Source organism: Miscanthus floridulus, chromosome 17 (genome assembly GCF_019320115.1).
Source record: "Miscanthus floridulus cultivar M001 chromosome 17, ASM1932011v1, whole genome shotgun sequence".
In the NCBI taxonomy this organism is placed as follows: Eukaryota; Viridiplantae; Streptophyta; class Magnoliopsida; order Poales; family Poaceae; genus Miscanthus; species Miscanthus floridulus.
Window position 1 is genome coordinate 91,829,876 of NC_089596.1, and position 58,363 is coordinate 91,888,238.

The 58,363-nt window shown below is 50.7% G+C and overlaps 3 protein-coding genes across 3 annotated transcripts; 2 read left to right on the forward strand and 1 right to left on the reverse strand.

Moving 5' to 3' along the window:
• Window positions 1–19,123: 19,123 nt before the first annotated feature.
• LOC136515973 (uncharacterized) lies at window positions 19,124–19,474 on the forward strand. Its single transcript, XM_066509406.1, has one exon. The coding sequence runs from the start codon at window positions 19,124–19,126 to the stop codon at window positions 19,472–19,474; it is 351 nt and encodes a 116-aa protein (XP_066365503.1).
• Window positions 19,475–21,253: 1,779 nt separating this feature from the next.
• LOC136515974 (uncharacterized) lies at window positions 21,254–24,396 on the reverse strand. The gene is made up of 5 exons (XM_066509408.1): window positions 24,055–24,396; window positions 23,421–23,969; window positions 22,702–23,263; window positions 21,598–21,699; window positions 21,254–21,513 (listed from the first exon to the last, which is right to left on the reverse strand). The coding sequence occupies exons 1-5, from the start codon at window positions 24,394–24,396 to the stop codon at window positions 21,254–21,256; spliced, it is 1,815 nt and encodes a 604-aa protein (XP_066365505.1).
• Window positions 24,397–38,717: 14,321 nt separating this feature from the next.
• Window positions 38,718–40,601, forward strand: LOC136517668 (GDSL esterase/lipase At5g45670-like). Its single transcript, XM_066511300.1, has 3 exons — window positions 38,718–39,079; window positions 39,361–39,485; window positions 39,564–40,601. Exons 1-3 carry the CDS (start codon window positions 38,827–38,829, stop codon window positions 40,284–40,286), a joined length of 1,101 nt encoding a protein of 366 aa, XP_066367397.1. The 5' UTR covers window positions 38,718–38,826; the 3' UTR covers window positions 40,287–40,601.
• Window positions 40,602–58,363: the final 17,762 nt, after the last annotated feature.

The window sequence follows — 58,363 nt, forward strand, 5'->3', positions numbered from 1 at the left end:
GGCGGGCGGCGTTGGCGTCTGGCGCGGTTTGCCTGGCAGTGACTGCCCGGCCGGTCAAAACCGGGTGTCCGCGGCTTTGCCGAGTGCCGGATCAGGGAGGCACTCGGCAAAGATTTTTTTTTTGTTTTTAATTTCTTTGCCGAGTGCCCCAGATCTGGCGCTCGGCAAAGATTTTTTTATTTTTTTTAAATTCTTTGCCGAGCGTCTCAGATCTGGCGCTCGGCAAAGAAAAATTTTTATTTTTAAAATACTTTGCCGAGTGCTCCCTGGACGGCACTCGGCAAAGATTTAAAATTTTTTTTTAATTATTTCTTTGCCGAGTGCTCCTGTGTACGCACTCGGCAAAGAGGAAAATTTAAAAAAAAATTAAAACATTCTTTGCCGAGTGCCTGAGGGCTGGCACTCGGCAAAGACACCCTTTGCCGAGTGCCATGCCCCGGCACTCGGCAAAGTTTTTTTGTTTTTTTTGTTTTTAGCCTCCAATTTTTTTGTGCAGACTTTTTAAAGCACCAGGAACTCCTAGTTACAATTTGAAGATTTTTTGTGGCTTTTTGTTATATTTAGTTACTTTATTTCGTTTACTTGAATTTTTCTGGAAATTAGAAATTTGAACTGCACGTGGTACGAATAATGGAGTTTAATGATTCGAAAATTGATAGTCATGTTAGTGTGTGTTATGAGAGGCCGTATCCAGGAACAGACCCGAAATTTCGGATATCTCGTTCACGAAACATGTCCGCGAAATTGCGTGTGAAGTGTTTATAAATTCTACAAAATGCAAACGAAGTCCAAAAATCATGAAACTTGTTGAGATGTCGTGATATCATATGTGGAGGCTATGATAAAAATTTCAGAAGATTTCGTGCACGTTGTCACGTACGATGCTTACAAACTAGGACATCTCCACATATGATATCACATGTGGAGATGTCCTAGTTTGTAAGCATCGTACGTGACAACGTGCACGAAATCTTCTGAAATTTTTATCATAGCCTCCACATATGATATCACGACATCTCAACAAGTTTCATGATTTTTGGACTTCGTTTGCATTTTGTAGAATTTATAAACATTTCACACGCAATTTCGCGGACATGTTTCGTGAACGAGATATCCGAAATTTCGGGTCTGTTCCTGGATACGGCCTCTCATAACACACACTAACATGACTATCAATTTTCGAATCATTAAACTCCATTATTCGTACCACGTGCAGTTTAAATTTCTAATTTCCAGAAAAATTCAAGTAAACGAAATAAAGTAACTAAATATAACAAAAAGCCACAAAAAAATCTTCAAATTGTAACTAGGAGTTCCTGGTGCTTTAAAAAGTCTGCACAAAAAAATTGGAGGCTAAAAACAAAAAAACAAAAAAAACTTTGCCGAGTGCCGGGGCATGGCACTCGGCAAAGGGTGTCTTTGCCGAGTGCCAGCCCTCAGGCACTCGGCAAAGAATGTTTTAATTTTTTTTAAATTTTCCTCTTTGCCGAGTGCGTACACAGGAGCACTCGGCAAAGAAATAATTAAAAAAAAATTTTAAATCTTTGCCGAGTGCCGTCCAGGGAGCACTCGGCAAAGTATTTTAAAAATAAAAATTTTTTCTTTGCCGAGCGCCAGATCTGAGACGCTCGGCAAAGAATTTTAAAAAATAAAAAAAAAATCTTTGCCGAGCGCCAGATCTGGGGCACTCGGCAAAGAAATTAAAAAAAAAATCTTTGCCGAGTGCCTAACCGCAGGCGCTCGGCAAAGAAGGACGTGGCACGGCGCCGTTCACGGGCAGCCTATGCCGAGTGTATAGATTTTGCCGAGAGTTTGGCGCTCGGCAAAGAAGTCCTTTGCCGAGTGCCTGTGTTTGCCGAGTGCCCGGCGCTCGGCAAAGAAATCTTTGCCGAGTGTAATTCTTTGCCGAGTGCAGCACTCGGCAAAGAAGATATTTGCCGAGTGTCCGATTTTTGACACTCGGCAAAGAAATTTACACTCGGCAAAGTCTCTGTTTCCAGTAGTGTTTGTGGCAACGTACGAGCATGTTTACTAGTTAAATATATATTTGCAATATGTTGTATAGGCTTACTCGAAAACAAAATAATTGTTGCCCATAATAATCAGTGGATGCGTGTTCACTACATCGAGTTGACTACTTTTGTTGCTGGGATCCAACTAGTGAGAATATTGCCTAACGACTCTACCAGAAAAGACTAACGATTCCAAAGCTGAGTGCGGCTTAATTAGCCAATCAAAAGACGAGGAGAATAACTGCCAAGAATGTCAGTGGCTGCTATTATTTCATTCATTTACTACCTAGGAGCTGTTTTATTTCCTTTCCAATTCCTTGGTTGGGCAAAAGCCATACTAGATATGCAGTTGGCCGGCCGTCATTTCGTGAACGGGTGCCAATCATCGTTTTATTTATCTTATAGATGACAGATTGACACAGCAGCGCTACCGCAAATTCGCACCAGAATATTTATTATGTATTTTGTACAACTTCTCCCACAGCTTCACAAATCTGTTTTAAGCTTCTTCGACCATACGGGCGTGGATGAAACAACTTCTCAGCTGTTTTTAGCTCCTCTCACATGCATAGTTCTCTAGGTGAAGCTGGCTAAAGTTGAAAATACTAGCTTCTCTTAGCTTTCTCTCTGCTATCTTCCCTAAGAAGCTGTTTTTTACCAAATGTTTATGAAACACAACTTTAGCTTCAACTGAGGCTGCTTTATGGAACCAAAGCAAAAAAAAAAAAAAAACTGCTTCACTAGGGAAACTAAGTTATACCAAACATGCTCTCATCAGATGTAACTGACAGATATTGAAAAAGAACACATTCATTATCACATACCTTCTGGATATGGTAATAACCCTAGAGGGTAGTACTAGAAGCAGTTAGCAAAAAATAATGACCTTGTTGACGTCTCTTGGTGAGAACTACTTTGAAGGTTTGGGTCTTCATTTCCAGGTTGAAAGTTATCATCAGAGATTTTACCGACATATAAACATCCAATCCCCCCCCCCCCCCCCCCCCCCCCCCCCCCCCCCCGACCCCTTTTGTTCATCAAGAGTCGAAGCATAAGATTACAATCTTGAAGCACAAAATGCTTCATACACATTCGTTTAAAAAATTGCTCGACATACATAGGCACATGTGGTAGCCAAGAAGTCAAGCCTATTATAATAAACTAACTTATCTTGTTTGTTTTTTATATATGGCCAAAAATGTTTTAGCCATATAGAAGAACATGAAATGATTATGAAACCAGATGCCATAACAAAAAAAAAAAAGGAAAATACATTCTTATAAAAATATACTACATATATATTATTAGAACAGTATAACTTTTACAATATTACATGTGTATTGGTTTCCAGATCTTATAACAAAAGGCAACATAGAAAAGCCGTCAAAGGAACATGAAAATAACAATCTAAAGCAAAGGGACCTCACCGCGATAGTGGAATATCACAGTCGCACCGTCCATACCAACTAGATCAGGTCATTCATATCTCATCGAATGCTTACTACATCAGATATTGCCACCACTGAAAATGATAGACAGAGTACGTATTATCATCAGTCAAAAATCATATTTTTTTTCTCAAAGCATTTGGAACTTTCATTAGTTTCCTTTGGACAACCATTCTTGGCTTATATAGGCAGAAGCATACTCCCTCTATCAAAAAGGGCCACATCTAATTCTTTTTAGGAGTCAATCAACTTCAAATTTAACTAACTTTGTATGAAAATATTATGAATATTTCTATCTTTAAATAAGTTTACAAAAATATATTGCAGAACTTATCTAATAACGCTGTTTTGATAATATAAGTTATTATTTTTATATATATTTGGTCAAATTTAATATTGGTTTATTTCTAAAAAATGAGATATACAACTTTTTTTTACAGAGAGAGTACACTAGTATTGACAGTCTTTTTCAAATAAAAAATTGCATTGATAATTTAGCGCACAGCAAAGCCAACGGTTTCTCTCGGGGCAACGTAGCTCGGGCTGTGGCGTATAGGGGAGAGGGGATCGACCGGCCCGAGCAGTGTGCCTACGCTGCATGATGCCACCGTTCTCCGCGCTGTGGCCTGTGGGTGACCGGTGACGTCACGCGCGGCGCCACACGGGCGTGCAAGGGGGAAAAGAAGACGCATCAGCAACAGCACGCATGTGCCCTGCAATCGACGGAGGAACCAAATCTTCCTCGGGAAAACCGCGCAGGGCGCGCCGCGCGGCCCCACCTGGCTAATTGGGCCGAGCCCTACACCACTGGCATGCACCCGTACCGAGCCTGAATTTTTTACATTTTAGCTCTTTTTTTTGAAAGTTTCTCACAAATAGACCCCTAGAGGAAAGATTTCAGAAAATGGACCCTTAGCTCGGCTCCATCGATGCTGGCGTCGAGCTAACAAGTCTCGGCGCCAGCGTCCTTGGCGCCGAGCTCTTGGGCTGGGTAGGTGACATGGCAGCAGGGAGCTCGACGCCTACCGCTATGGCGCCGAGCTCGTCGCCAGAGTGGCTGGCGCCGAGCCTTCATTACCTATGGGCCCCGCGCCTCTCTTCCTCTACCTCTCTTGCCCTAGCAGAGCAGAGCCGAGCTTCGCCGCCGCCGCCCTCGCCGACGCCGCGCCACTGCCACGGCAACGCGCCTGCTCCCGTGCCCGCGCCGCACCACTACGCCTGTGCCCTTGCCCGCGCCACGCCCGCGCTCGCGCCACCGCGGCCCGTGTCCGCGCCATTGCCCACACCACGCCCGCGCCCTGAGCCCGCCAAGCGCCACCGCGGCCGCCGCGCCGCGCCGCGCCGCGGCCAGCGCCCCTCCGCCCGCGCCCCGGTCCCCTCGCCGGTTCCTACGCCCACGCCGCACCCTCTCCTCGCCTTGGCCTCGCCCCGCCTTGCCGCCCTCCACCGCCGGCCGGAGCCCCCTGGCATCCCGCGCCCACCGCGCGCCACCGCTGTCGTCGGCCGCGCCACCTACAGCGGCCGGCCGTGCCGCCGCCGGCCCGGATCGTTGGCCTGACCCACGCCCATCGTCCGCTGCGACTCCGTCGACGTTCGCGGATCAGTCGTATGAAAGGTAAAAATTATGAATATGCAATGTACCTACTTAGTTGGTATTTGTTATTTACTAGTTAATGTGATGACTGAGGTAGTTGATTTAGTTAGTGATCTAGTGAGATATATATGTAGATAGATTGAAACATAGATACACGGGTACATATATATAGTTAGATAGCTACTTAGATATGTAGTTACATATTTAGTTAACTAAATATGATCTAGCTATTTAGTGAGTACAATGTATATATATACGTAGTTATTATCTTATTTACTTAGTTTGTAGTTAGAAAGTACTTGTTAGGTACTATGTATCGTCTAATTTGGACTAAAGGACATGTGTTTCGTTACGTGTTTGAACTAGATAGACAACCTAGTGACCATATATCATGGAGGCACCTTTGAAAACGATCGCTATGGATATATTGAGTTTGTTGACATGCAAAGCGTGCCTGTGCTATTCAATGATAGGCCTTCATTTACTGAGATGGTTGCAAGGGCTCGTGAGGAGCTGCATTTCCTTAGAGATGATGGCATTGTAGTTGATGGTGTACTGCACCTAGGTTCTACTCCCAACATCTTCAGGCAAATGATCTCAATTGGTTGTGCGGATCAGTGGGAGAACTATGGGAGATTGGCTATGAAGAGCCAGCTGTAATGTTTAGACGTGGTTGTGCGTCGGGTGTTAGTTGATCCCATCCCTCATGGGTTTACCTCAGCAATGGATCATCAGGCACACATCGACCCTCCCATTCTAGAACCTTATCTGCATATGGAGATTGCACCTACGGTTCCCGTGCTCAATCTGCCCCCAATGCGGTAGTTGGAGATGCTTGTCAGACTCATGTTTCTGTGGTAGATCCTCCTTATGAGATCCCTTTGACACAGAATCATCCGAGTAAGTGTCTTAACCGCATGGTTTTTGGGAGCTTACCCCATTCCTTACATCTATTTCTTTCATTCTTTCCTCATTTTTCTACTGATGTTGCAGGAGACATTCCTGAGAATGTGGATGTGCCCCCTGTTACTGTGCAAGTGCACTTTGGAGATGGATTCCATTGCTCCAATAGTGTTGAAATTATGCATGATTCGGAGCCATATGAGATGGCTAGGGCTCTTGATTCTGATGATGATCGCCCTATTGGAGAGCTGACGGAGAGTGATATTGAGATGATGAGGCGTATCTTTCCCGGCCGCCGTGATCCTAGAGTTCACGAGTTTAGTGATCTTGCTCATTCTGATCAGGGGTTTACAGAAGGACATGATGATGAGCTCCTAGAAGCTCCTGAGGCCAGTCCTAACATGGTAATTGAGAATGGGAGGGTGTTCAATGACCTCCCTGCTTTGAAGAGGTGGTTGCAGGCTTTTGCAGTGATACGAAAGAGACCTTACAAGGTATTACATTTATATGCGGAGCACCATTACACAGTTGTGTGTGACAAGGAATGCTACCCATGGAGGGTTTGTGCAAGGAAGCAACAGGTAACCGGAAAATGGAAGATCACAAATGTTGTCGGGCCACACAATTGTGCTGACCATGAGCTGACACTAAGGCATTGGCAGTTGACATCTTCCCTCATTGCCAAGCGGTTCATGGGAATTTTGTAGGGAGAACCCAACATGAAGGTGAGGACAATTATCAGGATCGTTGAGGCACTGTATGGAGGTTATGTGATAACTTATGGTAAAGCATGGAGGGCTAAGCAGCGAGCGTGGAAGATGATATATGGGGACTAGGAGGATGGGTATGAGCAGCTGCCAGTTCTTTTCAATGCAATCAAAGCGGTGAATCCAGGCATGCATTATGAGTACATCCCAAAACCAAATGCATGGAAGGATGGGAGGCAGATATTCTTCCGTGCTTTTTGGTGCTTCCCTCAGTGTGTAGAGGCCTTTAGGCACTATCGTCCTGTCTTCTCCATTGATGGTACATTCTTGATTGGCAAATACCAGGGCATACTTTTTATAGCCATATCCTGTGACGCGAACAATAAGTTGGTTCCTTTGGCATTTGCTTTGGCTAAGAAGGAGAACAATGACAGTTGGGGATGGTTCTTGAGGCTAGTCCAGATACATATGGTTGGGCCGAGCAGGGAGGTTGGCATCATATCTGATAGGCACCAGGGCATACTTAATGTCGTGCGAGAGCAGATAGAGGGGTATGCACCTTTGCACCATCGTTGGTGTACTCGGCACCTTGCCAAGAATATACTCCGAAAGGATGGTGTGATGGGTAACTTTGATGTGTTCCAGGAGGCTGCTCGATAGCTTGAGGACAAGTACTTTTTGGAAAAGTTAGAGCAGGTCAGAACCGCATCAAATGCAGAAGGTAGACAATGGCTCACAGGTTTGATGAGGGATTTGGAGAAATGGACGAGAGCTCACGACGCTGGTGGATGGAGGTACGAGTTTTAGTGCAGCAACATGGCAAAATCATTCGATAAGTTGCTATTAGGGATACGTGGTATGCCCATGAATGCAATTGTTCAATTCACCTTCTATAAGCTTATTGCCTGGTTCAATGATAGACACACCCATGCATTGCAGTTGCGGAGTGATGGAGAGATATGGGCTCCAAAACCAAAGGCACACCTAGAGAAGGCAAGAGAAAGGGCTAGCACACATGAGGTTACATGCTTTGACCATGCCATAGGGACTTATCAGGTCAAGCATAGGGGTGGTACAATATCCGACGGCGAGGTCCGAGAGTCGAGGATACATGTGGTTGTCCTCTAAGATTTCAAGTGCACTTGTGGTAAACCAAGGCAGTACCACTTTCTATGTTCTCATTTGGTGGCAGCATCTAGACATCACAACTATAATATCGAGAGGAGGATACCTCACGAGTTTAGTGTCGACATGCTTGTGCACACATGGAGCCCCCGCTTCGTGCCTTTCCGAGACCCTGGAGAGTGGCCTCCATATGATGGGCCGAAGTACATTGCGGATCCAGCTTACCATTGGAACAAGCGTGGATCAAGGCAGAGGACGAGGCACAGGATGGTTATGGATCAGATACCTAGAAGAACGAGGCGTGGGATAGGAACTCTATTTGTTACTGACCCCGAGAAGTACGAGTGGGGCAAGTGCGGTAGACTTGGCCACAATTCACGAAGTTGCCATTGGCAGATTAGTGAGGTGCGACTATTGATTGATTTTATTATTTTATATTTGTCATATTCACTTAATTAATTATGCATGTCTCAATTTATGCTTGTATTTGTGTCAATTACTTATACATTTTGAAGTTCATGTTTAATTGTATATTGAAGTTCTATTTCATTCACTTTTTTCTAGGATGGAGCAATTCCACCTACTCGACCCGACGTATGAGGCGACCCACCAAGGACGTCTCATAGCGCTGGGGCAGGTAATAATCTATAAGTTTTGTTTAAAATTTGGTGAGCGTACATGTGTTCGTGAAGTAATAGGAGACTATGTTTTATTCGATGTAGGACCTTCCGCTCCTTCGTCCTAGAACCCACAGTGGGTTCTTGGACATGCGGTACGACGACAGGTACACTCCTTTCCTGCAAAGAGCTGGCCTAGATGTCATCTCTTTTCAGGTCTTTCGTGGGTTGCCCAAGTTCAACTCAGTGGCCATAACTGTGTTGGTTGACAGGTATTAAATTGAATCATTGCCTCCATTCATGGCCATTTGTTCACGCGATTCACTTTTTGATAAGTAATCTTGCTTTGTCTCAAATATAGATGGCGACCGGAGACTCACAACTTCCACCTACCTTTCGGGGAGATGACAGTCACGCTCCAGGACTATCAGAAGATGCTAGGCCTAAGGATTCATGGCAACCCAGTCACCGGGTAGTGCAGGTCAGAGGGCTAGAGAGCATGAGTGGAGGCCTTCCTTGGGTGTGAGCTTGGCGAGAAAGGGGCTCGCACTTCTAGAGTTCCCATCTCCTGGCTACGGGAAGAGTTCACACAGTGCCCCGAGGAGGCAGATGAGGAGACAATTGGGTACTACTGCAGGGCGTGGATCCTACACCTATTTGCCTGCGTTCTCTTCCCCGATGCCATGGGTGACAGTGCGTCCTGGATATGGATCCACTGCCTCAGTGACTGGGACCAGGCGGGTCACTATAGCTAGGGCTCTACAGTCTTGTGTTTTCTATAGCGGCAGCTGTGCGAGGGGTGTCATCGGTCTTCGTCCAACCCATCACTTGGTGGATGCGTGTACCTGTTATAGCTGTGGATGTGGGCTCGTCTTCCAGTTGGCCGTCCAGAGGTTCTGGCTCATCGTGAGTGGTTCCAAGGTTAGCCTCCAAGTCGGCAACCGACATGGGCGTACCTTTGGGACCAGGTCAGGGTTCCGTACGTGAGGTTAGACTGGGCATACATTGAGTTCATGAACGAGCTAGACACGCTGATGACGTCTAGTGTAAGTAAATTTTATGTTCCATGCTGGTTTGAAAAGGATTAGTATATCATCTAACATCTTGTTTGGACATGTTGCAGGTGGAGTGGGAGCCGTACGGTGGAGAGGACGCACTTCCTTTTTAGTTGAGCAACGTTTGTGGGTTCGACGATGACTTCTCTAGGATGAGGTGCCCTCTAATCTGCTTCTATGCTGTCGAGTCTCACCTACCAAATAGGGTTGTACGCTAATTTGGAGTGAGACAGCTTTGGCCTATGGCTCTGTTCTCGACTGGCGTTGACTTACACAAGTAAGTGTTTTGATATTTCAAATGTCTCGTGATGGTCCATTTCTATTAATATGGTGACATGTATATGAATTCAAGTAACGATGACATACGTGCAGGTTGGATCGTCAGAAGAACAAGAAGATTTTTGACTAGGAGAGGCACCACCAGTTCTTCATTGAGCAATGGGAGGAGATGCACGACAACGTGGACGACAACAACGAGCCGCACACGAACTGTGAGTTCAGGCGGTACCAAGCTTGGTACCAGCGTGCGACATGTTGTAGGCTGAGGGTACAGTGGATAGAAGATGACTATGCTGACATCGAGTCCTTCGACGATGAAGACACGGCGTATGACCAATCGACTCATGCAGGAAGGCAGGTGGAGGCAGGACCGATCTTGGACAGAGTGGTAAGCCAATTGCCTTATTTTTCTACGTTAAGTTGCACAACATTACATTAGGTGTTCTTGGACCGACATTAGGAGTTATCTATTTTAGTTAGTGCCACCTTCGAGCCGTATCACCCTTATAATAAGTTAGATTCTTTTACAAAAGAAAACAACACCTATTGCTATCTGTTCAGAAGTATTATTACTGAGAACTTTGTTGCAGGGCAATACACTCAAATGCTAAGTTGAAGAGATTGAGCGCATTCGGCCGAGAGTCAGGGACGACTACATGCTTGGCTTCCTAGATGTAAGATTAAAAATATTCTTTCAAACATATCATTAATACGTTAGATTGTTTGAGTTAACATAGTTTTGTACAATAGAGGCTGTCACATCGTCTATGCCGTGTGGCTGGTCATTGTGGTTGCAGGACAGACATGACGCAAGACGTGTACATTCCTTCTGCAAGCAGAGTAGGCTTGGGTTCATCTAGCCAAGCAGCTACAGGGGACGGGGACGAGGACGAGGAAGACGACGACGACGACGTGGACAAGAGGCACGAGGAGCTTGGCCCCTCTCAGCTGCATGACGCTCCCTCGACTCATCCTACACCGCCTCTAGGCACTAGGCGATGTCGTCCGCGTGACCCTTACACTCTAGGTACGAGCGCTCTTGGTCACAAGGGTAAGGGCAAGAGTAGGAGGTAGTGAGAGATGTGGTAGTTGTTAGTATGCACTATTATGGATTTTGTATTTACTTTTCTGTAACTATTTGGGACTGTATGGACATTGTGGACTATTTGGCTGTGCACGACATATTATGTTGGTTGTGATGTTCGTTGTGGTTGCATTTTGCTGCTTGGATGATTAAGGGCCTATTTGGTAGGGCTCTGGCTCCTCTGAAAATAGCTTTGGCTCTGGCTCCTCTGAAGGAGCAGCTCCTCTGGAGGAGCTGAAGCCGTTCTGAAAAGCGTTTGGCAAAACAGCACCTTCACACTAGACGACGTGAACCCACAGCAAGGAGCCACGCGAAGCTCGTTTTTTAGGCTTCTCCTGCATAGGCAAAAAATGGCTCTGGCTCTTGACCGGCTCTCCATGCGGAGCCCTTTTCAAAATAGGCATTTGGCAGAGCTCCTGCAGGAGCTGGAGCTGAAGCCCCTGTAGGAGCTCTGCCAAAGAGGCTCTAAATGTTTGGAATATATAATGATGTCTCTGTTTGTAACCGTGGATGCTCCTAAAACAAGGAAAACTCTTGCGAATTTTTTACGTGGATCATTAATCATACTACACCGCTAAAAAGGCACAAATATAGTACACAAATTAACTATAAATTTGTTAGAACGTGTATAATCCAGATGTATCATACATACGCTTTGTAAATGAATCTAGGGTTACCAAGCAACAGTGAACGATTCTATGCTTTTCAGACAATAAAAATAGACTTTTCAGATACAAGGACAGCAACGATTTATCACATCACTGATATAGTACTGGCATGCAAGGATGCACAACTCCACTCTATCTCCACCATCCATCTTATGACTGTTTGATCTAAGGGTTGAGGTGAAGAGGCACACGGATCGCTGACATGGCACATTGAGAGGCCTACATTCCTCCTCTCAACCTATAAATAACCACTCACTCCCTCTCATTCACACACACAACAAGGAAGAAGAACACTCCTCAGTATTTTTTTGTTGCAGTACTAATGTCTAGAGGGTCGTCCAGAGGTTTTATTTGCAGCATGTGTTCACATTTCAATACGTCCGTAACATTAAGCGGAATATTGAGACCATAAATAATGAAAACAACAACATAATAAAAAGTTCAATACTATGCCACATTAAACAACATAATAATACTAGAAGTACATGCCGATAGTACACATAGGGGTGAATGCACTTCCAAATCATCAGTCTGAAACATACTGAGTAAGCAACTCATCATCCGAGTACCGGTCCTCTACTATAACGATGTTGCTGTGGCTAGGCTCACCTACGTTGCTCTAACCTGCCTGTCGCCTGTAGTAAGCGGCCTCCACTTCATCTACGGTCGCTGTGGCCTAAGTGAAGAACGCATCGTCATCCTCCTTCGCTTGTAAGCCTGCCTCTGCTAGACTGATGAGCTCACTCAGTCTGCCAGTGTATTCCTTAGCCTCATCCACCTACAAGCCTGCCTCTGCTAGAGCGATGAGCTCACTCAGTCTGTTAGTATCGTCCTCAGCCTCCTGTGCCTGCAAGCCCGCCTCTGCTAGAGCAATGAGCTCACTCAGTCTGCCAGTGTCGTCCTCATCCTCGCCCCCTCATCAGACAACGCAATCGGTGATTGAACGGTGCGACCAACTCACGATCTATGCTCATCTAACTTCTTCTCCTCATACCTTGCATGAGCCAGCTCTACGGCATGTTCCTTGCTACAACTAATCCCTTCATATATGAAATGCAATCAGTTAGCAACACGATTATATTACGTTTAAAATCAGGCAACGAAAAAATGCTTTCAAGCACTCACTAGCATATAATGCAATAACATGCTCGTTCAAGACCTACATCTGTACTCTTGTCTCCTCCCTTGCCTCATTCTTTGCCCTCTCCTCCTCTAACATCATCTGTCTTTCCAATCCCCATTTGTTAAGCCCAACATCGATCGGGTTACAAATACCACATTGTCTAGCAAACTGACACATCTTTTCTTTGTGATGTTTAACGAATAGGTTGACGTAATCAGGTCCATATCCCCTCTTTCGTGCAATTACTTGCCTCTTCTTCAGTTCATCCAAGAACTTAGCTTGACCATCATAACATTCCCACCTGCATTTCCTAGTGCTCTATTCAAACGAAAAATTATATCATATATGTCTTTGCAAAGGAAACAAAATACGATTTTATGTTTACCACAAAAATAACCAACCTCATCATACTCAACCATATGGCCGCAATAATGGCCTATTCCAAGCTCTGAATGGACTAGGCCATAGTTTGATTTAACACCATATTCGCACATGACAGGAGGTGCTTTGTAAATTACCATTTGTCGGGTACCATAAAAGGGGTCCCCTAAACGAAAACCGAAAAAATCGCTTAGACCCCATCAAAATCAAAGCCAAGAGACAACTATTGGCTAACCCCCGGCCTTGTCCGAGGCCACCAACTCTCTGCCTTGCTCGAGGCCTCGCACGGAAGGCCTCGGACGGCCTATCGATTTTCCACCTCACACGAAAGGCCTCGGACGGGGAACCGATTCTCCGTCTCGCCCGAGGCCCCATGCGTAAAGCCTCGGACCAGATGCCGATTCTCCGTCTCGCTCGAGGCTGGCTCGACAATGGCCCCGTCACCTCCACCTCGACCGATCTCCCTGATAGAACGTCATGCCCAATTAATGCGACCAACCACTCCCACGACATCATCCGGACGATGGCTCGACATAGCAGAGCGGCCGACGAGATGGGAAGTCGCATCAACACCATACCGTCCGGGACAGGACAGGGTAGGGGTTACCGGCCGCTGTGCTCCGTACTGTGCCCACGACCGACACCCGCACTGCACTGTGCTACCTAACCCCTGCTCTAGGAACAACGCAACGTGGGGAGTCAAGTCCGGATCTCTATAGCCTCGGAATCAGTGTATAGGACCAATTGCTCCCTCCAAGCCTCGGCAATCCACTTCAGGGTCTCGGCAACCTCGGGATTCATGCCCACCGAGCCCCCCACGATGGATCGGCCTCGGCACCAACTGAGCCTCGGCTCTTTACGCGGTCAACACACAGTGACCGGCACATCGCCTGCCATGCCCTGCGTCAAGCCATCACTAGAGCTCCCACGTCGCACAGGATCGGGTGTGACCGGTGCGTCGCCCTAGTGCATCAAGGACAGGACCACTCCATCAACCATGCCGCCACAGTGACAGGCTATAGGGCTTGGACATGCCGCCTCTGTTCGCACGACGCCACGTAGCTAACACATGTATCACCCCTATCCCCCTTCAACTATAAAAGGGAGAGACTAGGGCCGTTTCTAGGGACAGATGATAGACTTATTCTCATGCTCGCACACACTCAAGCATAGATGAGTTCATGAGATAGACAAACACATGCTCGACACTCTATAACGCGCACGCTTCCCCACTGCCTGAGAACAACATCTCAAGCAATTCACACTGCTCCACACAGAGACCTGGGATCAGCTCCCTCTCTCACCCCGCTTATAACCCCCTACTCCAAGCACTTCGGTGCAAGGAATACAAGATTGATCTCTCAGACTGGACGTAGGGCACTTATTGCCTAAACTAGTATAGACCTTGTGTCTCTTTGCATCACCATCTAGGATTAGGGGCACGCAGTACATTTTCACTAGTTGGTTGAGGGCCTGTCGATCCAAAACACCGACAGTTGGCGTGCCAGGTAGGGGATCTACTGTGTGTCATCTTCGTCATCCCGACAAATTTTGGATGGCAGACCCCGTGCGACCACTGCGTCTTGGCACGATAATCTGGTTCGGGAGCCTAGAGTTCATGTCTCTAGGACATGAGTACGATATGGTACTCCTCTCACCCAGAGTCCCACTGACCGTCGATGACGTCACGCCCCAGCAGCCTAGGCACAGGCGACGCCTAGGCCGCCGCTACCATTGCGCTCGCCAGGCATGGCACGGACAGGACCACCTCGACCCCGCGCAAGCTCAGGGCGACTGGCCACACTCCACCGGTATCCCACGCCCAGTTGTTGGCATAAGGTCCCTGGTTGGGGACCTATCTAGCCTGAGCCTGGACAAGGGAAAGACGCCGGTGGCGTGCGGTGATGCCCCGTCATCAAGCTCTGCCCTGCCACCTCCTGAGGAGTCAACTTCGGCGGAGCAAAGCCTAGCGATGGCACCATCCCCGTACCCCTTTGGGTTGAGAAATGACGTTGCCACCTATGCTTCCGCCTACACTTCCACTCACATGGAACCCTCAGGATGCCACCAGCGCTTCGCCCTCGACTTTGACACCACGACTTCGACCCACACCCACACTAACTCCTCGGAGGAGGACGAGGCATGGGCCAGAGCAGACTTCTTCAGACTTTGCGACCCTGAAGCCATGCGCTGCTTCCTGGCTGCGAGCGACTACTGCTTCGGCTACTCTGACTCTGACGACGAAGGCACTTACGACCCCACTTATGAGTGCTTCCACATTGGACTTGGGATGCCGAGCATAGGCGATGAGGACGAAGGGATAGGCAACCGTTCCCTGCTTTGCCAGGGGGCAGGCGACGCCACCCCTCCACACGTTGTCCCACCGCAGCACGGAATGAGAACCTTGCCCCTAGATAGCTTCAACGCCCGAACCTGGAGCAGCTCCGTGAGCTTCAGGCCAAGGTCGAACAAGACCGACTCCTTCTATAGCAGCTTCAAGACACTCTCGAGCAGGAGCAGCGAGGTCGCGGTGATGGCGGAGGAGCCCGACGGAGGGCCCGCGACGTCCACCACCACATCAATGACGACGAAGGGGGTGAGCAACCCCCAATCTTCAATCGTGCTAGCCAGAACGTCGCGGCTGCGGCGATGCTAGTTCAAACGATGCCCGAGCCCTCTACCACAAAGGGGCGATGGGTCCGCGGTGAGCTCTGGGATCTCCTCGAGACTGCCGTGGTGCAGCAGGCCAAGAGTTCCACCTCCTAACGGGGCGGAGGTGCCTCAGAGCTTCCCACGGCACTGCCTCAGTAGGATAGGGAGGCCTTGGTTCATCTCGAGCCCGCTCGGGCACCGACAGACAACAGGGTCCCCTTGCTGCATGACTGCCTTAGCAACCGACGCGAGGCGTAGGGCGACCATGAGGTGGTCAGCAGGCGACGGTGCCATGACAATGAGGGGCCCGCCCAGGGGTACCATCCACACTGAGTTGGCCGCTATGACAGTGGGGAAGACCGCAGTCCTTCTCATGAGCCGCCTGGCCCTCAGGTTTTTAGCAGAGCCATCCGTGCTGCTCATTTCCCAGCCCGGTTTCGGCAACCTACCAACCTCATGAAGTATAGCAGCGAGACCAATCCCGAACTTTGGCTGGCCGATTACCGCCTGGCTTGTCAGCTAGGCAGTGCAGACGATGACCTGCTCATCATCCGCAACCTCCCGTTGTTCCTGTCAGACTCGGTGCAAGCCTGGCTTGAACACCTCCCTCCCTCGCAGATCCATGACTGGCACGACTTGGTAAGGGTCTTCGTCGGGAACTTTCAGGGCACATACATGCGCCCTGGGAACTCCTGGGACCTCAAGAGTTGTCGCCAGGGCCCGGACGAGTTGCTCCGAGACTTCATCTGGCGCTTCTCCAAGAAATGCACCGAGCTGCCAAGCATTGGCGACTCGAAAATCGTCCAAGCTTTCCTCTCCAGCACCACCTGCCGAGACCTGGTCTGAGAATTGGGCCGAAATGTGCCAACCTCGGTGGCCGCACTCCTCGACATTGCCACCAACTTCACCTCGGGCGAAGAGGTCGTTGGGGCCATCTTCCCCGACAACAATGCCAAGGGGAAGCGGAGGGACGAGGCCCTCGGGGCCTCGGCTCCCCACCTCCCCAAGAAAAAGAAGAAGGGTTGCCAAGGGAAGCAGGAAGTCCTCGTGGCCGGCCTAGTCGCGGCCACAGAGCGCAAAAATCCCCGAGGCCCCAGAGGCCCCGGGCTCTTCGACGATATGCTTAAGAAGCCCTGCCCTTACCACCAAGGCTCGGTGAAGCATGCCCTCGAGGAGTGCACCATGCTCCGGCGTTACTACGCCAAGCTCGGGCTCCCCGACGATGATGCCAAGAGGAGGGGCACCGGCGACAGGGACGACAACAAGGACGATAGGTTCCCTGAGGTGCACAACACCTTCATGATCTTCGGTGGACCTTCAGTGTGCCTCACAGCACGCCAGCAAAAGAGGGAACACCGGGAGGTCTTCTCGGTGAAGGTGGCCGCTCCCTGGTACCTAAACTGGTCTCAGGAGGCGATCACCTTTGACCAGGATGACCACCCCGATTATGTCCCGAACCCCAGGCAGTACCCACTTGTCGTCGACCCCATCATCGGCAACACCCGGCTCAGTAAGGTGTTGACGTACGGAGGCAGCGGCCTCAACATCCTCTACGCCAACACCCTGGAGCTCCTAGAGCTCGGCAGGTCACAGCTCCGGGACAACGCCGCACCTTTCCATGGCATTGTGCCGGGGAAACGCACGTGGCCCCTCAGGCACATCGACCTTCCCATCTGCTTCGGTACTCCCTCCAACTACCGCAAGGAGGTCCTCACCTTCGAGGTGGTTGGGTTCAAGGGAACCTACCTCGCCATCCTAGGGCAGCCATGCTACGCCAAGTTCATGGTGGTCCCCAACTACACCTACCTCAAGCTCAAGATGCCGGGCCCCAATGGCGTCATCACTGTCGAGTCCACGTATGAGCATGCATATGACTGCGACATCGAGTGCATCGAGTATGCCGAGGCTCTCGTAGAGGCTGAGACCCTCATCGTCAACCTCAACCGACTCGGTAGCGAGGCGCCCGACTCTAAGCGTCGCGCCAGGACTTTTGAGCCTGCGGAGGCCGTCAAGCTCATCTCGGTCGACCCCACCTGCCCCAATGACTGGGCGCTGAGGATCAGCGCCACCCTCGACATCAAATAGGAAGCCGTGCTCGTTGACTTTCTTTGCGCGAATGCCAATATGTTCGCGTGGAGTCCCTCGGACATACCGAGGGAGGTCGCCGAGCACGCCTTGGACATCTAGGCCGGCTCCAGACCGGTGAAGCAGCGCCTGCGCCGATTCGATGAGGAAAAGCACAGGGCCATCGGCAAGGAGGTGCAGAAGCTTTTGGCGGCTGGATTCATCAAAGAAGTGTCCCATCCAGAGTGGTTAGCTAATCCTGTGTTAGTTAAGAAGAAAAATGGGAAGTGGAGAATGTGTGTAGACTACACCGGTCTAAACAAAGCATGTCCAAAAGTCCCTTTCCCATTACCTCGAATTGACCAAATCATTGACTCCACTGCGGGATGTGAAACCCTATCCTTCCTTGATGCGTATTCTGGTTACCATCAGATCAAGATGAAAGAGTCTGACCAGCTCATGACTTCTTTCATCACACCATTCGGCATGTACTGCTACGTGACTATGCCGTTCGGCCTCAAAAACGCAGGGGCCACATACCAGCGGTGCATGACCCATGTCCTCGGTGAGCACATCGGGTGGACCGTCGAGGCCTACGTGGACGACATCATGGTCAAGTCCAGGAAGGCCAGTGATCTCGTCAGCGACTTGGAAATAGCCTTCAAATGCCTCAGAGAAAGGGGTATCAAGCTCAACCCCGAGAAGTGTGTCTTCGGGGTCCCCCGAGGCATGCTCTTAGGATTCAAAGTCTCGGAACGCGGCATCGAGGCCAACCCGGAGAAGGTCTCAGCCATAACCAACATGGGACCAATCCGAGACCTCAAGGGAGTACAGAGGGTCATGGGATGCCTCGTGGCCCTGAGTCGCTTCATTTCGCGCCTTGGCGAAAAAGGCTTGTCTCTGTACCGCCTCTTGAGGAAATCGGAACGCTTTTCTTGGACCCCTGAGGCCGAAGAAGCCCTCGCCAAGCTCAAGGCATTGCTCACCAATCCTCCCGTCCTGGTACCGCCAGCCAAGGGCGAGGCCCTCTTACTCTACGTCGCTGCAACGACCTAGGTGGTCAGCGCGGCCGTGGTGGTTGAGAGGCAGGAAGAAGGGCATGCTCTACTCATCCAACGACCGGTTTACTTCATCAGCGAAGTGCTCTCTGAGACCAAGACGCGCTACCCCCACATCCAGAAATTGATCTACGCCGTAGTCTTGGCTCGACGCAAGCTGCGTCACTACTTCGAGTCCCACCCGATAACCGTGGTGTCGTCTTTCCCCCTGGGGGAGATAATCCATAACCGAGAGGCCTCGGGTAGGATAGCCAAGTGGGCCGTCGAACTCATGGGGGAAGCCCTGTCTTTTGCGCCTCGGAAAGCAATCAAATATCAGGTCTTGGCCAATTTCGAACTGCCATGATCCCAAAATGGAGGCATACTGCAAACTGGTACGTCGCCTTGAGGACAAGTTCGACGGGCTCGAGCTCAACCATGTCGCGCGTAAATTCAACAAGGCCGTAGATGAACTGGCAAAGATGGCGTCGGCGCGGGCCCCGGTCCCCCCAAACGTCTTTGCCAGAGACCTCCACAAGCCTTCCATCGACTACGTCTTGGCAGTGGAAGAGGGCCCAACGGTCGAGCCCCCCATAGGGCTCAAGGCCCCCTCTGTCGCTGAGACCCCTTTGGCCGAGCCTGAGGTCATGGAAGTCAACATGAAGCCTCCCGAGGCCAACCAGGGCATGGACTGGCGAGTCCCGTTCCTTGATTGCCTCATCTGAGGAGAGCTTCCCACAGACAAGACCGAAGCCCGATGGCTTGCTCGGCGGGCCAAGACATACGTCCTCAGCAATGGCGAGTTGTACAGGCGAAGCCCATCCGACGTCCTCCAACGATGCATCACCACCGAGGCAGGTCAAGCCCTACTTTGGGACTTACATGTGAGAGCCTACGGGCACCATGCAGCACCTCGGACGCTCACTGAAAATGCCTTCTGCCAAGGGTTCTACTGGCCAACGGCGGTTGCTGACGCCACCAAGCTAGTACGCTCCTGCGAGGGATGCCAGTACTACGCACGGCAGACGCATCTCCCGACCCAAGCCCTCCAAACCATCCCCATCACATGGCTGTTCGCCGTGTGGGGGCTCGACATGGTTGGGCCTCTACAGAAGGCCCCCAGGGGCTACACCCATCTGCTGGTAGCAATCGATAAATTCTCCAAGTGGATCGAGGCTCGTCCGATCAATCGAATCAAGTCCAAGCAAGCGTGCTATTTTTCACTGATATCATCCACATGTTCGGGGTACCAAACACCATCATCACTAACAATGGGACACAGTTCACCGGCCAGAAATTCCTGACGTTCTGCGATGACCACCACATCCATGTGGCCTGGTCGGCCGTGGGACATCCTAGGACAAACGGCCAAGTAGAGCGTGCCAACGGCATGATCCTACAAGGCCTCAAGCCAAGAATATACAACCGATTGAAGAAATTTGACAAGAAATGGCTTGCCAAACTCCCGTCGGTTATCTGGAGCCTAAGGAACACTCCGAGCCAAGCCACGGGGTTCACACCGTTCTTCTTGGTCTATGGAGCCAAGGCTATCCTCCCCACTGACTTGGAGTACGGTTCCCCAAGGCTATAGGCCTACAACGAGCAAAGTATCCGCACCGCCCGTGAACACGCCCTCAACCAACTGGAGGAAGCCCGAGATGTTACACTGCTACATTCGGCCAAGTACCAGCAAGCCCTACGACGCTATCAAGCCCGACGCATTCGAAGCTGAGACCTGAAAGTGGGTGACCTGGTGCTGAGGCTAAGGCAGAGCAACAAGGGCTGCCACAAGCTGACCCCTCCATGGGAAGGACCGTACATCGTCGCCCAAGTGCTGAAGCCCAAGACCTATAAGCTAGCCAACGAGAAGGGCGAAAACCTCACCAACGCTTGGAACATAGAACAGCTATGTCGCTTTTACCCTTAAAATTCCAAGCATTGTATACATTGTTTCTCGAAATACAATTAAGAAGCGTTCTTTAGTTGTTCTAATTTTTTGAGAAACCCCCCGGGCCAATCAAGGGCCTCAGCGATACGATAACACCATTAGGGAGACTCGGCTCTACCTCTATAGAACCGAGCCTCCCACGGGGGCTAGAAGGGGGGACTCCCCCCCTAAGTCCCACGCACCATTTTTTAGTCATTTTTTCAAAAAAATTTCTATGCCAAACTCTCTAGCACGCTCTGACAAATCAATTGTAAAAGACCTAAGGACCGAAAGTCTGTCTCAGGGCCAAAAGGTCGGCCGAGTCGTGAGACGGCCTACGCCTCCGGGCTACGGCACTCCCTCACCACCTTTTTGCCCTAGGGACAGCTTAGGCTCCAAGGAAGTTTTTTGCAAGTGATATGTTCAGAAACAAGACAGAGGGCTGAGGCTCGGAAATACAATAAAAACGATTAAGAAGCGTAGACGCACAGGCACTTTAAAAAGGCCTCGATGGCCACCAGCGTTATGATACGGTAATGTAATCCCTAATTTATTTACATGGCCTCTTGGGCCCAGGTCAAGGCTCAGGGTCTCCAGCATTGGTAGACGACATAGGAGGGACCACCTCCTCTTCAAACAGCTTGGCCAGTGCCATGTTGGGGCCCTCAGCTGCCTCCATCAGCTTCGCGACCTCCTCGTCGGCCTCCTCGTCGTCCTCAGGCAAGACGTAGCCATCACTGACGGCCTCGAGGTCGACGTCGGCATAGTGCGAGGAGACAACGGCTAGGGAGCGCTTGATGCCCGCATGCAGCGCCGCCCCCCGGAGTCGCTCGCGCACTTGGCCGCTCAACGCAACCAAGCGGCTCCTAAGGGAGCTACCTGACTAGGCCCCCTCAACCTCCAGGGCCTCGCACATGGTACGGGCGGCACTCTGCAGCGCATTGTGCTCCCCGATCTCAGCCTTGAGCTCCACCTGCACTGCGATAGAGGCCTCAGCTGCCCGAGTGACCTCCTTCTCCAACTCTGTGCCAAAACAAATAGAATGGGGTTAAGTGCAAAGGAAAACAAACCAAATAGGGGCAGAGGCCTACGGGACTCACCCTCGGCTTTCTCTTCCCAGCGCTGGGCCTCGACCCAAGAGGCCTTGGCTTTCTCCTTCCAGCCCTAGACCTCAACCCGAGAAGCCTCGGCCATGCTGGAAGCCTCCTTCTCCAGCTCTGCATCACACCCGGGAATTATGAGTCGAACGCAAGAAAAACAAGTAAAATGGGGGAACAGGACTCACCCTCGACCTTTCCCTTCTAGGCCACAACCTCGGTCCGGGAGGCCTCGGCCACCTTGAGGGCCTCTGCTAGGGCGCCTTTCGTCAGCAGGTGCGCACCCTGCTCCGTCCCAAGCTACCCAGCAAGGGCCTTGGCAGAGGCCGTCGCTTCTTTAGCCCGAGACCTAAAGGTGTCCCGATCACCGGCCACACGGGTCAGCTCCTCCTCTAGCTCCTTGACCCATGCTGCCAAAGGGGCGACCTGCTCCTGAGCCGTGGCTGCCTCGGCCTTCAAATCAACATAGCGAAGGTGGAGGTCCTCCACCTCCGTTCTCCGCACCGATAGAAGCTCGTTGGCATCGGCGAGCAAGCCCTTCTACCGCTGGAGCTGGTCCCAGACATCCCTCTCCCGTCAGAGGAACAATGACTTCCTAAGGGACCGGGTCTCGAGCTCCTAGATAGGAAAAACAGGGGTCATTCACTGCGAGAAAACTTGGAAAAAGACGACACCACATGAGAAAAGAAGGCGTGAACCTAGGTGACCCCGGGCAGATCGTCAGCCACGGTGGACAACACTGTCCGCAGTGACCGCTCCGCCAGCTGGCGGTATTGTTCGAAGGTGTCCTAGTGCCCCCCCCCGGTCGCGTCCTCGAGGGCGAACAGAGGCTCCCCCTCAGGGTCGTCCCGGCTCTGCCACAAGACATGCGGGTGATCCCACCCACGGGGCTCGGGTCGTACCCGCACGAGGGGTGAGCTTCCCTCACCAGAGGTCAGAGCCGGCTGCTCCATAGTGCTGGCCGCCTTGGCATCGACCACCTCCTTTACTCGGGAAGTATTGTCAGAGGAGATCGAATGGACCTCCACTTCCCGGGTGCTCTCCTGCAACGGCGGTGGGCCTTGGACCGGCGGCAGTATTGAGGCTTGCCCCGCCTCCGCCTCCACTTCCTGGGCCACTGGCTTCACCGTGCTCACACCGGCTCCTACCACCCCGGCCTCGGTGGTCTCGGGGGCTTCGGTCCCCGCCACTTCGGCCTTGGTGGTTTTGGGCGCCCCGGCCTCCGTCGCATCGGCCTCGGAAGTCCGGGGGGCCTCTGTCTCACCCTCGGTAGCCTCGGCAATTGAAGGCGCCTCGGTCCCATCTGACTCACGGGCCTCACCCTGGCTGCCTCCCCCTAGGCGACTAGCTCCTTCGGGTCGACCCTCGCCGACGCCACGCCGCGCTGTATGGCGGTCTGTGCCTCCACCACCCATTGAGCGGTGGAGCCCATGCTCACCTTGAGCAACTTGCGTGGCACCAAGGCAGGCACCTCCGCCTGATGCTTCCAACTGAAGGTAGAACACCCACTTGGTCAGCATATGACCATAAAGCGAGCAGGAGACGATACGAACTCCACTAAAAAAACACTCACCTCGAGCGGGGATGCAACCGCTTCAGCACTGCGACCCTCCTCTACAACAGCGGTGGCGGCGGCAGTGGCACAACCTCTATATCCGCCGGTGCCGGCCGGTCCCTGCCAGACTCTGGTGCCCCCTCAACCCTCCGTAGGGGTAGTTGCGTTGCCCCCGCCGCTACCTGCTCCACCTCTGCCATCGAGCCCACTGGGCTGACAACGCGCTTTCCTAACGCCCGTGCCTTGGGCGTGTCGGCCTCGGCCTCAGGGCGGGCGGTTGCCGGCCCTGAGGCATCCTCTCCTCCTCCTAGAAGCGCTGGGCTGCTCGCTGATGCCCCGAGCACTGTCTCCCCGACGTCAGGGAGATGGTCCAGGGGACCCCGCCCCATCTCGCACTCGTCATCTCCATCCGAAGAATCCGACGACAGTGACGGCGATGGAGACGCCTCCACCGGGAGACTGTCCTGCCTCTGCTGCCGGTGGCACTTCTCTAGCTCCTCGCGCTCGAGGATCTTCCTCTTGCGCTTTGCCTCCGCGGCATCCTTCCACCTCTTCTGTGCCTCAGCGTGTGCCCGGTTCACCGCCCACCGCTCTACGTCCTTGGGAACGGGCGGCGGGGAGGCTCGCACGTCCCTCATCCCCTGCGGGGACGGTGAACACAAATAAGGAACCAGAAAATGGTGAAGAACAAGGAGGCCTTGGGGACCGTAGCAGTGCGTGACTTACCAGAGAGAGGTACCCCTGCGATGGACGCATCGCGAACGGGGTTAGACCACCGATCTTCAGCCACCCCTCCACCGTCTCTCTCACCCGACAAAGAATCTCCTCGTCGAAGAGGGCAGAGGCGGACATCCGGATGCCCTCGATCGGCTCATCTGGTCTCGTCTCGAACAGGCGCCGCCGCTGAGCCATCAGCGGTAGCACCCTCCGGCGGTGGAAGGCAGCCACGACCATAGCTGCCATAAGGCTGCGGTTCCACAGCCTCTCCAGGCCCTCCAGGAGCGGCTGCAGCTTGGGCTGATCCTCCTTCGGGACGCCATACCTCCACTTCTCCGGATAGTTCTCCATGATCCGCCCGGTGTAGGGGGAAGTCCGCTGTCGTCGTTGCGGAGGTAGAACTAGCTGGTGTACCAGCGGTGATTGGTTGACGCGAGCTGGGCCGGGATGTAAAGGTGCTGTCGGTCTTGACGCACCTAGAGAGTGCAGACGCCGGCCCTCATCGTCTTCCTCATACCCGTTGTGCCCATCGGCTTGGTGGTATACCCTGCTCGGAAGAGGTGGAGCCACAGCTCCCAATGGGGGGCAATGCCCAAGTACCCCTCGTAGACGGCGACAAAGATGGCCGCCTGCACGATGGAGTTGGGGTTGAAATTATGCAGCTCCACGCCGTAGTAATGCAGGAGCGCCCGTATGAATTAGTTCGCCGGTAGGCCAAGACCACGCTCATGGAAAGACACGAAGCTCATGACGTACTCGTCGCGTGGCCTCAGCTCTGGCTCGCCCGACGAAGAAATCCACTCTGGCCTATCGGGGTCGGTGACCGGGCGAAGAAGGCCGTCGTCAATGAGCGACCACAACGTCTCCATGGACACGTCGGACGGACCCCAAGGATCCGCTGGGAGGATGACAGGGCCACCGGCCATCGCGCGGTGGAGAATGCTGCTACGGTGGTAAACCTCACTCTCTCTTTCTCTCTCTCCCTCGCCCTTCTCCCTTCTTCTCCCCGATGCTCTCTGTTCCTAGCAATGGCTCGAGGGCGGCAAAGGCAAATGCAGGCAAGGTAAGGAGGGGAGGGGTGAGGCTCGTTGTGTATTTATGCAGGAAGGGTGCGAAGCGGACGGGCGATGAAATCGGGGGAGGTTCCCTCAAATATGATACAGTTAATCCAGATCCGATTTTACCGCCCACGTACCCACCTTTTCCATATTAATCGCGTGAACAGTTATGTCCCATCCGCTGACACAGCGTCATGTCCGACCGCAGCTACGGTAGGCGCCATTTCACCTCCCTGAGAAAACTGCCTCAAAAGGCGTGCCTGCCGTTATCAAGCCGATGGGGGGGGATATCCCCCACCCGATTCCTTTTAGACGAAGGAACTGGGCACCGAGCCTGTTACGGTCTAGGGGTTCGAAGGCTAGGCCCCCGAGGGTTTCGACAGCTGCCCTAGGGCAACAGAGTTAGGGATGACTATGGGCGAGCCCGTACGTGGCCGACGCCCAAGCAAGCGAAATGCTTGGGATGCCCTAGGTCGTGTCCAAGACTAGCAGGGAGGTCTCCGAATGGGATCCCACCGTAGGGAGGCATCGAGCCCCCGGGGCCCATTGAACAGCCCTAGGACCCACTAGAGAAGCCCTCTGGTACTTTTGGAGTGCGTCTCTGGACCGCTAGCCGACCCCTATCGAATGGGGGCATGGGCCTCCACTCGGACTTACCCGATAATAGCTCACCGGAAGTGTCACCGCTCGCACCCACCGAGGGTAGCCTGGCATATTCCACCTCTCCTTCCGAACAAAAAGGATGAGCAAGGGTCGCACAAAAAGCCAGGGGAACTCCTGATCGCCCTCTCTTCGTGCAAAGGCTCGGGGGCTCTTCCTGCAACCTTGCTGAGACCCAGCGACCTAGGCTCGCACGCGAGGGCTCGGCAAACAACCCCTCCTTCTGAACAAAAAGGATGCGCGAGGGTCGCACAAAAAGCCAGGGTAGCTCCTGACCGCCCTCTCGCTCCGTGTAGAGGCTAGGGAGCTCTTCCTGCAACCTTGCCGAGACCCAGCGACCCAGGCTCGCACGTGAGGGCTTGGCAAACAACCCGTCCTTCCGAACGAAAAGGATGCGCGAGGGTCGCACAAAAAGCTAGGGGAGCTCCTGACCGCCCTCTCGCTCCGTGCAGAGGCTAGGGAGCTCTTCCTACAACCTTGCCGAGACCCAGCGACCTAGGCTTGCACTCGAGGGCTCAGCAAACAACCCCTCCGTCTGAACAAAAAGGACGCGCGAGGGTCGCATGAAAAGCCAGGGGAACCCCTGATCGCCCTCCCGCTCCGTGCAGAGGCTCGGGAGCTCTTCCTGCACCCAGGACGAAGACAAGCGACCCAAGCTCGCACTCAGAGGCTCGGAAAAACGTGATAAAGGGCATCGAGCCCGTTACGGTCTAGGGGTTCGAAGGCTGGGCCCCCGAGGGTTTTGACAGCCGCCCTAGGGCAACAGAGTCAGGGACAACTATGGGCGAGGCCGCACATGGCCGAGGCCCGAGCAAGCGATCGCTCAGGACGACCTAAGTCATGTCCGAGACCGGCATGGACGTCTCCGAATGGGATCCCACCGTAGGGAGGCATCAAGCCACCAGGGCCCATCGAACGGCCCTGTGACCCACTAGAGAAGCCCTCTAGTACTTTTGGAGCGCGTCTCTGGACCGCTAGCCGACCCCTATCAAATAGGGCATGGGCCTCCACTCGGACTTACCCGATAACAGCTCACCGGAGGTGTCACTGCTCACGCCCACCGAGGGTAGCATGGCATCCTCCACCCCTCCTTCCAAACAAAAAGGATGCGTGAGGGCCGCACAAAAAAGACAGGGAAACCCCTGATCGCCCTCTTGCTTCGAGCAGAGGCTTGGGGGCTCTTCCTACAACCAAACCGAGGCTCAGCGACCCGAACTCGCACTCATAGGCTCGGCAAACGCAATAAAACCCCTCGCACGACGTAAGAAAAGCCCATGAAGGACTCAATCCACTCCTCCAGGGCCTCGGGGGCTACACCCGGTGGGTGCGCTCGCGCGCACCCACCAAGGCCTCGAGTACAAAACACCATCCCGCCAGGAACTGCCGTGAGCCGAGTCTCATCAAAACCTCAGGGAGAGCGGCTCACACTCTCCCTAAGGCTCGGGGGCTACTGTTGGGTACCATATAAGGGGTCTCCTAACTGAAAACCGAAAAAATCGCTTAGACCCTATCAAAATCAAAGCCAAGAGACAACTATTGGCTAACCCTCGGCCTTGTCCGAGGCCACCGACTCTCTGCCTTGCTCGAGGCCTCGCACGGAAGGCCTCGGATGGCCTACCGATTTTCCGCCTCGCTCGAGGCCTCGCACGAAAGGCCTCGGATGGGGAACCGATTCTCCGTCTCGCTCGAGGCCCCACGTGTAAAGCCTCGGACGAGATGCCGATTCTCCGTCTCGCTCGAGGCCGGCTCAGCAACGGCCCTGTCGCCTCCACCTCGACCGATCTCCCTGACAGAACGTCACGCCCAATTAATGCGACCAACCACTCCCGCGACATCAGCCGGACGACGGCTTGACACAGCAGAGCGGCAGACGAGACGGGAAGTCGCATCAACACCATACCATCCGGGACAGGACAGGGCAGGGGTTACCGGCCGCTGTGCTCCGTACTGTGCCCACGACCAACGCCCGCACTGCACTGATCTACCTAACCCCTGCTCCCGGAACAACGTGACGTTGGGAGTCAAGTCCCGATCACTATAGCCTCAGAATCAGTGTACAGGACCAACTGCTCCCTCCAAGCCTCGGCAATCCACTTCAAGGTCTCGGCAACCTTGGGATTCATGCCTGCCGAGCCCCCCACGATGGATCGGCCTCGACACCAACTGAGCCTCGGCTCTTTACGCGGTCAACACACAGCGATCGACACGTCGCCCGCCATGCCCTACGTCAAGCCATCACTGGATCTCCCACGTCGCACAGGATCGGGTGTGATCGGTGCGTCGCCCCAGTGCATCAAGGACAGGACCACTCCATCGACCATGCCACCACAGTGACAGGCTACAGGGCTCAGACATACCACCTCTGTTCGCACGACGCCACGTAGCTAACACATGTATCACCCCTGTCCCCCCCTTCAACTTAAAAGGGAGAGACCGGGGCCGTTTCTAGGGACGGATGACAGACTTATTCTCACGCTCGCACACACTCAGGCATAGACGAGTTCACGAGATAGACGAACACACGCTCGACACTCTGTAATGCGCACACTTCCCCGCTGCCTGAGATCAACATCTCAAGCAATTCGCACCGCTCCACGCAGAGATCTAGGATCAGCTCCCTCTCTCACCCCGCTTGTAACCCCCTACTACAAGCACTTCGGTGCAAGGAATACAAGATCGATCTCTCAGACTGGACGTAGGGCACCTATTGCCTGAACCAGTATAAACCTTGTGTCTCTTTGCATCACCATCCGGGATTAGGGGCACGCAGTACATTTTCACTAGTTGGTTGAGGGCCCGCCGGTCCAAAACACCGACACCATTTTTTTCTTCTTTTCCTTAACCTTTCGCGGTTCTTCCGGCCATTGGTTCTTAGGACCATACAATCACTCCTTGAAATGACACTTCGCCATTGAAAACACCTAAATAAGTAGACATTACTGCATGAACACATATAGCTCAACATTTCAACACATACACTTTGCACTTACTTTATGCTTATTTGGACACACAAACTCCAACGTATTCTCAGGGTTTATCACAACTCGATCTCCACAATCACATAGAGAAGGTTTCTCGAGTCGTCTAACTGTGGCTAGGTGCTTCTCCTTAGCCGTCATTGGCGGAGGGTTAGGGGGGTAGAACCCACCGCTTGAAGTGCTCACGTGGATGTCTCCCTCTAAACCAATCATCGAAAAGAAAGTACCTAGGATCAAACTTGTCTGCACCGTCGATCCACTAAAAGAAAAAACACCTCTCATGGTCCTACACAACGAGATTCCAACAAAATATTAGTACCATACTTATACAAATAAAGAAAAAGGATAGTGGAAACAATTTCTTACATTAAAACGACTGCATGTGTAGAAGCAACGCGTCGCTGTGTTTGAATGTTTCGATTGAAAAACATGGGCCGGGAAACCACAATTACAGTTAGGGACAGGGAGACCAGGAGGGACAGGGGCATCTTTGCTAGATGCGTCGGGGTATAATTCTCGAGAACGACCCCGTTTTCGCCAAAAGTCATCCCGAAACATTTCTTGCAGCTAACAAAATGGATGCAATTTAACAAATATAAATCATAACATCACAAATAAATGTCAATGAGAACCATAACTACAATACAACCAATTTCTTTCTAAGAACCGAAAGCAGTTAACATTAAACCCTAAACCTAGGGTTTCCTATTTGATGTACAACAATGAACCCATAACATATCTACATGCGTCTAGGTTTGCTAGCTTTTTCACGTCTTGGCACCATCCTACGGTTGTATAATACATATATTGAGGGATAGAATGAAACCCTAAGTGATGACGATTATTACGTTCAAAAATTCGACTAATATATACCGAATCGATGCGAAAAAAAACTAGAAGTGGAGTGAGGATACCTTACTCTCGAAGATCTACAGATCAAATTAAAGTTTCCAAGGTCCAATATGCCGATTCGTGAGGTAGGATGAAGTGGTTAGAGAAAAAAACCCGAGAGGGAGGAGAAAGAAGAGGAAAAACGCTCGTGCAGGAAGGTTGGGCCCGGGTTAAATGTCAGGGAGCTCGGCGCCAGCCAGTGGCTGGCGCCGAGCTCGGCGTCAAGATCTACGGCCGAGCTCGGCACCAGAGTGGCGGGCTCCGAGCTCCCTGCCATGTCACTTACCGAGCCTAGGAGCTCGGCGCCAGAGACGTTGGCGCCGAGACGTGTTAGCTCGACGCCAGCATCAATGACGCCGAGCTAAAGATATATTTTCTAAAATCTTTTCTCTAGAAATATATTTATGAGAAACTTAAAAAAAAAAGCTAAAATGTAAAAAATTCGGGCACCGAGCTGCCGCCGCTGCGCGCTTTCCCCGTTCGATCTCGCGCGAGATCTATCCCGGCCGGGCCGGCACGCCCCTGACAGCCTGACGCCCACGCGCGCGCCGCAGGCAGGCCGCACGGCTTTTCCCCGCTGCCCCGCGCGCACGTACGTTGGCATGCATACAAGCCCGCGCCATGCCCCAGCGAGCCAGCCGTCTGGCCGGTTGTCACAGCGGCGAGATCGCGATCGAATCTAGAGGACTTGGGGGGCTTTTTTATTGGGCTCAGCGCAACTTGCAAAAGGGCATGATGGGGGTGTGTCATTGCTGTCAGTACCTTCTCGGTCGCGTAGCCTGGTGTAGCCCTTCTTTCCCGCAGGTACTAGTAGGCCCTTTAGATCACGTCCTAGCCATCTTTTCCGGGAGGAGGCTTCGTGTTTTTCTTCCCTCTCATCAGCTACAAAAGGGTTGTGTCACCCATATTATTTTTGAGCGCGTCGTTGTAAAGAATCGAACATCTTATCTTTTTTCTTGAACACGCGAGAGCATTACGTATCACTTGTATTATGAAGGTAGTAGAAGTTTGTGTTACAACTTACAAGCGGCCTTCGCCGGCCCCGCAAGAACACATATTGCCCCGTTCGCTTCGCTGAAAAAACAAGACGAAATACTGTTACGGTTGATTTGTTGTAAAAGAAAAACACTGTTCCGGCTGAAAAAAACAAGCTGAAAAAGACGGATTATAAGAGAAACGAACATGGCCATTGATTACATTGTTGCTAATGACGATTTGGGTTCTCGTTTGCTGGTTATACACTATCAGCACTCGACGCTCCCAGGCAAGACAAGCCTTGCTGCTCCTGCTTGAGTCCAGCGTTCTGCTTCTGCTCGAATGGCTAGGAGGAGATCGTTGGGTGTGACTGCTGCATCTCTGAAACACCGGGCGTTCCTTTGCTTCCAAACTTCCCACGAGACGAGCGCAAAGAGTGAATCAATCCCGGCACACGTTGCGTTACATGTGATTAGGACAGCGCACAGGCATACAACAGCGGTGTACGTTGCGTGTACTATGTACTAGCAGTGTAGTGGTGGTGTCAACCCAGCCATGCAACTTGTTCGGCACATAGGCCAATGGTGCGGCGACGCGACATGCATCCGCACTTCTGCAGGGACGTGCGTGGCAGATATATATCTCCCACGATCGATGGATGCGCCTGTCATGCTGCTGGCTAGATAGCTGGCTGGTGGAGTAGCTAGCTAGAGAGATCGACGTGCCGGCCGGATGCCCGGATCCGCTCTGCGTACGTAGCTAGATCGTGGAATATTGGCCCGCCGGTCGAATGATCGTACGTTCTGTCGGGAATTTCTAGGGTTTCTCGCACTAGTACACTGTTGGGTTCAATCCCGGTTAGAAACTGGCTTTAGTTCTGGTTTCCAAGCTCATATTTGGAACTAAAAAAATAGTTTAAATTCTAGGAGACCTCTTTTACCGTGCATGAGATTCGAACCACGAGACCCCTTGTCTCGCGCGTAACTTCCTTACCAACTCAACTGCATACCACATGTGACAAAAATCCTAGGCGCTCTCCTTTTGAATTCACGCGTAGGGGACCTTTAATCCCGGGTGGAAGACTTTAGTCCGGGTTGATGACACCAGTCCGACTAAAAGTTGAAGGACCTTTTGTCCCAGTTGGAGGACACCAACCGAGATAAAAGGGTGTCTTTTAATCCTAGTTGGTGTTACCAACCAGAATAAAATAGTCTTTGATGCCTGTAAAATTTAGAACCGTAACTAATGCTCATATTAGTTCTGAACCTCGTTATAACCGAGACTAAATGTGCCAAAGTCGTTTCTCTAGTGGTGTCGTTTCCGCTCGTCCTTTGCTCCTGCTGCTGGCGGTGGAAAAGCGCTCCACCGTACGTGGCGTGACACCAAAGTGTGAGTGGCTAGCTAGCTAGAGCTAGCTGATCGATGCGTCCCGGAGAATGTGGCGCGGTCTCCGTATAGTCGTCGGCTTCTCTCGCGCGAGACGACGAGACGAGACGATCGATCGACATTTATTCGACAACGACGGCCGACGATCGCGACGTGCACGCCTCGTGTGCGAGCTCCAGACAACGGAGCTAGCGCATGGAAGCCACACCCGCACGCACGGGCGCGGCGGGCCGGGCGTCACCCGTTCTTCGGTCGGCGGCGGCCGGATGTCCGGGCCACGAAAATTCGTGCTGCTTTTGCTCCCTGTCGTGTGGTCTCCGGTGCTAGCGGCTACCGTATCGCGGCGGGGCAGATTTGTTTGCCAGGGGCAGCAGGGTCAACGAGACGACGACGACTACTACTACATACTGTACGTGTAGTGCGCTGCGATACGTCAGTAGAAAATCTCCCGTGCGTATCCGCACTCGATCGCTGACGAAGGACGGGAGGAAGTCGAGCGTGGGCCTGTCCATCGGAAAGGGGAAAGGATCGGAAACGAGCAGAGTGGCCGGTGATGGCACGGTTGGGCCACATTGTATTGTATGGGCTGGACTCAAGACACCCATCTTTCCAACATCGAAAATGTACATGGGCGTCCGTCCGCGTGTTTCGTTTGGATGGCTCGTTTCCTGGCCTTCTCTGCTCCACCTTTTAATACGACATGGTTTCTCCAAAAAAAAATATATATATATAGCGATATTTCCTTTCTCCACTATCGCACGCATGCGACCACCGCAGTCGCAACCACCGCGCCGCTGGCCTTCTCCAATGCGGCAGCCTTCTCTAGCCGCGGCCTTCCTGTCTGAACGCCACGCTCCCACTCCGCCTCGTTGTTGCCGCGCGTCCATCCCGCGCCGCTCGCTTCTGCCGTCGCGCTCACCCATCCCGCGCCGCTCGCTCCCGCCCGCCACGCACGCCGCCTGACCGGTTGAGCCAAGCCTTGTGCTGCTAGCGATGGTGGTGGTGGTGGCGGTGCTCGCACGGCGCCGGCTCCGACCCCAACGACTAGAATCGCCCGGCCCGGGCTCCCACATGTTGCAAACGCATGTAGTGTTTTGGATATTTCGTAGGTATGTTCCAAGTGTTTCATGCGGATGTTGCAAAAGTAGATCGGGATGTTTCATATCTTGCAATGATTGTACAAGTATATTGCAAGTGTCTGTTCGCAATGTTTCATCTGTTTTTTCAGACGTATGTTGTAAGTGTATTTATCTGAATGTTGCATATGTTTCACGCATACTCCCTCCATACTCAAAAATCAAGTTGTTTTGACAGAATTTAGCATACCAAGGAGTGATTAGTTAGTGAAAGGACCTAGGATGCCGCCTAGAGGGGGGTGAATAGGCGTTTATGAAAATTAACACCTTTAAATGTGGAAATTATTAGAAAAGGGAGTTTCCAAAATAGAAACTCCAAATTAAAAGTAATACCATCCCTCACAAGTTAGCCACAGAGTAAACAAGGTATAAAGAATATATCTAGAAGCTACAACCCTGCAACACAAAGATAGGATAGAGATCAAATAGTATTCAGCACAGAGCTCTAATACCGGACGTGTCCGGTATACACGATTTCTACAGATCAGCCCCGAACTTGCTCCTTTCGATTTCTATCTTCAAACCAAACTGCAGGCACCTACTAGAGATGACAATATACACAAAGTGCCTGCACAAGAGCTGGAGCAACACAAATATCAAATGAATTATGAATTGAGACACGATATTTGTTTTACCGAAGTTCGGACTCGTTAAAGTCCTACTCTCCGTTGAGGGGGCTGCGGGCGACCCAGCGAAGGTCAGCCCTAGAGGGTACCATGAAGGTCACTCTAGCCGGAGTCTTTTCCAACTCCTTTTCCTCCTCCCACTAGTTGATTCCGAGGCGGCGGAATCGACCGTTACAAACCTTTCGAGGCACACCACAATCTCTCGGGTGCTCTCCGGCGATGCCTAACCGTCTAGGACCGAAGAGTCCAAGAGTAACAAATGCGAATCACGAGATTGACAATATGCTCAAGTGCTCAAGTAGTTGAATTGCTCTCTTTTTGAATTTCACTCAACCCACAATTTGATTTGGCAAATTTGATCAAACACTCACTAAGAGAGGGTTGGGAGAGTTAGCAAAGCTCAAAAACGTGCTAGAGGATCAGCAGAATCAGCAGCCTCCAAAGGTGGAGGCTTGGGGGTATTTATAACCCCCTTGGAAAAACTAAACGTTATATAGTCGTTGCTATACCGGACACGTCCGGTATGACTTACACTGCGCCAACGGTAACTGAGTTACAGTGACGTTGTGAGGCATCAGAACTCTCGATGAGTATCGGAACTTCCGATCGTCGAAACTCCCGACTTACGTCGGAACTCCCGACCCTCAACATATTTGAAAACTATGGTAACTTAGTTAAAGTATGTGAGGTGTCGAAACTCCCGACTTATGCCAGAACTTCCGACCGTCGGAACTCCCGACCCTCAAGGCATTTGAAAAATAGCCGTTGGCTTCTGGTCGTCCATACTGGACGTGTCCGGTATGACCACCACAGTGAACTCTCCAAGTTAGTTAAGCACGAGATGTTGGAACTCCCGACCATCGGAACTTTCGACTCACGTCGGAACTCCCAACGAACCAACCTGAGATCAACAATATTGTCATTGCTGGGCAAATACTGGACACGTCCGGTATTGCCAGACCAGCATAAATCAGTTAGCTCTTTTGTCTCTCAAACACTCTAAAAACTCACATGGGTTGGCTTGAGCACTTATGAAACATTATCTATCAACATGATGCATCCCTCTTAATAGTACGACATTCCTATTAACTCAAATTTAAAAGTATAATGAATTTAAACCTTTTGAGTTGATCTATTTCAACCGAAGCCGTGTATTCCACTCTTCATCAAGTGAGGGTGCCAACATGTTGATATTGATCTTTTCACTTGAGCATAGCCATCTTGAGCACGTGACTTGATTCCATTCATCAAATTTGAGTAATCCCAAATGTATCAAGTCACTTCCATCAAACACTTCAATAGTGATTTAATCCTTCACATTAACATGACCATCATAGCTTGATTAGTACCTCAACTAAATGTAAGTACTTCCTTCTTCACCCTAGCTAGGTTCTTCGGCCACCAAGCCGTCGCTTGCCCTTCACACTTGCTTAGTACCTCGAAGCCTTTCCTTACTATCTTCACCATCTCAAGCCATCAAGTCACATCTTGTGTTGAATCAACCATTCATTTATATTGTTATCTTTTTCATTTCAATTTAGCAAGCTTCAAATATGAGACCATTCCATATGCAATCCCTCACGTCTCATTAATTAATTCTTATGAGCTTGCTTTCACACAGTACATGGAAATCCCATAATAAATAAGCATTTGCATGAATTCCATTTGCATTGTTGTCTTGTGCTTGAATTAGATTGTTTATACAACAACACATCATTTTGGCTTTCATTAAGTACCTGTGAGATAACCTATTATATGTCCACACTTAGCAAACGTGTTAGACCTTTAATCACGTTGTCATTCAATCATCCAAAACCCACTCAAGGGCTAGATGCACTTTCAGTTAGGGTGTATTTTTTCCTATTTTCCCTTATTAAATACGGTCTCAGGTGTTCCCAATACAACAAACGTTTGTAGCATGGCTGGTTAGCTTGTTGAGGTCCGAGACACAAGGGGCAGGGATCTATCCCTCGCTTCATTGTGTTTTTTGCGTAATGCGTCAATTTTGCATGGTGCGTTCTTTTGTTGGCGCTTGCCTAATTCGTTGGGGCTCGCTGCATGACACTGTGGGGCACGTTTTTTCCCTTGCCGCGCGGATTACTTTCTTTGGTGCTTTTTTTCGCTTGGCCGGCGTCCGACGTTTGGGTTACTAGCTTCTTCTATTTATTTAAGCGCCACAACACTACTCACTAAGCCACCAGTTCACCACTTCTCTTGTTCATATGACGTGCAACAATCTTTTCACATGGCCGATTTATTTCCTAGGTTCGATCTCAACGAGCCTCCATTAGAACATGGCAACAGTAATGAGTCTCTTCTTTTATTCATTTGCCGTGCAATCGTCCTTTCATATTGAATTATTTCTTATTAGTTTCCTTTTGTGAACAGGATTTGATTTAAACTTGCCATTAGATGAATATGGTGCTATCAATTTTGATTTTGAAGAAAACCTCGCTGGTAAGAGCAATCATTTTTTTAATAGTGAACTTATAACCTGTCGTTGCTGTACTAATGGCTATTGTACTCATTTGAAGGTAATGGAAGGAGGAAAGACATGTCCGAAGAAGTCACAAAACAAGTCTATCAAACTTTATTGGCTAGGAGCAGAAATGGGACTAAGGAAGCATGATACAAGAGAAGTTGCTAACCAATTTGGAGTACATATTCGCTCCGTTCAATGCTTGTGAAAGCGAGGTAAAAGCCCCCTTGCTCAAGGCATTCCGGTTAATGTTGCTAGTCGAAAGAGAGGTAGAGGAGGCCGTAAGGCAATTCCAGTTGATTTGGAGGCATTGCGCAATGCCCCCCCTTAAAGAAAGAATGACTCTAGAAGATGTGAGTAAGAAACTAGGGATTACCAAATCCAAGCTACAAAGATACATGCAACAAGGTCTTCTTAGGCGCCAGTCAAATAGCATAAAACCACACTTGACCGATGCAAACAAGGCGGCTCGGTTACAATGGTGTGTTGACATGCTTGAACATGGTAGCTTGCATGATGATCCAAAATTTAAGGGTTTATTTGACCATGTTTTCATTGATGAGAAGTGGTTCTTTCTCACTCAAAAATTAGAGAAATATTACTTGCTACCTGATGAAGATGACCCCATCGTACTTGCAAGAGCAAGAATTACATCCCTATGCTCATGTTTTTGTGTGTATGTGCTTGGCCAAGGTTTAGCAACGGATTGTGTACTTTTGATGGGAAGATTGGTTGTTTCCCTCTTGTTACTTATGGACATGCTCAAAGAAATAGTGTGAACCGCCCAACTGGTACTTCAGTAGTTAAGCCCATCACTTCAATCACAAGAGATGTGATTAGAGAGTTCATGGTTGACAAAGTGTTGCCTGCTATTCGAGCCAAGTGGCCACGTGAAGATGTCAACAAACCAATTTACATTCAACGGGACAACGCACCATCTTCGCTTTGGTCTTGACTTCTTTATCTTGATTTCTCCTTCTTTTTAGCGAAGTCAAATCTTTTCATACGAAGTCGAAATGTTGTCTTCGCTTTCCTTTTTCCTGCAAACAGATTTTGTTACGGAATCTTAAGAATTTAGCTCCAAAGTTTGAGACTGTGTTTTGTGACGAAGTTAAATTCCCAACATATTGGCTGACAACCCGGATCTATCGATCGACTAGCTGTCGTTGCCGTTGCCGTTGCCGTCGGTTACTCGGACACCACCAGCCATTCACCCCTGTCGAGCATTACTCCTCCCAGTTCAGTCCGGCCTCATCACTCCCGTGGCCGGCCGGTGCAGTGGAAACAAAGGAGCGAGCCAAGAAGGCAAAATTTCCTACCACGGCGGCGCATTGAATCCCCGCTGCTGTGTCGCGCTTGGCACTATCCACTATGGGCGTGGGCGCATGCGCATCAGAGCTAGCCCAGATCGGCAGAGCCTGATGAGGGAAGCTACGGAGCACCGAGCACGGACCACGGGCTAGGGTGTGGGGCGAGTACTAGGAGCATTCAGCGTCGTGTACTGTCCACGCGGACGCGGCGGCAGCAACCAGCGAGGTCAGATTCTCGGCAAGGGCAACCGCCCACGCCGGCCGCATGTGCAGTGTCCTGGCGGCGGCGTCCCCGGCCATGGCATGGCAGGGTGGCAGATGGTACTTTCGGTACGCTTCGACGCCTCGTTTTTCCAAAGCTTCCAAGCGCCGCGTTCACAGTCTGTCTCGCGCGCCGATGATTGAGGCCGCGCCACAATAACTGTGCCCCGATCGGACATGGGCGGACGCGCGAGTGGGGAAAGAAAAGAAGGTGAGGATCCTCGGGGTAGATCACACGGACGAAATGTCGGCGAGTTATTGCCGGTGAAACCTGGCTGTGGTACTTGTGGTAAAGGGCCGGCAGTTCAGTTCAACGGGAAAAAGGGCTGCATCTGCCGCGCACCCGCACGGTTCTTGTACAAGACTTGCCTAGGCAAAATAACTGGAGCAAGAGTAACTGGAGTACCGGACCTCCTGCGCCTGTTCCCTCTCTGTCCGATCTCCGATCAGTGATAGATTTCACTGACAGCTAGCTGTTGGTGCAGCTACGCTTCGTACTGCGCGGTACCACTGTGCCATCATCTATCCATCGGCGTACGCAAAAGCCCCAATAATTTGCCAGTAGGGTTTGCCGTACGGTATCAAATGCGCAGTTGCGCTGCTTCGGCGTTTTTGTGAAGGGGTTAATCTGGCGCTGTGATTGAAGTGTGAATTCAGCAACAGGCATGGGGCTCCTGTTTCCGTGTACACTTGTATAGCTGGACACGGCCGGCCCAATGCTCCAGTTGCTGGTGTGAGCAGCGCCCTACCCCCAGCCGCGTGGAAATAAATGCGGGCCCACAGCCGCCTAACGAGGGTCTTGAGAAGGCCCAACTAATCTTCACCGTCTCCAATCGAATCCAGGGCCGCTTATAAAAATAATAATAAATAAAATATTGCTTTTCCTCTGCAGGGTCCGGGTGGGGTGCTGGTATAAGACCAGCATCCCCTTGCAGATTGTGATGCCTCGCAGTCGATCGGTCCATCTCATCGCAAAGCCAACCAGCTCCGGCGGCCGCTGCTTGATCACTTACCAGAGGAAATGGGGCGGCGCGCGTGCGCGTGGCAGGTGGTCGTCGTGGCTGCCTTGGCCGTCCTCGGCGCGGCGGCGACGATGGTGCGGGCGGCGCCGCAGGTGCCGTGCTACTTCATCTTCGGGGACTCGCTCGTGGACAACGGCAACAACAACTTCATCGCGTCGATGGCAAGGGCCAACTACCCGCCCTACGGGATCGACTTCGCCGGCGGCCCCACCGGCCGCTTCAGCAACGGCCTCACCACCGTCGATGCCATCGGTAAGCAGCAAGCTTGCTGTGAGATAATAGTACCGCCACTGCCTGAAAACTGGAGCAGCTAGCTAGGCACTGTTGATGGATGCAAATCATGCAAAGTCTAGCTGGGTCTCGTACGGTGCAATAGCCAATAGGCCCGAGCAGAGCACGCATGCATGCCGTGCCTGGTCACTGGACCAGGGCGAAGACGACCGAACCTGCACTGCACTAGAACTTTTTACGCCATCCATCCACTACTTACATGCGTCTGCCATTGTTTGCTTTGTGCCCGTGTGCACATCCAGCTAAGCTCCTGGGCTTCGACGACTTCGTGCCCCCGTTCTCCGGCGCAAGCAGCCAGCAGCTCCTCCGCGGCGCCAACTTCGCCTCCGCCGCCGCCGGTATCCGGGAGGAGACGGGCCAGCAGCTGGTACATATATACGCACGCATGTTAATTCAAAATTTACCGCGCCCCTGCATGCACATGACGTGTGAACTGATAATGCAGGGTGGCCGGATCAGCTTTAGCGGGCAGGTGCAGAACTACCAGTCGGCGGTGCAGGAGGTGATCAGCATCCTGGGCGACGAGGACTCCGCGGCGACGCACCTGAGCCGGTGCATCTTCACGGTGGGGATGGGCAGCAACGACTACCTCAACAACTACTTCATGCCGGCCTTCTACAGCACGGACAGCCGGTACACGCCGGAGCAGTACGCGGACGCGCTGGCCCAGGACTACTCCCGGCTGCTGCAGGTGATGTACAGGTACGGCGCCCGGAAGGTGGCGCTCATCGGCGTGGGGCAGGTCGGGTGCAGCCCCAACGAGCTGGCGCAGCGCAGCGCCAACGGCGTCACCTGCGTCGAGCAGATCAACCACGCCGTCCGGATCTTCAACCAGCGGCTCGTCGGCATGGTGGACAGGTTCAACAAGCTCCCCGGCGCCCACTTCACCTACATCAACATCTACGGCATCTTCGACGACATCCTCAAGTCCCCCGGAGCCCACGGCCTGAAGGTGACCAACGCGGGATGCTGCGGCGTGGGCAGGAACAACGGGCAGGTGACGTGCCTGCCGTTCCAGATGCCGTGCGCCAACCGGCACCAGTACCTCTTCTGGGACGCCTTCCACCCGACGGAGGCCGCCAACATCCTCGTCGCCCAGAGGACCTACAGCGCCAAGCTCGCCTCCGACGTGCACCCGGTCGACCTCCGCACGCTCGCACGCCTCTAGTCTGGTTTACAAGATCCATGCATCCATCGGCTCGGCTCGGAGCTGGCGCGCGGCAGTGAGCAGAGCTTACAGGTTTCGCGGTTCTTCAGTTTGTGTTTGTGAATTGTGACAGATATGGGTAGCATCGTGTGGGCGTGATCTTCAGTCACTTACATAAAACCCAACGAAGGGTTCTTAATTGGGTGCACAATGTATAGGTTATAGTGAGCCTCAAGTGCAATTTTATGATACTGTATTCCAAATGTGTAATTAGTTTGGCATTACTCCTCCAAAAAAAATATGAGTGGCATTTTGCAGTTTTGGAAAGAGATAATTCCTTATTTGACACTGGAAAAATGAGCCGTTCCTTTTTTTGACCCTGAAATTTTCTTCGTTCCTTATTTGACACTCACTTGAACTTTCATCCCTAATATGACACTACCGTCCGATCCGTTAGCTTCTTCCGTCAGAGAGCCTGGGACACGCTGTCAGATATTTTGATTAGGTCAAAATTGGCCTCCGTCGACTGTCCCGTGCGTGCGGTTCCCAGTCCTCTCTCCCGTGCGTCCTCTGTCCCAGGCTCGATCCGGCGGCGAGCGGTGAGATTCCTGGCGGTGGCCGGCCGTCGGCGGCGAGATGGAAGGAGATCCGGCGGGGGAGGATGTGGATCCGGCCGGCAGCTCCCTCGGGCGGGGCTTGGCGGCGGCGGCGGCGGCGAGGTCCCCCGGGCGGCGCGCGCAGGCGGCTACGGCGACCCCCCCCCCCCCCCCCCCCCCGCGGGTTGCGCAGGCAGCGCCGGCCGCGAGCTCCCCCCGGCGGGTTGCGCAGGCGGCTGCGGTAAGCCGCCCCCAGCGGCGCGCGCAGGCAGCGGCGGCGAGCCCCCCCCCCCCCCCCCCCCGGCGGGTTGCGCAGGCAGCGGCGGCCACGAGCTCCCCTGGCCTGGTTGCAGATGCGGCGGCGAGCCCCCCTGGTGGTACTGTCTTTTGCACAAATTCTTCTATTGTCTTTAATTATCTTGCTTTGCAAATTCATTTGCTCTGATTCAGCTATTGTCACTTTGGTTGCCTGTGCAACTTGTGTCATCTACATTCCTCTGTTGTTTTGTTGGTTCATTATTTATATTCTTTTGATCAAAAAAAAAATATATATTTCCGGCCAATTGATGGATGGATTATTCAATTGGTCCAATGGTAATATATCCTCACTGGCTTTAGTAAAATATTGTCCTGTTTATCTCCCATGACCATGAGATACCCTAGTGATGCCTGCTTTTATATATCTGAAAGTCTAAGAACGTTGCTCGCCAGGCAAGGTGACCTTTTTTTCTTAAAAGAAGGGTTATGTCTCTTATTTTTTTGCAACCAAGGATCTCTAAGACGTCGACACGTAATCTGCCTTTTATTTTTTGCAACTAAAACATACAGATATTTTCACCACTCTGGCTTGCTGATCTGATCTGTAGAATGTATTCTTGTATTTGAATCTTTGATTCTACCCTTGAGTTTCTTTTGAAACGCAGAGTGTTTGTCTGAATACTGTCATTTTCTTGTGTTAAGTCCCATTTGCTGAAACTGGCCTTCATTCTAGTGCTTTGCAAACTCACTCACTAGTGATTTAGCTATTGTCACACAAGTGCTTGGTTGCCCCGTGCAACTCCTGTCATCTACATTCTTGTGTCTGAAATATTGTTCTGCTTATCTGTCATGAGAGAAACGCTAGTGATGACTGCTTTTAGAACTCTGAAGTCTGAGAACACATATATATTGTTGCCACTCTGGCTTGCTGAACACAGAATTTATGTCTGAAGTACGTACCTATTTGCACGCTGCTTTTCATTCTTGTGTTTTCCACACTAGTAATGAGTGCTTTTAGAATTCTGAAAGTCTGAGAATGGTGCTAGCCAGGCAAGGTGGTCTTTCTTAAAATAAAAAAAGGTGTCCCATTTTTTGCAACTAAGGATCTCTAAGAAATTGCCACATAATCTGTCTTTCCTTTTTCACAGCTAGAACATATACATGTTGTCAGTTAGCTTTCTGATCCGAAGAGTGAAATATATTCATTGACTTGAAGCTTCATTGACTTGTATTCAAAATCTAGGCAGCACGCTCGGGCGGGATTTAGGGGGCCATGGAGGGTCTGATAATGCTGACACAAAGCCACGCTGGCTCCTTGAAGGGTGAGTGCTAGCCTTCGATTCATCTAAGCAGTGCAAAAGTGATGTGCAAGTAGCAGTGTTGATTCCTTAGATTGTTCTTTTCATTTGCAGGATGGATCCAAATTCAACATATTTGCTAGAAATTAGACTGTTTGGCAACAAAAAGAAAGTTAGAAAGGATTTTAGGTGTTTCTGTTTTGATATGACTATTGATTCAGATTTGACAAACTATAAGGATTTACTTGAAGAGATTGTAGAGAAGTACCCGCCAGGTTATTTGGAAGTAGCTCATCTTCAGTACTATGACCATGATATGAAAGAATTCCCTAAAGTTCATTATGACCAAGATTTGTTGTCTATGTTTGAGAAAAATTCAAAGACAAAGGTTGTCGACATGTTCATTTCTTACTGTGATCCCTCTGAACCATTTGAGCCCATCAAAGAGTGGCATAGTGATGTGCAAAAGCAGGCTGCAGCCAAGAATGTTGCAGAAGATGAGGATAGGTACCTTTGCAACCCAGTACCAGAGAATGAGCATGTAGGTGTTGATGATGAGGTCATGTAGTTAGAGAAGATACCTTGTGAAGATACAAATATGGCTATGATTGTGCATAAGGATCAGGACAAAGAAAAGGTTGAGAGTGAGGATGAGGATGAGGATGAGGATGAGGATGAATTGGAGATTGAGTCAGGGACTGAATTAGAGGATGACCAAGAGTTGGTAGGACATGAGGCAGAACATATTCCAAACAGGGAATATAATAAAGAAGACCCTCCAATGGTAGTTGGCTCAACATATCCTAGCATGGCAGAGTTTAAGATTGCATTATCTCAGTATGCAATCAAACGTGAATTTGAGTATAACACAGAGAAGAGTGCACCATCTAGGTTCAGGGCCTATTGTTCAAGGCGGGAGGAAGATAATTGCCCATGGAGACTACATGCTTCTACAACAGATGATATGTGCACTGTAGTGGTAATTATTCAGCATAAATAATTTCTGTTTTTTTTTCTAAATATTTATTCTATTATGTTGGTGTAGCTTAATAGGGATGTTAATCTTTTGTAGGTGAAGAAGAACCCATATGCTCATCAGTGCTCTAGTACAAGGAGGAAGAAGAAGGTCAAAAATGCCACCAAGCATTGGGTATGTGCTAAAGTTAAGGACTGGCTCATTGAGGATGGATCACTTGATGCAATGGAGTTGAAAAAGAAGCTTAAAGAACACTACAAGGTGAGTGTCCACTACAAGAGGGTGTGGATGGGTAAAGAGCTAGCATTGAGGCATATTTATGGTGACTGGGACAACAGCTTTGACAATTTGTATAGGTTTAAGGCACAAGTTGAGAGCACTTGCCCTAATAACGTAGTAGTGATAGATCATCACACAATAAATGGAAAGATCAGATTTAAAAGTTTTTTCTTTGCCTTGAAACCATGCATTGATGGGTTCATAAGTGGTTGTAGGCCATACTTAGCAATAGATAGCACTTTCCTGACAGGCAAGTTTAAGGGGCAGTTAGCTAGTGCTTCAGCTGTTGATGGCCACAATTGGTTATTTCCTGTTTGCTTTGGAGTTTTTGATTCTGAAACAAATGATAATTGAAAATGGTTCATGGAGAGAGTTAGAGAGGCCATAGGATCACCAAGGGGTTTAACCATATGCACTGATGCTGGCCAAGCAGTGATGTCAGGGATAGGTGATGTGTTCCCAGAGGCAGAACATAGGGAATGTATGTTTCACTTGGTGTCCAATTTTAAGAAAAAATTTCATGGCAAGGTTTTTGATGACCACCTTTGGGCAGCAGCATACTCATGGAACCCATATTTGTTTGAGAAACATTGGGCTGCAATGGAGGCAGCAAAGCCAAGTGCTACTAATTACCTTAGGAAGTGGCACACTAGGTTGTGGACAAGGAGTCAGTTCTCAACCATTTCCAAGGTTGATTATGTAACCAACAACTTGGCTGAGTCCTTCAACAATTGGATTAAGCGCCACAAGTCCTTGAACTTGGATGACTTAATAGACAAATTAAGGCAAATGCTTATGATCAAGTGGAACCAAAGGAGAAAAATAGCAATGAAGTTAGATGGCTGGATTCTGCCCCACATAATTAAGAAACTGAAAGAAATGAGTAGAGAATTAAACTTGGAGGTGCTTGAATGCTCAGAAGTTGCTGAAGTTACAGCATTGGGGGGTACTGGCTTTAGGTTTGTTGTCAACTTGCAAGATAAGACATGTTCATGTAGACAGTGGCAAGTTTCTGGCATTCCTTGCAAACATGCAGTAGCATTTATCACATCACTTCACAATGCTCCTCTAGAGAAGTATGTAGACATGTATTACTCTATTGACAAGTTTAGAGCAGCATATCAGCACTTAATCCCTGCTATGACTGACAAACGCCAGTGGCCTAAATCTACACATGGATTTTTCATGCATCCACCTCTATTGAAAGCAACTGCTGGTAGGCCAAAAACTGAGAGGTACAAAGGCTGTAGTGACAATAAGAGGAAAAAAGACCAGCACCAGTGCCCTATTTGTACAGGCTATGGCCATCATTGGCACAACTGCAAGAAAGGTAATCCAGAGGACATTGCTGCTATGATGGTTGTGAGGTACTATACATGCTAACTACTTTATTGTTGATTGCATTTTCCTTTTGGCATAATATAGATTGTAACTACTTTCTTCTTTATCATGTAGAGGACCACCTAAGAAGAAGGCAAAGAAAACCAAAACAGCAGAGTCATCCATTGTGCCTTTGGACAATGAAGCACCAGCAACTTCTATGTCTTTTCCACCAAGGTTAGCTTATGATTTTGTCTCACTTTTTCCCACAACAAACTGCAAGTTTTGAAGCACTTTACTTTTGCCATGTTAGCCAAAATTTGGAGACAAGTACAAAGAGTAAGGATAACCAAGTCATTTCTAGTATTGGAGCATCAACAAGCGCGGAGATTACATCCAAGAAAAAGGCAAATAAGGGCAAATCTAGTTCTGGAGCATCAAAAAGGTAATGAGACGCAGTTCATGATATAGCTTGTACTTCTGTATCTCGTAGAACATTCTTCGTGGGGTTTTCTAACTCAATAAGTGAAGGTTGAGCGTAACACTTTTCAACCTGGCAAAATTGACGGAATATTTTATGCACTGTCATGCTAAAAGAGAATGATCATTCACAATATTACTGAAATCTGGATTTTATTGGCCTCATTTGATATGGTATTCATGTCAGTAGAATGATTTGTTCACAGCTCCCTGTCTCCCTGATGGAGCTACTAGTTTGCCATTGTCAATAGTGTAACAGTCTTCTACACCAGATGTCTGGTGCTACATATACAACCCTTTCTAGCAAATCTAGTTCTGCCGTTACTTTGTTGCTACTGTTACTTTGTTGTCTCTTGTTCAAATCTAGTTCTGCCGTACATAGGTCAATATCAGATTCAAATGAACCTGCGCCTACTGCTGCTCCAGTCAAGGCAAAGAGCAAAAAGAAAAAGGAGCCTACTAAAAAGAAAACCACCATTCCTATGCTGCCACTTGACAGCCCTGCAATGGGCACAAGAAGCAAAAAGGTCGATCCTGCTAGCCATGCAATGAGCACAAGAAGCAAAAGGAGGTTCAGCCTGTGATCCTCATGTATCTGTGAATTTGGACTCCGCTTTGTGTGTGAACTTGCATGTATCCGTGAACCTTTGTGTGTGAACTTGCATGTGAATTTGGACTCCTGTGAACTTGCATGTATATGTGAACCGTTTTGTGTTTGAAGTTAATGTGGTGCTGGTCTGTGAACTTGCTATATCACGTGTCATCATCATGCTGTGTAAATGTTGAAAAAATAGTTGTTAGAAATCATAAAGCATGCAGCTGCATGCCGGATTGCTGGTCCTGAGATCGATCAAGTCTGTGTTGCTACAACTGCAAGCAGGCATGGAATGAAAAAAGGGAAAAGGCCCGGCCGGCCCCAAAAGCTACTTTCCCCACAGGCCAGAGGTCACAGGACACGATCTACCATCCATTCGGCCAAACTGGTTAGCTCAGCAAAAACATGTTGACAAAAAAAAGAGAGAGGAGCCAGCGGCCAGATACGCTGCATGCATGCGTCTGTGCCTCTGCATGCGCCCAGCGCCCGCTGCATGCATGCGCCAGCATCAGGGGCAAAAAGGTCTTTTTAAGCACCACTTAACGCGGTTAGCTGATAGAGTTGACTGCGGTGTCATATTAGGGATGAAAGTTCAAGTGAGTGTCAAATAAGGAACGAAGAAAATTTCAGAGCCAAGAAAGGAACGGCTTATTTTTCCAGTATCAAATAAGAAATTCTCTCGATTGGCTTGAATATAAATCATCAGTTGCGGCATTGGGAACACACGCAATCTCTCACAGCATTCACTTGGGGGAGATTCGAGACCAGCTCGTGATACACGAAAACGACAGGATACACATCCTGACGTGCCTCGGACACGGCTGATCTGTTCTGTAGCGGCAAGAAGTTCGTGCGAGGAGTTCACGGGCGCCTGCGGCAGCGGCCGTTTCCGTGGGTTGGGCCTTCGCCCATGCAGCAGGCCAGGGACGCGACCGCACGGTTCAACAAGTGAGATCCTGTGCACTGCAGATCACCGATCGACGTTAAGCGAAACAGAAATGCAGATGCAGGAACCACATACAACACGCGATAATATAACACTACAGCAAAAGGCTGTCGCCCTACACCAGCCCCTTCCAGCCAAAATCACTGAATGTTTCTGGTTTGACGTCATGACTTGGCACCCCAATTTCAGTTTATACAGGTGCTTCACTTACAACAAACACCACTCAGAACTTCACATCTCTGCGTCTGGCGTCTTGGAAGACTCATTCTCCAGGGGCTAGTGGTGGTGTAACCGAATGCACAGGCCAGGGATTTTCTTGGTACACGATGCTGCCACTTGGCTGCTGTACATGCTTCGCTCCCGGATTCAGCTTCACAGGTCTCAGAGTGCTGACAGCTTTCGACCACGTGGGATGCGATTCTGTGTTTCCAAGTCGAAGATCAGCTTCATCTTCGTCGTCCAGACAGATAGGCCGTGGCTGTGGCTGCACATCTGGTCTGGATCCACGGAACTCCAAACCCGTTTCTGCAAATCGTAACGGTGCAAGGTTTCTCTGGTAATGTCATGGACAAATCGTCCTTTTCTGCTGGTCTTTTGCAGTTCCTCAAATGTTCCAAGCCTTCAGGCCTTGATCCCATCACGGTCCACCTCATGCTCTCAATTTCGAATACTGAGTTGCCAGGAGCACTGGAATTGCTCGGTGGATAAGGTGTGGGAACTGATGGGTGAAAGGTAGTAACGAATCCATGGGGCGGTGGTGCATAGTCAGCGCTGTAAACATGGGAAGGATGACCGAAGGCGGCTGTCGGGTTCATAAATCCAGGGTCTTTAATGGATCTACTTCCTAGCAAAAATTTGGCCTAGCAGACGGCGCAGCAACAACGCGCGCCTCCCGGGCTGACCCAAATACCTAATGATAGGCCGGGAGAACGATCTGATCCTCGACCGGAAGGCCTGGCCAAGGAAGGGACATAGTCTGACTCTGACCTCCTTTTCCGACCGGGGAAACGTCGAACCTCTGCTTGCAGCTCTTCCCCGACCGACATGGTCGGGCCGACTGGGAACAACCGACCAGGGACACCTGCTCGGTAAGGGCCCAGGGATCAGACGGAGCATATAAGGTAAGACGCTCAAGTCAAACCGCAATACGGAGGACCGTACCCTGCCATATCCTGCGCACCTGCAGGACGGTGCCATCAGGCCATACCAGATAGGCACTATGCAACCTTTCAGGCGTGTCAGAACCCAAACAGTGTTGTGGGCGCTGTCGTTTGTCGTACCCTGCCATGCCCTGCACACCTGTAGGACGGCGGCACTGGGGCATGCCGAGCAAACACGGTAAAGCCTGCCAGATGCGTCTGAGCATAAACAATATTGTGGGCACCGACAAACGTCTCGTACCTGACAGCATGGGCAACAAGATTAGGAAGCACACGTACGCACTCTCTCTCTCTCTCTTTCTCTTTGACTTGTAAGGCCATCTCCTTCACCTATAAAAGGGGGATGCGCTCTCTCCCAACTGGGAGACTCTCTCTGGAACTAGACAATCTGAGCATTCGAACAGCTCCACAGCTCTAGAACCCAACAACTACACAGAGCATATGCTGCAATACTTAGCGCACGTTAGAGCACCTGTCACTCTTAGCCACTTGATTTAGAGTCCGACCGGACCTCTAACACCCTCCTTCTCATTCCATACTCGTTTGTAACCCCACAACAAACTTCGAGCACCTGGGCTCAGGAATAAAGTCACCGACCGACTAAAACTGGACGTAAGGCATGTTGTCTGAACCAGTATAAATTCTATGTCATTGAGTGCTAGGCCACATCAGATCACAACGCACGGCAAAACTACAAATATTTACTTGTTGGTCACTTTTCGCACCGACAGTTGGCGTCATCCGTGGGGAGGACACCGTGCGTTCACGCTTTTGGTCATCGGATGGCCCATCTTTCCACCATCTTTGGCATGGCGGGCTCAAGCGATACGATTCGCCTCGGCTCGTTGGAGTTTCCCACGCTCCCACCTGTTGGGATGCGGGTTCCTCCCATCTTCGAGCCGCTCCAGACCTTCCTCTTTGGAAGTCTAGACTTCGTCGCCGACCAGCTCGGCGTGCTCCGCCTCCGCGAGGAGGCACTTGTTCCGGCGCCCACTAGAGGAGGAGCACCCTCTACCGGCCCCGAGCCATTCGATGACCCCAATGTCAAAACACCCGCGCTTCGCCTTGAGCCCATGCTAGGCTCAAACTCCACGGTGAGTAACGTACATATTGTTCTATATTCACTATTTAACACATTTTGCTGACTCTCCGGAGGGACCCCATTGCCCTCACCACACTACCGGTTTCTATCGATAGAATATCGTCGGCAGTCCTCCGAGGGGTATCCCACGAAGGTAGATTGATTGGCAGAGAGGTGTGTAATAAAGAACAAGAAGGCAACAGAGACACACGAGTTAGACAGGTTCAGGCCGTCAGTATGACGTAATACCCTACTCATGTGGTCTGTTGGTTTGTATTGGCTATCGTATGATATTGCGTGATTTTGGAGGGGGTCCCTGCCCACCTTATATAGTCCGGGGGGCAGGGTTACAAGTCAATTAGATCGGGGAGATAACTGGAAAGTAATAACAGATTTCAGGAATCATGGGATCATACGTATCCTAACAGATCTCGTAGTATCTTCAGGATATCTTTCCGGTGTCTTGCAGGAGACGCCGAGCAATGTCATGCCCCATAAGGCTTCGTCTTGTGGGCTAGGCCGCCCCTAGGTATCCGGGGTCATACCTCCCACAGCTAGTCCCCAAGCGCCTTGTACCCATTGTGCAACGCTGTCTTGAGCTTGTCTGAGTAGGTACGAATAAAGCCAAGCAGTTAAACTCATGGTCTGACCATCATGATGAGTTGCCGAGCAGTTGTGAGCAGTTGCCGAACAGCGTGAACCGTCGCCGAGCAGTGTGAACCGTCGCCAAGCAGCGTGAGCCGTCGCCGAGCAGTGTAACCCAAGTAAGGCTTACCATAAGAGTGTAAGGAGCCCAAGTTCAGAATCGAAAATTTCTTCGCAGTGGACCAAGTGTGCCCACTTAGAGTCCGACCACGAGAAAGGGAGATAGACTTCTTCAGCTTCAGGAGGCGCGGAGTCTTCCAGAAAAAAGCAAACACACTCACCGTGAGGTGAAGTGTGCCCACTTAGTCCCCGAGCCTGACAGTATGTGATGTAGTCACGTGGTGATAGGGTCAGAAACAACAGACAACAGGAGAAAGTTTGTCAACATCATCTGACATGCACATATCAAGATCCCAGACGTGCTGTCCAAGATCAGCACCCTGATCCGAACAGCATGGAGCAGCTTGATAGCACACCGATGAGACGTAGCAAGATCCGACCACCAATGGAGTTCTCAGCTTAGCTGGTGATGCTTGCACGAAAAATCCGAGCACCGATGAGTCCCCAGCTTAGCTGGCGATGTTTGAGCACCGAGGAGTCCCCGGCGTAGCTGATGATGAAGCATGAGCAACGAACAGTCCTGTCAACTGGTCGGCGACGAATTGAGCACTGAGTAGAAGCGACCGACGAACAGTCCGATCAACTAGTCAACGACGGAGTCCATGAACCTAGCGGTCCGACCAGTTGATCGGTGGAGAAGTCCGAGCACCAGGTGGACCGATCACCTGGATGATGATCCCGTAATACAAATATGTAGAACGGATAGTACAAGATGTAAAAATACATGAACTCTAGAGAAAAATCAACTGGTGCAGCTCGGCGATCAGTTGGTGTGAAGATGTATTTATATTTAATACAAACCGCCCGAACAGTTAGTGTGTAGCTGAGTCTCCAGCCCTAGCTAGCCCGTTAACCATAACACGGAGCGCGGAGCCTGTGTGCGTGTAGGAAGAACAAAGCGTCGCTAAGGAGCCACTGCCGACCACCCATAACGTAGAGGGCAGACGCTCGTGCACGTGTAGGGAGGAGCCGGAGACACGGCCATCTCTGGGGACATCAGAGCGTCAACATGACTGTTCGGGGGTTTAGAAAATCGTTTGGAGAGCAAAAATTGAGAAAACAGCTCAGAGAAATATTATGACGATATACGAAGATTGGAGAATATTTAGAATGATATTAAAGCGTAACTTAGCTTTAGACAGAACGTCTAGCAGCGTGGCAGCAGGCGGCGAGTTGTCGGTGAAGGCAACCTCGGAGGTGGTTCTGAGATCGGATCTTCAATCGCAGGTATTGGGGTGATCGGTGCAGTATTGATCTGCATCGGCTCGATGAGCTCTCCAACTCTATCAACATTGATGACCCACGAGATCGATCCGACCGTGAAGATCTAGCCAGGCTATGGGAGGTATCCCACGAAGAGCTTGCGGAACATATCATCTTGTTCGATATAGAAACAGCACGAACACCCCTACCTAGCGTGCCAATTATCAATAGAATATCGTCGCCCGTCCTCCGAGCGGTATCCCATGAAGGTAGATTGATCGGCAAAGAGGCGTGTAATCAAGAACAAGAAGGCAATAGAGACACACGAGTTAGACAGGTTCAGGCCATCAGTATGACGTAATACCCTACTCCTATGGTCTGTTGGTTTGTATTGGCTATCGTATGATATTGCGTGATTTTGGAGGGGGTCCCTGTCTGCCTTATATAGTCCGAGGGGCAGGGTTACAAGTTGGTTAGATCTAGGAGATAACCAAAAGTAATAATAGATTATAGGAATCATGGGATCATACGTATCCTAACAGATCTTACAGTATCTTCAGGATATCTTCCCGGTGTCTTGCGGGAGATGCCAAGCAGCGTCGTGCCCCATAAGGCTTCATCTTGTGGGCTAGGCCACCCTAGGGGCGCAGCCCATGTGGTCTGTCATGGGTATCCGGGGTTGTACCCCCCACAATTCCCCTATGGCTTAGCATCTCGCATGGACACGTGCGCACGAGGGCTCCGAAGGATGCTAACGACGCCCCCTCTCACATCTGAATTCGTGGGGATGGCGGGCTACACTCCCGCCTCCTTTCATGACCTCATAGATGACGATGTCGAAAGCGACGGCTCTAGCATCAGCAACGTCGTGGCATCTGGCCACCCTCTATCCTGGGAGTGCGCTTTAGCAGATGCCCCAGGACAGCCACCAGTGGTAGTGGAATCTCTAAAGACTCACACCCCTCCGGACCCTCATGTGAAGGCCCTCGTGTGTGCATAGGAGCACGGCGAGGAGTTACGAAAAAGCAGTAGAGTCATCCTCCACCTATGCTGGTGCGCTCGGCGTAGCACACTGTGCCATGTGTGTGCAACCCAGTGAGCGGCGCTCGGGGTCACGCCTGCCAGCTCTAGCGTAACATCCTGGACGGAGGGAACAATCCCCCATAGTTTGCTCGGGCAGGCCAGAACATCACCGCTGCGGCGATGCTTTTGCGTGGCCTTCTTGAGCCTATCGACCCCTAGGAATAGACAATCCACCAGAACCTTTGGGCGCTGGTGGAAATCGCCACCATTCAATAGGCGGAGAGCTCTGCGTTGCGTCACCGGCTCACGGCCTCTTGCTCCACCGGCGGAATGGGGCCGCACTAGTCGAGTTGCTCCATCCACTCATCACTACAGTGTCGAGAGTGGGGCAGGAGGCCGTGGCTACACTATAGATAGCCTGATGTGGCCCCTGCTCCACACTGACCACCTATGCTCAAACGGCTCAGGCTAAACCATGACACTTGTAGCATCATCAACAATCGGTGCCATGCCCGGAGCGATGATGATGTCCATCAAGTGGTGGCGAGAGCAGGTGGCATGGGACCCAGCCTGACCATCGGGGAGTGCGGGGACACACCTCCCAGGCATGGTGGTCGACCAAACGACCGGAGCCCTAGCCCGGATGGCCCAGGGCCATAGGCCTTTGGTCGTCACATCTAGAGAGCACCGTTCCCACAGCGCTTCCGACCACCCACCAACTTTGCTAGATACACCGGGGAAACAAACCCCGGTATATGGCTTGAAGACTTTCGGCTCGCCTGCCAAGCCGGAGGAGTAGATGATGACGACTTCATCTTTTAGTATCTCCCCATCAGTGTGGGGGAGCATGTTCGAGCATGGTTCAAATTCCTCCTACCTGACAGCATCCATTACTAGGTAGATCTCATGAGGGTCTTTGTCGGGAATTTTTAGGGGACATATGTCCATCCTAGGGATTCCTAGGACCTCAAGAGCTGCCAGTAGGAGACCAATGACTCCCTATGGGATTACATCCATAGGTTCTCAAAATGGTGCAACTCCCTTCTGGATGTCGTTGACGCGGATGTCATCAGCGTGTTCCTCTCTAGGACAACCTATTGGTACTTAATCCACAAGCTCGACTGTCTGAAGCCTCATACCACCCATGACCTACTCGACATACCACGCCTCCAGCGAGGAGGCAGTCGGGGCGGTCTTCAGCAGTGGTTGAGACAAGGGCAAGGCCAAACGTGAGGACCAAGACGAGGGCCCTCCACGTAAAGGGGCAAGAAGAACAAAAAGGATTGGTGCTAACCGGCCAACCCAGCTTTGGTCATCGTAGCCGATCATGCGGGAAACCAGCCCTAGCAGGGCTAGCCCGACCACTTCGATAAGCTCATGGAGAGACCATGCACCAACCACGCCTACCTTATCAAACACCTCTACAAGGACTGTGAGCTCCTCAAGCGCTTTCTGCGACAGGCTGGCAAGCCAAAGGAAGGGAAGGGCAAGGAGGCAACGCCCAAGAAAGGAGGCATGGTAGGCAAGGATGATGATGGCTTCCATGACCCTGAGGAATGCCACATGATCTTTGGGGATCCGACTCTATCCACTCTAAGCACCAGTACAAGGTACGCTACAGAGAGGCATTTGTTGCCGAGATGGTCATCCCCTCTTTCCTTAGCTGGTCAGACTCCCCGATCACTTTTGATCAGAGAGACCATCCTTCCCACGTCGCTCGACCAGGTCGCTACCCGCTCATCATCGACCCCATCGTTCGCAAGAAGTGCCTCACTAAGGTGCTGATGGGTAGAGCTAGGCGACCGAGCCAACTTCTGCTCGGAGGTCCTCACCTTCGAGGTGGTGGACTTTCTAGGGTCCTACCATGCCATCTTAGGGCGGCCATGCTACACCAAGTTTATGGCGATCCCTAACTAGACCTACCTCAAGTTGAAGATGTCGGGGCCGAACGGCGTCATCACCAGTGGGTACCACATTTTTGCATGCCTGCACGAGCGATCGTGAGCATTACGAGCTCGCCACGACCATCATCAACTCCATCGAGCTCCTAGAGCTCAGGAATTCATCGACTCTAGCAGTCCCAGACTGCAACTAGCTAACCTCCTCAAGTGCCTTCAACCCAACTGAGCAAACCAAGGCAGTGGGGATCAACCCCGCTGACCCGACCAAGACGGTTTCAGATCGGGACCAAGCTCCTAGCCAAATAGGAAAGCTGAGCTCGGCTGACTTTCTACACGCTAATTGTGATGTCTTCATATGGAAACCATCTGACATGCCAAGCATACCAAGGGAGGTCGCTGAGCAAGCATTATGCCTCATCCTGGGCTCAAAGGCCGCCAAGCAACACTTGCGTCGCTTTGACGACGAGAGGCGTAGGGCCATAGGCGAGGAGATCGCCAAACTCCTAGCAGTCGGGTTTATCAAAGAGGTATACCACTCTGATTGGCTGGCTAATCCTGTTCTTATGAAAAAAGAAGACAAGGAAAATGGAGAATGTATGTTGATTATACTGGCCTCAACAAGGCGTGTCCAAAGGACCATTTTCCTTTGCCATGCATAGACCAAATAGTTGACTCCACCTTAGGATGCGAAATCATCACCTTTCTAGATGCCTACTCAGGTACCACCAACTCATGACTTCATTCATCACCCCGTATGGTTTATACTGCTATGTAACCATGCCTTTCAGGTCTGGAGAACACCGGTGCCACCTATCAACGGTGCATGTAGCGATGCTTCGCTGATCAAATTCACCCGCCCTGACCAGCCTAACCAAGTCGAGCGGCCGAAAACCAACAATCGCCGTCAATGTAGATGACGTAGTGATGAAAATGGTTCAATCTAGCGGCCTTATTGCAAATTTGGCTGCAACATTGGCAAACCTTCGAAGGTTCAATATCAAATTGAATCCCGAAAAAATGTGTTTTTAGAGTTTCGAAGGGGAAGCTCCTTGGATACATCAGTGTTCGAGCACGACATCGAAGCCAACCCTAAAAAATCACAGGCCATCTCCAACATGGGTCCCATACATAATCTTAAGGGCGTATAGAGGCTCATCGGTTGTTTGGCCGCCCTAAGCCGGTTCATCTCCCGACTAGGGGAATGGGGGATTCCTCTCTATAAACTTCTCAAGAGGATAGATGCATTCGTCTAGTCAAAGAAGGCACAGTAGGCTTTGGAAAACCTCAAAGCATCACTGACGTCGGCCCTAGTTGAAAGCTCTAGTTTGGTTTTGGTGAACTTAATGAAACCCTAAGTGCTAACCTAGTTTATCAAAGTAATTATGAGATAGGTGGCACTACTCCAAGTGTTGAAGCAAATGAAGATCATGACATGATAATGGTGATGCCATGGTGATGATCAAGTGCTTGGACTTGAAAAGAAGAAAGAGAAAAATAAAAGGCTCAAGACAAAGGTATAAATGGTAGGAGCCATTTTGTTTTGGTGAATCGAGACACTTAGTGAGTATGGATCACATTTAGGATCAATAGCTATACAATTAAGAGGGGTGAAACTCATATCGAAATGCTGGTTATCAAAGTGCCACTAGATGCTCTAACTCATTGCATATGCATTTAGGATCTAGTGGAGTGCTAACACCCTTGAAAATATTTGTGAAAATATGCTAACACATGTACACAAGGTGATACACTTGGTGGTTGGACACATTTGAGCAAGGGTTAGGAACTTCACCGGCAAAGTGTGGATAGTCTGACGGTGCCACCGGCGCCCTATACAGAAAAGATAGAGGTCACTGTAAGTGACCGGATACTGGTCTTGGAAGGACCGGCGCGTCTGGTTAGTAGAAGCAGCGAAGATGCTGGTGTCGGTCTCTGATCGGACACTGGGTCACTTAGTGACCGGATGCTGGAGGGCTACGTCCAATCCTACTGATGTGGCAGTGCATAGAGGAGACATCGAGTGACCGGACGCTGGGTGGGTCTGGTCGAGCATGACCGGACACGTCCGGTCGTGAAAAATCATTTTGGATGCTTACTAGAAATGACCGGACGCTGAGGTCCAGTGTTCGATCACTTCATAGCAGCACGTCTGGTCATCACTTAACCATTGAGATCAGGTGATCAACATTTGAAGAGAGGGGACACATGGCATGCATCGCGTGTTCGAACGCTGAGGTCCAGTGTCCAGTCACCCCGTGTTGTGCCCAGTGAAGGGGTACAACGGCTCTATTTCATGGGGGCTTCTATTTAAGCCCCATGACCTGGCTCTAGCTCACTTTCTTGGCCATTTGTATTGACATAGCAACCTTGTGAGCTTAGCCAAAGCCTTCCCACTCATCTCTATCATTGATTCGTCATCTTTGTGAGATTGGGAGAGAATCCAAGTGCATTGCTTGAGTGATTGCATCTAGAGGCACTTGGTGTTCGTATTTTGCTAGTGGGATTCGCTTGTTACTCTTGGTGGTTGCCACCACCTAGATGGCTTGGAGCAGCGAGGATTGTCGAGCAGGAGGGTGGTGATTGTATCCAGCTCTGATCATGGTGATTGTGAGGGGTTCTTGACCTTTCCCCAGGTGGAGGGCCAAAAGGTACTTTAGTAAATTGCTCATGGCTTATGTGATCCTCATCTTGTGTTGGTTGTGCGGCACCCTATTGAGGGTTTGGCGTGTGATGCCAATTAGCGCATGAACCTCCAAGTGAGTGAATCGCCACAATGAGGACTAGCTTGCTGGCAAGCAAGTGAACCTCGGTAAAAAATTATTGTGTCATCATTTGATTCTGAGGTGATTGGTCTTCATTGGTATTCATTCTTGTGATTGATTGGTCCACTCCTCGACTCGGCGGTATAACCATCTTGCTCACTCTCTTTACATTACCGCAAACTAGTTATCAAGCTCTTTAGTGTAGCTAGTTGTGAGAGCTTGTTAGTTAGGTTAGTGTGGCTCTTTAGTTAGCTTTTGAGAGCACACTAACTTAGTGTAGTGACATAGTTATTGTGTGGATAGAAACTACTATAAACTAGAATTATGGTAGGTGGCTTGCATTTTTAGTAGGCTAGCGCAATACTCGCTTCGTCCTCATAATTGTCTAACTGGTTTGTTAAGTGTTGTTGTAGAATTTTTAATAGGCTATTCACCCCCCTCTAGCCATTAGGACCTTTCACCAGTCCTCAGTCGCTCCCGAACGGGGAGAACCCTCTCCTCCTCTAGATCACAACAAACAACTATGTTGTGAGTGCCGCTCTCATCATCAAACAGGAGAAGTCGGGATGTCCCTTGAAGGTTCAACGATCGATGTACTTCATCAGTGAGGTACTCACCGACGCCAAGGCTTGATATGCCTAGGTGTAGAAGCTTCTATAGGCTATGCTGATGGCGATCCAAAAGCTCCTGCACTACTTCACCGACCACTGAGGTCATGGTCATCACCTCAGTACCTGCTGGGAGACATCATTCGCAACCTCAATGCTGTGGGACGAATCTCCAAGTGGGCTCTTGAGCTCATGGGTCAATGACATCAGGTATATCCCTCACATCGCTATCAAGTCTTAGGCTCTTGCCTGACTTCATCGCCTAATAGATGGAAGTCCAGCTCTCAGACCCCGAACATCACCCATAAGTACTAGACAATGTACTTTGATGAGTTAGTTATGGTGCCCTAGCTTGGGGGCTAGAGTGATTTTGAATCTCCCCAGATGGGAGTAGGCTCCGCTATGTGATCCATCTCCATTTTTGGGCCTCAAACAACGATGCGGAATACGAGGCCCTCATCAATGGACTGCACATCTCCATCGAGCTCGGCGCTACGTGGCTGTATGTCCATGGTGACTCAGAGTTGGTCATCGACCAAGTCATGATGGAGTCCTCCTGCAAGAGCCCTCTCATGGCAGCATAATACCAGGAGGTGCGCATCATGTCCCCCAAAAGGACAACGATGCCGCCGATTTTTTTCGCAAAATTGGCTACTAGGCGGGTTTTGTCTCCAGATGGGGTCTTCTTCAACGATCTCCATGAGCCGTTTGCTCGCGTTCTGGAGGATTCGATCCAGACACACTCCGACACCAATCTGGCACCCAGGGGCTCTGACCTCCCGATGTGTCCCAACACCAACCAAGTGCTCAGGGGCTCTGATCTTGGCGCCTCCATGACGACATCGCT

Excerpts from the sequence above, each read along its gene's own strand:
- LOC136515973 (XM_066509406.1), top strand. The coding sequence starts at position 19,124 with ATGGAGGCATACTGCAAACTGGTACGTCGCCTTGAGGACAAGTTCGAC.
- LOC136515974 (XM_066509408.1), bottom strand. The coding sequence starts at position 24,396 with ATGGAGAACTATCCGGAGAAGTGGAGGTATGGCGTCCCGAAGGAGGAT. Across the intron at positions 23,264-23,420 it reads CGGCACCGGCGGATATAGAG|TTGGAAGCATCAGGCGGAGG; the intron begins GTTGTGCCACTG and ends TTCTACCTTCAG. Across the intron at positions 21,514-21,597 it reads TGCGCTGCAGAGTGCCGCCC|TGCGCGAGCGACTCCGGGGG; the intron begins GTACCATGTGCG and ends TGAGCGGCCAAG.
- LOC136517668 (XM_066511300.1), top strand. The coding sequence starts at position 38,827 with ATGGGGCGGCGCGCGTGCGCGTGGCAGGTGGTCGTCGTGGCTGCCTTG. Across the intron at positions 39,080-39,360 it reads CACCACCGTCGATGCCATCG|CTAAGCTCCTGGGCTTCGAC; the intron begins GTAAGCAGCAAG and ends GTGCACATCCAG. Across the intron at positions 39,486-39,563 it reads AGGAGACGGGCCAGCAGCTG|GGTGGCCGGATCAGCTTTAG; the intron begins GTACATATATAC and ends CTGATAATGCAG.